General features: G+C 41.3%; 1 long non-coding RNA gene and 1 pseudogene across 2 annotated transcripts; both read left to right on the top strand.

The window, feature by feature from the left end:
• Nucleotides 1–30,972: 30,972 nt before the first annotated feature.
• Nucleotides 30,973–39,822, top strand: LOC145820391 (uncharacterized). The gene is made up of 2 exons (XR_014361832.1): nt 30,973–31,307; nt 39,513–39,822. It is a non-coding gene; the product is annotated as an uncharacterized LOC145820391 (long non-coding RNA).
• Nucleotides 39,823–45,202: 5,380 nt separating this feature from the next.
• On the top strand, nt 45,203–46,453 carry LOC114285334 (nigrin b pseudogene; annotated as a pseudogene). The gene has a single exon (XR_014361833.1). The product of XR_014361833.1 is annotated as a nigrin b pseudogene (transcript).
• The last annotated feature ends 25,636 nt before the right edge of the window (nt 46,454–72,089 follow it).

The following is a 72,089-nucleotide window of genomic DNA, read 5'->3' on the forward strand; positions in this document are numbered from 1 at the left end:
GTCCGTACGTAACTAGTCGGCGTGTTGAGCTTTATCTTGCACAGCAACAGCCCTCGCTTTATCTTCCTCTGCCTTCGTAATTTCAGACTCGGCCTTGGCTGTTACCACAACCAAATTGACAATTGCAGCCATAACCTTCTCATTTTCAAATTCAAGCTAGCCCTCAAGGACGCCGAGTCGCTCCACGGCATCGTAGTGACAACGGCCGATCTCGGTAATTCTCCCTGCTGCCTGACGAAAGCAATACAGCCAAGACTTATTAGTCGGCACTAAAAACAATTTATACGATCCAAGGGGTCGAAACTTACCAATATGGCCGACTGTGCTGCCAAAGCAATAGAGACAATATCCGGTTCGGCGCGGAAAGCGGCCCTATCAACTGGCAGAGAGAGAGCCGAAGCCACACTTAAGGCCATGATAGGATCTTTGATGGCCAATCCACTGGCGAGAATCGGCGCACTTTTCATTCGTGGTTGGATGAAAAATGGCTCAGATACCTCATCAATGAAAGATGACATCTCAATTCTTTGCCATTTGTTTGCCGGCGCTTTTATTAGATCACGGACAATCTTGGCATGTCGTTTCTGCCCTGGAGGATCAACTTCCATGATTTGCTAAAGCTCTTCTGAAACATATTCGGCCACTATCGTTTCAGGGGCCATTTCTTGTCTGGGAACTTGGTGTGTTTGAGTGACCTAGCTCATCCCAGAATCGCCAACCTACCTCATGGCCGCCATCTTCTCAGCATTATGCCTCCTAGCGAATTGAGCGAGGAACTCTCCGTTTATCTCTTCAGCTTCGGATTCGGTCCCAGGAAGATTCTCTAAACCGGTGAAAATGTCGTCCTCTGGAGCTGAGAGATCTGCTCGGCCAGAGGTGGATGGTTGGTCGGCTTGATCGTTAGGGCTGATGCGCTCCAAAGACAATTAAATTTGTGAATTCAATTCTTGGTCTTTTGCACGGTCGTCGGACTGCGCGTCTTTGGCGATTTGTTCGTCGGCATCGAAACCGTCAACACCAATATCCCTTAGGCTTTTGAAACTAGGGAATATAAGTGCAGTCAGATATTGTTCACCTCTCGGCATGGGGATATGGCCAGCAGCCGAGAAGGTGGCGTAGGTGGGGTCGTACCTTAATAGAACATGGGCTAGGCACCCTTGCTCTCGAAAGTTGGCGCGACCTTTGTCGTTAAGATTAGCCTTCACTTGCGTAAGAACGGCTTCATCTATTGATGTCAACGCCCTTTTCAAATCATTACCTGCATGACAATCATAGATCAATACAAAATTTATGCCGAATTCACAGTTTCCAGAAATAGTATCATAACAATCTAGTCGGCCACATGGCTTCCATTTTTGCCTTGGCACTGGGTCTTAGCGATCTTCTCCTTCGCCGAATTCCTAATTGCCTTGGAGGGCTACCATGACATCATCAACCCTCTTTCCTGAGCTGGCAAGCATGGTCACCAAGTGATGATCTATGTCTTTAGCTCTCAAGAAGTAACGACCCTGCCGACCGGACAACTTTGCCATGATGTAACAGTGTTGAATAGTTGGGATTCCTAGGTTAAGTCCTAACCACCCATTCAACTCTACTATTCCCAAGATTATGCGGTAAAAGTTCACGTTAGGTTGGGAGGGAATAAGACCCCAGTACTCAGGACCAACCTAAGAAAGGAATGGTGGGGAAATTGGACTCCACCCTCAGTGATGGACAAAAAGGAAAAAATAATGGTGTTTGTATCAGCCCGTTCCATGTCCAACACACTGTCTGCAACATGAGACAAGTGTACGTCGTCTAAAATTGAAAAATGACGACGGAAGGCTGAGACTCATTCCTCTAAGATGAGGGCTCTCAAATGTCTATCCGTCGAAGACAGAATATGAACCAAATGTATACTAAATAAAAACAAAACAAGCAGGGGACTAGAATAAGAACTTAATGAAAGAGAAAGGAGAACTTACAAGTTGGAGAAGATGAATAGTAGAAAGCGGAATCACAGAGGTCGCAAAGAAAGTCGACGAAAAGGATGCCCAAGGAAGTCGCAAGTCTCTCGAGCTAAAAAAATATATACGGAAGGACAGTTTTCAAATCGAACATTAAATGATTGTCAAAATGTGAAGGGGTGGAAAGTTGAAATGATTGTGATATGGCGTCTGTTCTGACGAATCAGTACCAAAAGGAGTGCAATCGTCGTATTTTCGACTTTCAAGGGTTTGTCCGACTTGAATGCCAAAAGGTCATCGACCAAACATGTCAATCATCGTAATCTAACTCGAATGTTTGGTTGGCCAATTGTGGTGGCCGAATAAAAAAAGCTACAATTGTGTAGAGCCATATGTAAGTCGGCTCTTAAGGGCCAATGAACTGTTGTTTGCCTAGGCCGAATAAGCATACCTTTATAGCCGAGTATGTTGCAAATCATACGGTGTAATTGAGGGCCCAGCTGTGAAGGCAGGGTTTCCATAAATAAAAAGGTAGGCCCTAGAAGAGTATTATAAAATGAGGAACATCAGCCAGAAGGAAGGTATGTGAAACTAACCTAGATAACTTGAAATAGAAGTAAACTTGAGAGAATATTGACTTACCCGTCGGAGTGCTAATTTCGGCACCCCTGACCGGAGTGTTCATTCCTTTCAGGTAGCAACTAGAGGATCCAAGAGCATCTACCTAGATCAGAGAGTATTTCCAAACCACTTTACTACAAGATGTATTGTAAGTGCTTGTAAAAATGTTTGACTGAATATAGTTAGTATGAAACCTGGGTTGTATGATGTACTTAAAATGCACTGGAAATGCTTGTAAAAATATTTGATTGAATATAATTGTTTCACTTTGGTTAAAAAGTTTGTTACACTGTCTTGTTTATTTTCTTCATATACAAGTGGTGATTGGTCTAATCATTTTGCTCTCAATCGGGGCTTTGGTTATTCATTTTTGGGCTTGAATGGTGTTGTTTGATAGAAATTCCAATTCACTTCTTTAGCTTCTTATCTGCTTATTGTAGACACCCCATTTTTGATCGTCCTCAAGACTTGGACGTCATCGTTTGAACACTCGATAATCATCCATGCTCGCGTTCGTTTTGAGTTCTCGGAAGTCTCGGCAGCGCGCCTTGCCTCAAGATCTCTCAACTTGATTATTTTGTGCTTGGTTGTGGACCAAGCACTTGTGTTTTTGCTTCTGAGGGAAGAGGGTGGCTTGTTGGCCATTCCCTCAACCCACCGGCCAAGGCATGAAGCCATCGACCTTGTTTTCTTATCATCGGCCAAAAGTTTTGGCCGATCGACACTCTTTTTGGTCGATCGGCACTTATGTTGGTCGATCGGCCATCTTTTCTGGCTGAGCGCTGTTCATCTGCTTTATGTAGATATTTTATGCCAGCTGTCATAGCTGGCATCCACAATTCCCCCCCTCCATACACGTGTATGGAGGGATTTGCCCCTTGATTAGCTTGCTTAAGATGCTTTAGAATTTGAAATTTTATAAGAAGGGAGCTCCTCCTCCCTTCTCCAAGGTTCTGAAAAATAGGGTTAGAATATTTGTATCTCTCTATCTCTATATCTCCCTCTCTCTTGATTTGTGTGTGTATTTGTGCCTTAAAGTGTGATTTTGTCTTACTTTTGCACTAGAGAACCTAGCAATACATCATCCTCTTGTTGCTGAGGCACTAGGGAGTTTGTTTCAGAGTTCTTGGAGTGGTTTAAGCTTGGAAAAGTTGCTGGAGTAGTGTTCTTGAAGAGGTTCTACAAGGGTGAGCAAATTTGCTTTTAATACCCCATTCTTGCTTAAGCTTTTAGCCCTTCTTTCTTATTGTTTTAAGCTTAGTTCTTAATTGATAAAAGTTCTATTTTTACTTTCTTTAGACCTTTGTTCCAGGTCACTTTTTGGTTTGGGATTGTTTACCCCCTCTTAGGCCTTGTTTGGCCTTATTTTAGGCCATCCCTTTTGGCTCTTGTTCTTGACATTGCATGACCTTTATACCACTGAAATCTAGAGGATTTTCAATGGTGGAAAGGTGGTTTTGGAGTCCTAAATAGGAGAGGGTCATCTCCTCTCCTTGTTGTCTTGTATGCTAGTATAAATGGCTTATATTGGTAGCATGTTTGCTTAGCTTGTTTTGGCTCTATTTCAGCAAGTATTTGGTGTTATTTTTCTATGATATACCTCTGTTTCAAGTTGGTTTAATGGCCTCTTACATGCTCCATATACTTGTCTTGCAATCCCCTCATTTGCCTTAATATGCATCATGTTGTAACATGTCGTTCTAGCATGATTTTGGCTTAACTCCAAGAAGCTTTTAGCCTTTTTTTAACATGCTAAAGCTCTGTTTTGCATTGTCTTGATCATATATGCCATGCTTTGTATAGCTACCATGCAATCTAGCTTGTCAGCTTTGAGTGTCCAAGTCACTAGCATGCCTTACTTGGGCCATTTCAGTGATTTGGCATCATTTATTATGTTATTTCAATCCATATAGTATGCTCATATACTTGCAATTATCACTCCTTTAATGCTTTAAAGAGTTGATGTTTTATGCCTCATGAATAGACCATTGTGCATGCCTCCATGCTTAAGTCATTTGGATGCCATCTAAGTGGGTTTTTGGTCTTGTTTTACCATGCCATAACTCTGTTTTTATTGGTTTATGTCATGCCGTGTTTGGTTTTGATAGGTGTAGTGTAACACCGTTTTTGTAGCCTTGCATGCCTCATGCTTTTGGCCCTTTGTTCTAGCTTATTTTGCCTTTGGTCCTTGCATGTTTTAGGCTCATTTTGACCTGATCTAGGGCTGCATTGGATTATACTTGCCATTTGCTTCATGTTTTGCATGGCCATGGTTTGAGTCCCTTGGCTAGTTCCAAGCTTTGGGCTTTCTTGCATACTATGCTTGCATTATTTAGTTGGTTTGGCACCTCTCCATGCATGATTTCAGAGCTTACCATGTATGCCACATGTCCATGTTTGTCCTCTTTTAAGTGTTCTTGAAAGTTTTTCTCCTATGCTTAGGTGATAGGCAATTGGCATGCATGTTTGTATGTACCTTTGTCTTCATTTCCATAGCATTTTGGCCACTGATTTTGGTCATGGCTGAGGTCTATCCATCTTTAGTTTAAGTCCATTTTACCATGTTATTGCATGCTTGTCTCATTTTGTATGTTGTTGCATACTTGTCCACCTTTACATGCCATGCATGTTTGCATGTTCATGTTGCATCTTACCATGTTGTTCAAAGTTGTTACTTTACATCACGCTTATATGTTTGTCGCATACTTGGTCCATTACATGTTATTGCATGCTTACTGATTGGCATGTTGTTGCATGCTCAACCACCTTGCATACTTGTTAGATTACATGTCATTGCATGCTTGTTGTTGGCATTGTTGTTGAATACCTATTACATTGTATGAATGCATGTTTGTATGCTTGGATTTCATGTTGTTGCATGTTTACTTGTTACATGCTTGAGTTGTTCGCATCATGCTTGCATGTTTGCATTTCATTATGTGTGCATCCCTTGCCTCTTGATCAAGCATGATAGAGGTTGGGGCCCCTTATGTGTTTTGTGTATTTCATTTGATATTGAATTGCACACTTGGCTCCTTTGGCCATCATGCATTAGAATGCGTGATTGGTGGCCCGAGGGTCGAGAACTACACTCCTTTGAGTCTTAAACACGATAAGAGGTGTGGTTACAAACATTTTCTTGCAAATGCATTGCCATGCTCTGTTTGTCCTCTGTTGCAGCAAAAGGAGCAGTTAACAGGAACAAACGGACGATCGACCATATTCAGTGCCGATCGGCTAACAATGTCAGGCCGTGAGCCTTATTTTTGGTCGATGACCTTCTTCTCTTGGCCAATGGCCTCTCAGTATGACCATGAAGTGGTTCTGGAGCATCACAAAGACTTGTGCAGTTTTCAAAAGTGCAAAATAGTGCAAACAGAGGCAACGTGAGGCATGGCAACGGATTTTCGAGCGAAGCCGACCCAGCATGCATTTGTTCCTCTTCCTGAGGCTGCTTTACTGTTTTAATAGCTTAATTAATTTGTTTAATTAGTTAAGAGTTGTGTAATAATTAATTAGCTTGTAAGTTAGTTAATTAGTTGATTTGTATTATTCTTTCGGTCTCTCCCTCGAGAGAGCCAATTGGTGTAATAAGCGTGCGTGTGTGTGATGCATGTCTTCCAACCCCCATTTCTTTCTCCCTTTTACTTAACCGCTTACGATGGTTAGTTTTAGGGCATATTTCATTTAGCATCCTTACGCTATGCATGTTTGCATCATTCATCTGTATTGCATGCACCGGGCTCGGCGCATCATACTAACTGCATTGTATTTCAATTCCTATTTGAATACATGTATCGATTTGTCGCATCTCATATGCCATCTTAGAATAGTTGAGCCTATTTCTAATTGCATTTTGCATGTGCTGCATTAACCATCTTGACATAGACTAGGATTATGCATTGATTACTAACTAGTTCTTTATTTTGGCTCGGAGTACACTGTAAGTGTTTATGCTTTAGCATCTTGCATGTGTGTAAGCGTTGCCATGACAGCATGCTTGCCATGAGGCTAATTGCTTATATGATATAACTGCCTGAATGCCTGTAGGTGAAGGTTGGATTGCTTGAATTGGAACAATTCATCAAATCTGTATTTTAGCCTACTTGCGAGTAGCAAACTTCAAATCATTTTCCAAACAAACGGATATGCAATGCTTTGTTCCAAATTAGGCGACCTAGTCTATACTTGTGTGTTGTGTGCATCACTTAGTAATACTAGCTAATAACCGGAACAAGAACGCATGTGTTTTCAAAAACAAGATATCATGCTTAGTACAGGCCGATCTTTGTTCAGGCGAACGGGGGTGCTCATTGCATGACCTTCCCCAATCGTACCCAAGTTCTCGAGCCGAGGCAACTTTGGTGATGACGGACACGTGGCCTTAGGCACGAGTCAAGGTTTCCTAAATTCCCCCAAAATAAAATATTTAGGTGGCGACTCTGTATCTGGCAAAGCAGTCCATGTTTGACACTTCTTTACAAAAATCAATTTTCCAAAACGATTTGCCGGATTTGGACTCTTTGGTGATTTATCAATCTCACATCGCACATTGTGAGATCAGATTAAGAACTGTGACATTGAGTCCGAACTGTAGTAGCTAGAGAACAAAATGAGATTTTCTCGGGAGTTCTCGAGGGCGCGTCTACAGTTTCTGGCGACTCTGCTTAGGAGTTAGAGAACTTGACTCGAACTCATGATATCTTGTTTTGATTACACTTATGTGTTTCTTTGCATTGCATTTGCATTGGTGCGCCTAGGACACCGTGTTTGCCGTATGCTATTCATGAACAGTTTGCCAGAGGCTTGCTTTGAAAAGCGTACCATAAGGCTGACCGGTTGTAGCCTCTGCCACGATGGGAACACAAACCCCGATTTTTACCGAGGCACCCTTTTTTTGACCATTCGACCTAGTGCATGTCGGAATCCATAGTGACTATTCCAAGCTAGGACAGGTTGCTTACCCGATTGTAGGTTGTTTGAAACCGCTGTGTGCGTAGTGAAACCCTAGCTCCTGATAATAGGACAGGGAAACCCTACCCTAACATAGGGGTGTTTTGGCTCTCATTTGCATGCTATGTGCTTTTAGAGTGTGCCTCTATAGGAATGCATGTATCAGTTTGCAAGTCTGGATATCAGGCCTGCGAGGATCAGTATTTTGCGAGTCAGTCATATCTACGGGTATTAGATTCAGATTTGGGGCTGTGATTTTGGGAACAGTGATCAGTGGTTGAGAACAGTTCATTCAGCTTGTGTTTGCCAACTGTGTATTGTCTTTATTTAAGCTGTTATGCTGTCCATTTTTCTGGTCATTTTATTTTCCTTATTATGCTTTATTTATCTTTTTGCAAGGTAGTTTAGCACAATTGCATCCGACTAAATAGATATTCCCCGAGCACTCTGGGTTAGAGGTCGTAGACTTAATCGATCTAGGGATCTGATAGGCGGACAAGCAGTGTTCCTTTCTTTACCCCCGGTTAACAGATGGATGTCAAAAAGGCGTAGTGTATCGGTACAGCGCTCGCCAGATCAGTGGTCTACCGCACCAATAAACAGTCAGGCTGAGGTCTCAGTTTCTATTGCAGGGACAGATATACCAGTTATTCAGCTTGATCAGCTCAATATGGCAGGCTTAGAGGAGATGATGCGTCAGCTCCAGGAAAGTATGAAAACCACACAGCAGGACGCTGCCCGTCAAACAGACTTTGCCGCACTCCAGGCCGAGGTTATGGCCCAACAGGCAGAGATAATTACCAGGCTACAATAGCAAACTGGAGCATCTACTTCACACCAGGTTCCTCCCCCACCAAGAGTTCCCATACTCAGGAAGACAGTTAACATCCAGGATGATACGGACATTCCAATCAGGTCGGCTCCGCCCCTGATCCTACCCCAGCTATCCAAGGCACAGACCAACCTACCGGATTCTCCCTTTGAGTTCGAGGTGAACCCCACCGCTTTAAAAGTGAGCAAGCTTGAAAAGCTGTTCAAGAAATCCCAAGGTGTGAGGTCCATTCCGAATATTGAGGATGCGTACACCGACTCGGCCGTGACTCTGCCGGACCGATTTAAAATGCCACACATAGACTGTTTCGACGGGTCTGGAGATCCTATGGTGCATTTGTGGCTGTTCTCAGACATACTAAGGCCGATGGGCCTCTCCAGATTACAGAAGCTTTCTCTGTTCGGCCGGACCCTGTCGGGTGTAGCGGCTATTTGGTATGCAAAAACGGAGGATTCCGTCAAGAGAAACTGGGAGAAGATGGCTGAGGCCTTCATAGCTCAATACTCCTACAATACACAGATCGAGGTCACAACCCATGATCTTGAGACAACTAGGCAAGAGCCGAAGGAGAGCTTCTCCGATTTTGTGACCCGGTGGAGGGCCAAGGCCTCGATGATGACCATCAGGCCTGTTGACAAAGATCAGATTCGGATGGTTGTGCGCAACCTCCAGCCCATGCTTATGCAGAAGATGATCGTTCTCCTCCTCCCCACCTTTGCAGATCTACATGAGATATGGGTTCAGATCGAGGACGCTATGAAACAGGGTCTGATTGGCCAAGACAGAGAGCAGTCTAAGAGGGCATTCAACCGCAGTGCGAATGCAGACACAAGCAGTACTGTAGCTGCCAGATCTTCAGATGTGGGAATGGTCACCACCACCACCCCAAGAACCCTTATAGCTACGCCATTCACCGGTGTGTCCGGAAGTAGCTCACAAACAACCAAGTATTCACCTCAAGGCCAAATAACCTTCACTCCATAATACATGCCCCTATCCAAAGCTCTGGGGGTTATGATCAAGAAAGGGCACTTGAAGCCCCTATAGCCGCGACCACTACCAGATAAACTTCTCACTTCTCATAACCTGGCCAAGTACTACGCCTTTCACCAGCAGCATGGTCATGACACCGACCAGTGCTTTCGATTACATCATGAGATTCAAGATCTCATTGACAATAGGGTGATCGTGCCTCCAGAGAAGCCGAATGTCACAACCAACCCTCTCCCACCACACAACCAAGCTCCACCTGCAAAACGCATCAATCTCATCCAAACTGGGGTTATGTCATACGACCCTAGCATATATATCACCCCTTCTCACCTACCCAAGCCAGAGGTGTTCGTTCCTGACAACACTGACTTGTGCATGTTAGACATCTCCCAAACCCAGCCTGAGACGGTGGTGGTGGCTATAGAAGACAGAAGTGGGTCGATTGTGGAGGCAGATCAGATTGATGATACAGAGCCTGAGGGGTCTCAGAACATCATTAATGACCCGAGTGGTTACATTACATCAACAGGCCAGGCTAGACCGAGAATGGAATTGCCAGTGGGGGCAGAGATTTGTGTAGTACGGGAGAATGGACCTAATCAGGGGCTAGATGACCTAGCGAATCTGGAAGAGGACATTGCTAACCTTCAGTTTTTCGACGAACAGGACTCTGGGGACGTGGCAGTCAATTGGTTTGATGAGTCAGCAGAATCTACTAGGTGGCTTGACAACTAGTCGGATGTTGTCGAACAACCTCAGCTAAAACAGGATCCGTCAGGGACGGGGACATCAACTGTGGCCGAAAGGGCTGGAAATCAGGATGCACCGCCGGAGAGCACCAGTGTTAAGAATTTTTCTTAGAATACAGGCAGTTTGGGCACAGAAGAAACTGAACAGCAGGCTGTACTGAAGCAGTTTGAGCGGGAAAGGGTCGAGGATTCTGAGAGAGTCAGAAAAGCCAAAGCCCCTGTGGGGACAGAACGTGCTGCGAGCACAGGAACGGAAGGTGCTGTGGGCACAAGAATAGTTGTAATGGAGCCGGTCAGATGTCTATCAGCTGCCGATGGTATGTGGTGGGAAGATGATGATCTATGTCTTGCCCACACTAATGAAGACTGGGGACAAAGCCAACCGGATGATACCTGGTACATTGGCGAAGTAGACCACATGACTAGGACCGGGCGTTATTTCAAACCCTCGCACTTAGATCAACCAGAGGCATCCGGAAAGGACAATGAGGCGGAGAAGCAAAAAGATAAGCTGCTCGAAGAGGAGGCTGTACTGAAACAGTTGAGGAAGATACAGGCAGACATCTCCATCTGGGGACTGCATATGGCTTCAAGAGTACATAGACAAGCCGTCCTCTCTGCAATGGACAAGGCTAAACTTTCAAGAGATACCACGCCTGAGCAGCTGGTAGGATTGGTTTTTCTGGGAGGAGCTTCCCCGACGTTGACCTTTTCTAACAAGGAACTGCCGCCTGAGGGTGCAAATCACAACAAACCTCTCTACATCTCTGTGGAATGTAGAGACAAGTGGGTACCAGTGGTTCTTGTCGATACAGGATTCGCCATTAACGTGTGCCCGTCGAGGACAACATATGCAATCGGGTTGAAGCCCGTGGACTTTGAGCCAACTGCCCAGGTGATAAGGGCCTTTGACAATACTAGCAGAGAAGTGATGGGGACTGTGCAGATCCAGACTAAGGTTGGTCCAGGACAACACGAGATTGACTTTCATGTCTTGGACGTTCCCGCAACCTTTAATCTACTCTTGGGGCATCTGTGGCTGCACCAGCTAAAGGCGGTCTCTTCCACCCTGCATCAGATGTTGAAATACCCCCACGGGAAGGGAGTGGCTATAGTTTTTGGGAATTCGTCAATCCATCCGCCGCCAGAGGTGTCTACACCGATTTTGGAAATCGAGCATGGCACGGAGGATGTGTTCCTATCAGGATTCACCCTAGCCGAGGCCCAGGTTGTTCAGAATATCTTAGTTGTTAATGAGGGGTTGTATGTCAGCGCACAGTCAATGTACCTCATGAACAAGCTCCAATATATCCCTGGGATGGGACTAAGAAAAAGTAGCTGGAAGGGCATTGTAGGATCGGCCGAAGTGCCACACAACCCGCATACCTTTGGTCTAGGTTATTTGCCCACCAAAGAGGATTGGGTGAGAAAAGGTAAAGAAATGGCTGGGAGAGCCAGAGCCAAGCAGACCAGGAGGCATTTTGATTTTATGCATCGGCCTATTCAGGGCACCCTGAACAGACGCTTCATCCAGGAGGGGGAAGACTTTCCATTCTGTGGCTTCCTAGAGCCATGGTTGAACATAGAGAAAAGGTGCCTGCCGGGATTCGAGATCTTCTTCAACTTACAGTTATCCAGGGATGATGTTGTCGTGGAGCAGACAGACCCATCAACTGAGGTTGAGCAGTGTAAGGAAGTGGATTCCGAGAGCACCGAGATCGAAATGGAGGTAGCACTGGCTTGTCTACTATCAGATCTTCCAATCGTACATGAGTGCTTGGGGGATGATCTCTCAGTGTCTATGATTAGGAATGAAACGGCTGCGAGCCCACCTTTGAGCATTTTCGATGCATCCATCGCACCCTCCCTCGTTTGGCAGTACGGGGAGGGATTCTTATCGAGCAGCACCGGGTCAGGTAGTGAGCCGGAATCTGATTCCAGCAAGTCTAGTGAGTTGGAATCAGGTTCCAGCTCGTCTGAGTCTGAGTCTGGTATTCCTGGGAGTGATAACCTGGATGCCACAGTCTTGTCTAGGTCGTCTTTTTCTTTCTCCTTTGAGTCTGTTGTAACAGAGCAATTAGATGGACTGGATGAAGTGATTAATGGGAACAGAATGGTTGTGGCTTTCGATTATTTTTTTGTGCCTTTGATTTATTGCATTAATTCAGACTTTCAAAATTTCGATGAAAACGACGAGGAAGAAATTCCTCCGGTTTTGAAATATTTGCTAGATCAAGAGCAGGAGAGGTTTGTAAAACCGCTGGTTGATGAAATCACTCAAATTAATGTTAGTACTGAGAAGGACCCGCGGCCGGTCCAGATCGGGTCCACATTGTCTTCGGAGGAGCGCGAGCGCTTAGTCGCTTTATTAAAAGATTTCAAAGATGTTTTCGCGTGGTCCTACGAAGACATGCCTGGAATCGATCCTGAGATGTACAACACTGGATTCCTCTTGACCCAGAGGCCCGACCTATCAAGCAGAAGCCCAGAAGGATCTGCCCAGACTGGGCTATCAAGATCAAAGAAGAGGTCACCAAGCAAATTGACGCAGGGTTCCTGCTGGTATCTGAATACCCAACTTGGTTGGCTAACATAGTTCCAGTGCCGAAGAAAGACGGTAGAATTCGTTATGTGTGGACTTCAGGGATTTGAATAAAGCTAGTCCGAAGGACGACTTCCGACTGACGCATATCGATGAATTAGTGGACTTCACTGCTGGGCATGCGTTGCTCTCATTTATGGATGGCTTTTCAGGCTACAACCAGATTGTGATGGCACTCGAAGACCGGGAGAAGACTGCTTTTACCACCCCGTGGAGACCTATTGTTATATAGTGATGCCGTTTGGGTTGAAGAATGCTGGAGCTACATATCAACGGGCTGCGACCATGATATTGCATGATATGATCCACAAGGAGCTTGAGGTGTACGTGGACGACATGATTGTCAAGTCCAAAGAAAGAAAGGGCCACTACACTGCCTTGTAAAAGTTCTTTGAACGGATCAAAGAGTTTCGGTTGCAGTTGAATCCTCAGAAATGTACATTTGGTGTTACAGTAGGGAAAATGCTGGGGTTCTTGATTACACAGAGAGGTATCGAAGTCGACCCTTCCAAAATCAAGGCCATCTTTGAAATGCCACCACCAAGGACTGAAAAGGAGGTGCAAGGCTTTCTGGATAAAGTGCAATTCATAAGATAGTTTATTTCTAAATTAACCTTGACTTGTGAACCACTTTTTGGTCTCCCGAAGAAAGGAAAGAAATTCCAATGGGACGGCCGATGCCAAGCAGCTTTCGAGCAGATCAAGCAATATTTACAGAACCCACCTGTGTTGTCACCGCCTGAGCTGGGGAAACCGTTGATTTTGTACTTTTCAGTGACTGAAACTACAATGGGCTGCATGCTTGCACAAGAGTCTGAGGACAAGGTGGAGAGAGCTATCTACTACCTGAGCAAGAAGATGCTGGAGTATGAGACCCGCTACACTCCGCTGGAGAAGGCTTGTCTGGCCTTGGTATGGGCTACCAGGAAGCTGCGACACTACCTGTTAGCTCACTCTGTAATACTGGTTTCGAGATTAGATCCCATCAAATATCTCTTCAAGAAGCCGGCACTTACGGGTAGGCTAGCCCGTTGTTTGCTTCTGCTTTCCGAATTCGATCTGAAGTATGTGACGCACAAGTTAATAAAGGGGAAAGCGATAGTAGAGTTCCTATCCGATCACCCAGTTGAAAGGGATGAAGCAGTTGAGTACCTATTCCCAGGCGAGGCATGCATTGCCGGTTTAGAAGTCGCCCTAGAACTAGGGGCAAAACGGTTGGACGTCATCGGGGACTCGAACCTTGTTGTATCTCAAGCTAAAGGAGATTGGAAAGTCAAAGAAGAAAAGATGAGAATTTATCACCAGACCTTGGACTTGCTGATTCCTCGGTTTGAGAAGCTAAACTTCGCTCATCTGTTAAGAGAGAACAATAGATTCGCAGATTCACTAGCAACTCTATCTTCTATGATAAAAATCCCTTTTGGAGTCCGGATGCGTCCGATTATCATTGACCAGAAATTTGTGCCGGCCTACGAGCTGCTTGTTGCCATAGATGAGGTACAAGATGAGAACCCCTGGTATTACGATGTTTGGAACTTCTTGGAAAAAGAGGCGTATCCACCAGGGGCAAATGCCAAAGATAAGAGGGCAATTCGAAGAATGGCTGCTCAATTCATCGTCTACGGGGCTAAACTGTATAAGAGAGGTCATCTCAGGATGCATAAGCTGTGCGTTGATGCTGAAGAATCGAAGCGCACATAAACGGGGTGATGCTAGCCCGGAAGATCCTTAGACAGGGTTACTACTGGTCCACCATGGAAGAGGATTGTATTGGCTTTGTTCGGTGATGCCACAAATGTCAGATCCATGCAAACTGCATGAACATTCCGTCGTCGAAGCTATACAACATGACTTCGCCGTGGCCATTTTCAGTTTAGGGGATTAACGTGATCGGGGCTGTTACTCCGAAGGGGTCCAATGGGCATGAATTCATTCTGGTCACGATAGACTATTTCACGAAGTGGGTTGAGACCCAATCTTATGCGGTGTTGAAAGCTTCGCATGTCGCTAAGTTCATCAGGAACAACATCATCTGTCGCTACGGGGTCCTGAACGAGATCATTTCAGAAAATGGTTCCCACTTCAGGAAGGAAGTGATCGACTTGTTGGAGAAATACAACGTGGCTTTTCATAAGTCGTCTACATATCGGCCACAGACCAACGGAGCAGTTGAGGCCGCCAACAAGAACATCAAACACATACTGCAGAAGATGGTTGAAACTTACCGGGACTGGCCAGATAAGCTGCCATTTGCTCTGTGGGGCTACCGGACTTCAATTAGAACTTCTACTGGGGCGGCTCCGTATTCATTGGTCTATGGGATGGAGGTCGTTCTACCTATCAAAATTGAAGTTCCGTCATTACGGGTACTGGCTGAGTGTCAGATAGCTGAGGCAGATTGGCAACAGAGCAGATTCGAAGAACTCATGCTCTTTGATGAGAGAAGGCTGAAAGCACTGTACCATGTTCAGGGTTATCAACGCAGAATTGCCAGGGCTTTCAACAAGAAGGTTAAGTCCAGGAATTTGAAAGAAGGAGATTTGGTGCTCAAAGACAGCCGAGCTTCCATCCACGACCCTAGGGGCAAGTTCAGACCCAATCGGACTGGCCCTTACATTATCAAGTCTATCTGGTCGGGTGGAGCTATCGTTCTAATGAACCTAGATGGCCTAGAGTTCTCCCAACCGATCAACATGGACAAGTTGAAGGAATATTTTCCCTGAGTGGCTCGCTAGGCCAAAAACCCGAAAGGGCGACCTAGGCAAAAGTTAGAGCACATAAAATTTGAAACTATGAAAACTGAGCTCGCAAGGTTGAAAACCTACAAAGGGCGGCCTTGGCAAAAGCTAGAGCGTAAAAGGTGAGGGTTAATACACGAGTGAACCTAAGCCGAACTACATAAGGCTTGATTCCCATCTTTGGGATACGTAGGCAACTTCATCCTGAAGTCCAGCCGTAAACACTTCCCCGATCAACTTTGTCCATGTGATCATGTTTGATCATTTTTTTGTCTATTCAGCATTCAAGAGCTCGGTTGTGATCTCCAGTGTAGTGCTACTCAAACTAGGGGCAACTTTCTAATTGCTGGAATCCGGGGTTGTGCATCTCAGTGACAAATCTCAGGCGTGTCCAGTTCTGATCCATATCGAAAATGGTTTTGAAAATTTTTAATAAAAGTTGATTTTGTTCAAATTAATATTTTTACAACTCAGACCATTTTTGGACCAAACGGAAAATTTTCAGTATCCACAACCTTCAATTTCATTGATTTCAATACAGAGTTCTCCTACTCTTGAATACAAATTGAAGTTGATTTACATTACATTCATAAAGAAAATTTGAAAGTTCTGATTAAAGCAAATAGATCCGGGGCATAGTCAGGTGTTCCTGTGTCCCCTCCCCGAGCTGGTGGAAGCCTCTGATGTCAAAGTGGGCCCTACCTGTGCCTCTTCATTGAGCCAATCTGTGCACTCATCATAGAGGGTGCAACTGAAAGTCGGAGCGGGGGCCAGAAGCTCTCTCGTCCTCCATGTTGTGGCATACCAAGCTAATTGTGCGCCTCAGATCGGAAATGTAGCAGGGTACTCAATCCCCTCTTTTGGACAAGTCTGATCATGTCCGAACTGGCGTCGGAATCGGGACGGAAAGTAAAACACGTAGTGTGTCAGGCCAATCAACTGGATCCCGGGCTGGCGATTCATGCTGTAGCTCATCGTCAGTAGATTGAGCCAAGGGCAGCGCCAAGCAATGCGGTCCGCGGACAAATTGCACATTCAGTTGTACCACCATCCCTCATCCGGGGCATCGACTAGATGTCGCCGGAAGAAATAGCTGCGAGCTGAATATACCGGACATGAGTCCACCACTCTCAATTTGACCATCAACCATACCTGGGGAGGGATGAAAAATGAGAGATTACAGAATAGAGAGGTGTATGTTGAGAGAAAAGTAAGAAAAGGGTTTTGAGAGAAAAAAAAACTGAGCCTCAGGGCCGAGTGATGTGAGCAATATATGTGAGATGGGGTGGGAAACATTACCTATAGTAGTAGTGGACTCCCCGCGAACCTAGCCGTCTCCCGGCGATGAAAAGTGTCCAATCCCATCAATGTCTCAGCTAGCGTCATGGCAATGCAGCTTTTGCCCTCTTTCAAGCCCTCGGCAACTTCAATCAAACGAGTGCTAAACCCCCCCGAGCCCGGGGCAAGCAAAAAGTGAGACAACATGCATAAGCAAAGCGCATGTCGCCGATAACCCAGCCAATGATGGTCGCCGCGGTCACCGACATCAGAAAACTAAGAAACCAAGCTCGGAATGTCCAACTCTCCATCATGAATCAATGACCGAGCATCGTGCAAAGTAAGGCCGTACATCCGTCCTAGGGCTTGGATGTGGCCGAACCGAAGTTGAGGCAAGATTTCTTCATTACGCTCGGGTTCCACTAAAGCTTGGAAATCCTCGTAAGTAGGACACATCTCTTGACCGCAAAAGCTAAAGACATGTGCTACCAGATTCCAAAATCTTGCCGCAGCAAAGAGGAACGGAAAATGCAGCGGGGTGCGACCCAACGTGAATAGTGCATTTATGCCGAAGCCCCGAAAATTCAGCTTTTCCGAGCCATCCAAGTTAGCAATCCAATTTGTGAGATTTTGGACAAGGAACTCTTCCATTTGGTACAAATCAGTGTTGAAATGAGAAAAACTACGAAGCTGAAGCTTTTGTAGAAGATAAGGTGTTGAGTGGAAGACAGGTGTCAACATTCTGGAGGTACTTGCCATTTTTGGCCGATCGACCAAATATAGTGCCGACCGACCATCCCTTTTGGCCAATCGGCTAAAAATGTTGGCCGATGGCCTCTCCCTATGACCGATGGCTTCTTCCTTTGTTCTATGAGCAATCTATGTGTTGAACATGCTGACAACTTGTGATTGGTTCCATGTCCAATGCCTTCCCGTGTTGATTTTGCGAAGTCGCGCCTATTTGCTTATCGAGTTGTCGTACATTTGTTTATCGAGTTGTAATTTGCATTCTTTAAGTCTTTGTTTTGCTTATCGAGTTGTATTTACACTTGGCTAGCTTGTCAAGGTCTTTGTTTTGTTTATTGAGTTGTTTTGTTATTAGTTGGTTCAATACCTGATTAATTGCAATTCGAGTGTTTGGTTTTCAAAACAAAAGTTCAAATCTCATTTACATTGTTATGTAATGCGATGCGATGCGATGCGTAGAATGTGCAAATGTAACACTTTTTGAACAAAAGAGCTGTTTCATTTCATTCATGTTCTTCTTTTGCAAAAAATACATAGTTTTGAGAAAATAAAACCTGCATGAGGCAGTACAATGTGCTCAAACTACCAGTAAAAAGAAAAGTAAAACAAAAAAGGAAAAGTAGCAATGTCTGGGTCAACATCAATGGTCTCGAGTGCGGGAGTCGATCTTAGTCCTCTTCCTGGACGAGGGTCCAGGATCACCACCGTCAGCTCCGTAGTCTGAATCTGAGCCATCCCCGGCCTCGTCCTCAGACGACGCTGCCTCCTCGTCAGAATCATCGGGGGAGGGCTCTCGTGAACTGCTCTCAGCACGGGCGCGCCTGTGTCTGCCTCGGCTATGGATCGTCATCCTCTGCCTGACTCCCCCTTCTCCTCGAGTAGGTACAGATGGTCCAGCTGGAGCACCTCCAGCGGCCGGAATCTATAATGGGGCCTAAAACGAACAAATGGAAAATGCATCAGTCATACTATACAGAGTCAGGTATCAGTACCGAATACAGTGTGAGTACAGTGTGTGAATACTGTGAGCAGTGTATCAGCACCGAATGCAGTGTATGAGTACAGTGTATGAATGTCGTGAGCAATGCTGCGAGCAGTGTATGAATGCCGTAAGCAGTATCAGAGTTACAGTGTATCAGTGATGTGAGTGATGTGTATCAAGTGACGTATTGATATTACGATGCATCAGACCATATGTGGAATAGAATATGCAGAATTTCGGGACTAAGTTTGAAAGAACTTATCGGAATCCCGTAGATGGTGAGTAGGTCGATGCTCCGCTGCAGCATCCCCATCACGGAAGCCGTCAGCTCCAAAGACTGTCTAGTGTACTCGATCGAAGCCTGCAAAAGTGTTGAAGTCATTAGTATTCTGCGGGATATCAAATGAAATGAAATGACTGAACGGAATGTAAAGTATAGCAGTACATACCGGGGTCGAGCCGCCAACTCCAACAAGCTCATGATCAGCCGGAGGAGAGCGTTGGGTATCTGGTACATCTCCCCACCCTACCCTCGGCATGTCATGGTGGTGGGTGGCTCTGGCCATCCGACTCCCTGTCCTCTCCGGGACCCACTCCTACTACGGGCCTGAGGTTCCCTCGATGCCCCTACTCCTGCCGCTAGAACTGCAGGTCTCTCTCTCTCAGCTCGGCGAGCACCAGTCAAAGGCTGCATGAGATAAGCCTGGATAAACTCGATGTAGTCACCCTCGCCTCTAAAGAACTCGGAGTCCCAGCCAATCGTGTAGTCCATCATCTCCTCAACGGTGTACCTCTCGGTATGCCTCATGTGGGTAGGGGGTGGCCGCGGAACTATCTGCTCCGGTAAGCCCAAGGTCTGGCGCAGGAAGCGCTCCCCCAAGTACCATGCCCGATAGACCGGGCCCTCCAGCAGAATCCTGAATCAGGCAGTCTCCCGAGCGCCCGCATACTGATCTCTGACCGCCTCCGGCAACGGAGCCCAGGGCTGCCAAGTGATCTGCAAATGATATACAGTTTGTTATCTACTGTTGAAAGTACAATGTAAAGTGAAGCTTAAATAAACTGTAAAGTTTCACATACCTCTACGGCGGTAATGGTGTCGAAGTATCGGCGGAAGAACAGGAAAGACTCCCGTGGCCTCCGCTCGTACCTCACATCGAAGCAGTGAGAGAATGGAACGCCGAGGGGGATCTCCACAACAGGCACTGGGGAAAGCCTAGGGAAGTAGGCATACACCCATAACTACAGAATGCGACCGAGCAACAGTGGGTACGCTTATCAGATAAAGCAGAATGCAGATAAAGCAGAAATCACAGAACAGTATGCAGTGTGTGCAGTGTACAGTCAGTGTAAAGTAGATTGCATGTTCGCAGTAGTGTGCAGATTGTGCAGTGTGTGCAGTGTACAGTCAGTGTAAAACAGATTGCATGTTTGAAGTGTGTGCAGTGTACAGATAATGTAAAGCAGAATTGAAAAGACAGAAAGGGAAAATATACCTCCCAGGCTCGCCAGTAGCTCCCAAGCAACTGTCCGCTGCGGCGGGAAGATGAGCTCATATATCCATAGAGAGTGGCCAAGCCTGCGCCACCCCAGTAATAGCGCTAGATCCTGGTCGCGTCCACCAGTGCGCTCAGCAAGTAAAGGGCGACAGTGTTCGCCCGGTCGGTGAAGAGTGTGGTCTCCAGCAGGAACATGATGAAGCCACGAGCATACTGCTCCACCTCCTCCCGAGTCGTGGGCGCCTAAATCCTGAAGTGGTCCTCAAACCAAGAGTACCTCACAAATCCCGGACGGGAGAGAGGAGGTCGATCACCAAGAAACTACATCTGGGCGGCGTCCCACTCGTCCATATCGGTGTCAAAAGGGATCGGATCACCCCCTACTCCGATGCCTGTGAGCATGGAGAAGTCAAAGGGAGTCATCGTCATCTCCCCGGTAGCAGAAAGGTGGAAGGGGTAAGTGGTGTCCCACCACCTCTCCACCAGTGCGCCCAGAAGAGGCCTACTCGTAGTGAGGCGCGAGAGTCTCCTGTAGAAAATGTCGAAGCTGGCATGATCAACGATGTCACGGACTACATCAGGCAGCTCCATGTACCAACCGCGAGCAATGATGTTCCCATACCCCCGGAAGGCATGGGAATCTCCCTGTGTTCAAAATAAACAGTTGCGAAGCAATGTTAGGAATACAGTGTTGAAAAGCATTCAGAATTGATGAAAATGCAGTGTGTGTGCATGTGTTCAAGATTATACAGATATCGGGTGTGGGTGTGCTCACAGATGAACTACAGCATATGATGTATCAGTGTGTTTGGGTTATTCAGTTGAAAATGCGATGTGTGTGCATATGTTCAAGATTACACAGATATTGGGTGCGGTTGTGCTCGCGGTGAACTACACATATGATGTATCAGTGTTTCTGGGTTAAGCAGTTAAAGAACAGGATTGACTATCGTAGTTATTGTTCTACACTGTGAAAAATGAAACAGAGGAAGAGTGTACCTCAGAAGCGCCGTAGGACAGATGTGACTCTGGCTCGCGCAACAAAAGCTCCAGTGGCGTGCCCCTCGCATAGCTCCTGAAGTGGCGAATGCCATCGAGAGGCAACACATGTACTGTAACAACCCTCGCTTCATCTTGGTTGTGCTCACATGCATACACATGAATTTGTTTTGTTAAGTTGCATTTACAAACCTTAATTTGTTTTGTCTGAGTGTTGCTTGCATGTTTTGTTTCTCGCTTGGTGTGTGTTAAGCCGAGGTCATCTTAAGCCTAGGCCACACCTTCGAACCTCTTACACCTAGGACCATCTTGGAACCACTTTGGTTGACCTCCATCTTCACCCTGGCGTCTTGGCCGAGATGTCATCATCTAGGCCGAGATGCTATCATCTAGGCATCCAACATCCTTGAACCTTGCACCTAGTGACCTCGTACCAGGACTGGAATGACCTAGACCGAGGTGTGGCACATCTAGGCTGAGGTGTGGCACAGCTGGGCCAAGTATTATCCTTCCTAGCCGAGATCATTGAGACCTTACTTGTCGAAGCCTTTGCCCTAACCCGAGATCATTACCTGCCGGAGGGCCCATGTCAACTTGCTTATTGTATACACTTTGTCATGCTCTTGTCTTGTCAGTCAGTCGCCTTTTGAGGAGAGCCAACCAGCCTTTGCCACGTGTCCCAGCAGAGGGTTAAGTCAGCCGGCAGTAGAGAAAACATATCATTTGTTGTATCTTTGTCCTAGAAGAGAGAGAAGCTCTAGGAAGAGAGGAAGAGAGGAAGAAGAGTTCTTAGAGTGAGAATAGATTTCCAAGCTTGATCTTCACACCTTGAGCCGTTAGATCCGCGTTTTGAGGTTAGAATATTGATATGCTCTTGTTGTTCTCCATGTTCATCTAATCACATTGCATGATCTAGGATTATTCATGAGCCATGCATTGATGTAAAGCTTGTTTTAGAAAGAGAAAATGATATTCTTGTGTTTTTGAAATAAAACCATGTTTTGATCCGGAAGTTTGTATCAAGATCCATGTTTTCGTGTTTGTTTTCATGAAACCTCCAAGTATGGATACCCAAGTCCATGTTTTCGAACTCAACTCATGGAATCTCAGATTTTGAAATAACAAGTTAAGATTTTAGCATTCATCTTCTTTATGTTCTTCATGTTCATGTTCTTCATGTTCCTCGAAGGGAAACCCAGATTTTCCCGACTTCATTTCCCTAAACGTGGTCTTCGGGACCACACCTCGGCCAAGAGGTGTGGGACCTCGGCCAAGACCTGGTTGGTGCCCAGCATGTTTTCCCGAGATGAGAAATAGTGATTTAACTCCCAGCACATGTTTTGCTTTGTCTTGACTTAGTTTTGAAAGAAATGCCGAGATCATTTACACATGCAAAGCTTGTTTTAGGAATGCATTTCGTATCCATTTTTGAGCATCTCTTATTGCCTTCTTGAAATGCATTCAATGGGACTTATTATGTGCTTGTAGGCCTTGGATCCTTGCTTGTAATCCCCACACCCGAAGAGCTATGTGAGTGGTATTTCTAATAAAGTTATGTTATAAAGTTTTGATAAAGCTTTGCTTGCTTTGGAAAAGTATTTGATCAAGCATGAATGACTATCCCTAGTTTTGTATAAAGTATTATATTTGTTTTGATGACATTCTTGGAAAAGTCCTTAGTGCTAGGGGACTATAATGCAACTAGTACCCTTGTTTTGAAAGTCCTTAGTGCTAGGGGACTATAATGCAACTAATACCCTTGTTTTGAAAGTCCTTAGTGCTAGGGGACTATAATGCAACTAGTACCTTTGTTTTGGAAAGTCCTTAGTGCTAGGGGACTATAATGCAACTAGCACCCTTGTTTGAGATATCTCCCTTATCTTGCCACCGACGGTTTACAGCGTGGGTTTGTTCGGAATGTCATCCCTTGTATTATATTGATGCTAGTAAGCATCCCTTGAAGCTTTGAAAGATTTGATAGATGAACTAGGTTCATCCCTTGATTTTGCACAAGTTATGATATGTATTGTTTGATAAAGATCTCAGATGTCATTCATTTAAACATTTATTACCAATATCATTCACTGAGTATCCAAGCTCACCCTCTCTATATATATATGTAGGTGATGAGCAAGAAGGCGGTGACGCCTAGATGATTATTTGCAAATTGTTTGGATTCATATTTTGTAGCATCTTGAAGATTATGCTTCTTGGCTTGGCCATTGTAGTTCGTTTTGTATATGTCGGCTTGAGAAGCCTTTTGATCAAGATGTAATATGTATTTGTTTTATTTGTACTCAAGTTGTAAAGCCACGTTATGTATGACATTTCATTTGATCTATGCACAGCTCTTGTGGACTATTTAGATTTAAATTTATTGCTTCCTCACATGTGAGCCCCATATGTATACTCTGATTGTGTGTGACTTTGCAAGTTCGCCTTTGGTAATCTCGGATTACTGGCCATCATGGCACCATTCTACTAGGGACGGAATGGGGTCGTGACATGTACCGCCGGCCTGTAGGTCGCCGGGTCGAATGGTCGGACACGGAGAGGCAAGAGCTCGACCTCAGGGTCCATGTCCAGCTCCGAGGGAGTCCCACCTCGTGGAATGTCATCTGCCATCTCAAGAAGAGTACGAAAATGGTCGAGGATGTGAAAAATGGGTGAGAATGCGAAAAGTCAACCCCGAGGGGTGAAAAATGGGAGAAAAGGTCAGAGTGTGGAAAAAGGCACAAAGATCAAGGTAAACTCGGGGGAACCAAACCCCAAGTGGTGAAAACCAAGAAAGGGACACCGAAATCGAGTTTTGTTCGGTTCAAAGTGTGTAAAACGATGGAGGTTTCGCAAATCGAACGACGAAAAAGGCTCAGAAACGGGAGGAAAGCTCGGATCTAAGGTTAGGAAATCACCTAGAGAGAGGGACAAATGTTTTTCGAGCTAGGGTGAAGTGAGAATATAAGGTTTGGAACCTTATATTTAAAGACCCGGAGCAAAATGACAAAACTGCCCCGAAACTGCCATTTTTGGCCGATCGGCCAAATTGTTAGCCGATCGGCTAAATATTTGGCCGATGAGCTCCTTTTGTGGCCGATGGATGGCCGATGGACTCCCCTTGTGGTCGATGCACCTCCCATACCCTTGTTTGGGTCATTTTTGTTGATTAGCACCTTCATCTCTCAAGACAATGCAAGAAAGTACACTCTTGAAGCTTAACCGGCCTCTGAGTTGACCTCGAACCGTGTCTTCTGCGTGCGATGCTCGATACACGCAAGGTGTATCCTTTTTTTTCGTATCCTTTTGTATCTTGCGAGTTTCATAGATTGCTTTAAATATATTGCATTGCAATGTATTGTCATAAGCGCGCATTAGTTATACGTCGTGTCGTTCTTACATTTAGTACGCCTCATCTTGTTTTGAAGTTGTATCTCAACATCGCGAGTAGCGTACCTCTTACATGCTTACATTGTCATGCACGTCATTTGCATTGTCATGCATTCCTAACATGCGTAGTCTCGCACGTCATGTGCATTGTCATGCATTTCATTACATGTTTGCATTGTCATGCATTACATGCTTGCATTGTCATACACGTCATTTGCATTGTCATGCATTCCTAGCTTGCATATCTCATTTGCATTGTCATGCACGTTTCATTTGCATTGTCATGCACGTCATTTGCATTGTCATGCATTCCTCACCTTGTGTCGTCTCGCATATTTCATTTGCATTGTCGTGCATTTTCTCACATGCATCATCTTGCACATTTCATTTGCATTGTCATGAATTTTCCTACCTTACATTGTCTTGCACGTTTCATTTGCATTGTCATGCATTTCCATACTTGCATTGTCATGCACGTCATTTGCATTGTCATGCATTCCTCACCTTGCGTCGTCTCTCATATTTCATTTACATTTTCTCACCTTGCATTGTCTTGCACGTCTCTTTTGCATTGTCTTGCATGTCTTTTTTTGCATTGTTTTGCACCCCCTACAACTTGCATTGTCTTGCTCGTTATGTGCATTGTCTTGCACCCCCTACTAACTTGTGCATTGTATTGCACTCCTACTAACTTGTGCATTGTTTTGCACTCCCTACTAACTTGTGCATTGTCTTGCACCTCTACTAATTTGTGCATTGTCTTGCACTCCCACTAACTTGTGCATTGTCTTGCACCCCCTCACTAACTTGTGCATTGTCTTGCACTCCCTACTAACTTGTGCATTGTCTTGCACCCCTACTAATTTGTGCATTGTACTCCCACTAACTTGTGCATTGTCTTGCGCTCCCTACTAACTTGTGCATTGTCTTGCACTCCCTACTAACTTGTGCATTGTTTTGCACCCCTACTAATTTGTGCATTGTCTTGCACTCCCACTAACTTGTGCATTGTCTTGCACCCCCTCACTAACTTGTGCATTGTCTTGCACTCCCTACTAACTTATGCATTGTCTTGCACCCCTACTAATTTGTGCATTGTCTTGCACCTCCACTAATTTGTGCATTGTCTTGCACCCCCACTAACTTGTGCATTGTCTTGCACCCCCTACTAACTGGTGCATTGTCTTGCACCCCCTCTAACTTGTGCATTGTCTTGCACTCCCTACTAACTTATGCATTGTCTTGTACCCCCTACTAACACGTGCATTGTCTTGCACCCCCTACTAACTTATGCATTGTCTTGCACCCCCTCTAACTTGTGCATTGTTTTGTAACTTATCTAACTTGCATTGTTTTGCAACTTATCTAACTTGCATTGTTTTGCAACCTATCTAACTTGCATTGTTTTGCAATCTATCTATAACTTGCGTTGTTTCGCACATATCTATACCTTGCGTTTTTTTGCACATATCTATAACATGCGTTGTTTCGCACGTTCTACTTGCATTGTTATGCACACTTCACTTGCATTGCTATGAACTTCTCACTTGCATTGCTATGCATGTTTCTAACGATATTGTACCTGTTAAGTTTCTTTCTTTTGCAGGCACGATATTGTATGTACGGTTCATTTGAAGCTGGCGCAACCAGACGACCCGGACGGTATTGTATATTCTCTGGGTGAGACGTAGCGAGAATTGTATAATTCTCTTATATCCTTTCTGCATGTAATGTAGTTTGGTTTTTATTTGCTTTGCTTAAAACTGTTGCATGTTATGCTTCGTTACAGCTCCCTTTGCATGATCATAAGTTATGTTCGGTACCGTGCATGTCCTTTGCATTTTGCCCCTGCCTACGGGCACATATCTTCGTTGTCTTGTATGCTTGTCTAAGTCTTCGGCCTCGCCAAAGATGGGTTGTCTCTGGGCTTTGACATTCACTCCCGTCATCTTATGGCTTTCGAGTTCTGTCAAAGAGGGGCAACTGTAGACACCCCAATTTTAATCGTCCTCAAGACTTGGACGTCATCGTTTGAACACTCGATGCTCATCCATACTCGTGTTCATTTTGAGTTCTCGGAGGTCTCGGCAGCGCGCCTTGCCTCAAGATCTCTCAACTTGACTGTTCTGTGCTTGGTTGTGGACCAAACACTTGTGTTTTTGCTTTTGAGGGAAGAGGGTGGCTTGTTAGCCATTCCCTCAACCAACCAGCCAAGGCATGAAGCCATCGGCCTTGTTTTCTTACCATCGACCAAAAGTTTTGGCCGATCGGCACTCTTTTTGGTCGATCGACCATATTTTCTGGCTGAGCCCTGTTCATCTGCTTATGCAGATATTTTATGCTAGCTGTCATAGCTGACATCCACAATTTCCCCTTTCCATACACGTGTATGGAGGGATTTGCCCCATGATTAGCTTGCTTAGGAGGCTTTAGAATTTGGAATTCTATAAGAAGGGAGCTCTTCCTCCCTTCTCAGAGGTTTTGAAAAATAGGGTTAGAAAAGATTTTAGCCCTTCTTGCTTATTGTTTTAAGCTTAGCTCTTAACTGATAAAAGTTTTATTTTTACTTGCTTTAGACTTTTGTTTAAGGTCACTTTTTGGTTTGAGGTTGTTTACCCCCTCTTGGTCCTTGTTTGGCCTTATTTTAGGTCATCCCTTTTGGCTCTTGTTCTTGACTTTGCATGACCTTTCTACCACTAAAATCCAGAGGATTTTCAGTGGTGGGAAGGTGGTTTTGGAGTCCTAAATAGGATAGGGTCATCCCCTCTCCTTGTTGTCTTGTATGCTAGTATAAATGACTTATATTGGTAGCATGTTTGCTTAGCTTGTTTTAGCTCCATTTCAGAAAGTATTTGGTGTTATTTTGCTATGATGTACCTCTGTTTCAAGTTGGTTTAATGGCCTCTTACATGCTCTATATACTTGTCCTGTAATCCCCTCATTTGTCTTAATATGCATCATGTTGTAACATGTCGTTCTAGCATGATTTTGGCTCAACTCCAAGAAGCTTTTAGCCTTGTTTTAACATGCTAAAGCTCTATTTTGCATTTTCTTGATCATATATGCCATGCTTTGTATAGCTACCATGCAATCTAGCTTGTTAGCTTTGAGTGTCCAAGTCACTAGCATGCTTTACTTGGGCCATTTCAGTGATTTGACATCATTTGTTATGTTATTTCAGTCCATATAGTATGATCATATACTTGCACTTATCACACCTTTAATGCTTTAAAGAGTTAATGTTTTATGCCTCATGAATAGACCATTGTGCTTGCCTCCATGCTTAGGTCATTTGGATGCCATCTAAGTGGGTTTTTAGTCTTGTTTTACCATGCCATAACTCTATTTTTATTGGTTTATGTCATGCCAGGTTTGGCTTTGATAGGTGTAGTGTAACACCCCTTTTGTAGCCTTGCATGCCTCATGCTTTTGGCCCTTTGTTCTAGCTTATTTTGGCTTTGGTCCTTGCATGTTTTAGGCTCGTTTTGACATGATCTAGGGCTGCTTTGGATTATACTTTCCATTTGCTTCATGTTTTCCATGGCCATGGTTTAAGTCCCTCGGCTAGTTCCAAGCTTTAGGCTTTCTTACGTACTATGCTTGCATTATTTAGTTGGTTTGACACCTCTCCATGCATGATTTCAGAGCTTACCATGTATGCCACATGTCCATGTTTGTCCTCTTTTAAGTGTTCTTGAAAGTTTCTCTCCTATGCTTAGGTGATAGGCAATTGGCATGCATGTTTGTATGTACCTTTGTCTTCATTTCCATAGCATTTCGGCCACTGATTTTGGGCATGGCTGAGGTCTATCCATCTTTAGTTTAAGTCCATTTTACCATGTTGTCACATGCTTGTCTCATTTTGTATGTTGTTGCATACTTGTAAACCTTTACATGCCTTGCATGTTTCCATGTTCATGTTGCTTCTTACCATGTTGTTCAAAGTTGTTACTGTACATCATGCTTATATGTTTGTCGCATACCTGGTCCATTACATGTTATTGCATGCTTACTAATTGACATGTTGTTGCATGCTCAACCATCTTCCATACTTGTTAGATTACATGTCATTGCATGCTTGTTGTTAGCATTGTTGTTGCATACCTATCACATTGTATGCATGCATGTTTGTATGCTTGGATTTCATGTTGTTGCATATTTACTTGTTGCATGCTTGAGTTGTTCGCATCATGCTTGCATGTTTGCATTGCATTATGTGTGCATCCCTTGCCTCTTGATCAAGCATGATAGAGGTTGGGGCCCCTTATGTGTTTTGTGCATTTCATTTGATATTGAATTGCACACTTGGCTCCTTTGGCCATCATGCATTGGAATGCGTGATTGGTGGCCCGAGGGTCGAGAACTACACTCCTTTGAGTCTTAAACATGATAAGGGGTGTGGTTGCAAACATTTTCTTACAAATGCATTGCCATGCTCTGTTTGTCGTCTGTTGCAGCAAAAGGAGCAGTCAACAGGAATGAACAGCCGATCGACCATATTCAGTGTCGATCGGCTAACAATGGCAGACCGAGAGCCTTATTTTTGGTCGATGACCTTCATCTCTTGGCCGATGGCCTTTCCATTTGGCCGATGGCCTCTCAGCATGACCATGAAGTGGTTCTGGAGCATCACAGAGACTTGTGCAATTTTCAGAAGTGCAAAACAGTGCAAACAGAGGCACACATGAGGCATGGCAACGGATTTCCAAGCGAAGCCGACCAAGCATGCATTTGTTCCTCTTCCCGAGGTTGCTTTACTATTTTCATAGCTTAATTAATTTGTTTAATTAGTTAAGAGTTGTGTAATAATTAATTAGCTTGTAAGTTAGTTAATTTGTTGATTTCTATTATTCTTTCGGTCTCTCCCTCGAGAGAGCCAATTGGTGTAATAAGCGTGCGTGTGATGCATGTCTTCCAACCCCAATTTCTTTCTCCCTTTTACTTAACCGCTTCCATTTAGCATCTTTATGCTATGCATGTTTGCATCATTCATCTGTATTGCATGCACCGGGCTCGGCGCATCATACTAACTGCATTGTATTTCAATTCCTATTTGAATACGTGTATCGATTTGTCGCATCTCATATGCCATTTTAGAATAGTTGAGCCTATTTCTAATTGCATTTTGCATGTGCTGCATTAACCATCTTGACATAGACTAGGATTATGCATTGATTACTAACTAGTTCTTTATTTTGGCTCGGAGTACACTGTAAGTGTTTATACTTTAGCATCTTGCATGTGTGTAAGTGTTGCCATGACAGCATGCTTGCCATGAGGCTAATTGCTTATATGATATAACTGCCTGAATGCCTGTAGGTGAAGGTTGGATTGCTTGAATTGGAACAATTCATCAAATCTGTATTTTAGCCTACTTGCGAGTAGCAAACTTCAAATCATTTTCCAAACAAACGGATATGCAATGCTTTGTTCCAAATTAGGCGATCTAGTCTATACTTGTGTGTTGTGCGCATCACTTAGTAATACTAGCTAATAACCGGAATAAGAACGGATGTGTTTTCAAAAACAAGATATCATGCTTAGTACAGGCCGATCTTTGATCGGTCGAGCGGGGGTGCTCATTGCATGATCTTCTCCAATCGTACCCAAGCTCCCAAGCCGAGGCAACTTTGGTGATGACGGACACGTGGCCTTAGGTACGAGTCAGGGTTTCCTAAATTCCCCCAAAATAAAATATTTAGGTGGCGACTCTGTATCTGGCAAAGAAGTCCATGTTTGACACTTCTTTACAAAAATCAGTTTTCTAAAACAATTTGCCAGATTTGGACTCTTTAGTGATTTATTAATCTCACATCGCACATTGTGAGATCAGATTAAGAACCGTGACATTGAGTCCGAACTGTAGTAGCTAGAGAACAAAACGAGATTTTCTCGGGAGTTCTCAAGGGCGCGTCTACACTTGCAGTCGGGTTATTGTAATAGTGATATAGGTGGGTATGGTGTTGATGTCACTATAACAAAATACACATTTGGCGACCAAATTTGGCAACTAAAAAAAATTTAGTCGCCAAAAGTTGTGAAATTGGCGACCAAAATTTTTTTAGTCAGCAAAAGTATAATATTTAACTACTAATTTTTTTTAGTTGGGGTATATTGATTATTGGCGACTAAAAAAAAATTAGTCGCTAAAAATAAAGAATTGGCGACAAAAAAAATATTTTAGTTGCCGTTTATTGAGTTTTGACTACTAAAACAATTTAGTCACCAAATGTAAAATAAAAAATTATTTTTTTTCTTTGGCGACCAAAAGTTTGGTCGCCAAAAACATATTTTTAGCAATAGAAAAAATATTTTAGTCGCCGTATATTGAGTTTTGGCTACTAAAATAATTTAATCGCCGAATGTAAAATAAAAAATTATTTTTTATCTTTGGCGACCAAATGTTTGGTCGCCAAAAACATTTTTAGCGACAAAAAATATTTTAGTCGCCAAATGTAAAATAAAAAATTATTTTTTATATTTGGTGACCAAAAGTTTAGTCGCTAAAAACTTATTTTTAGCGATAAAAAAATATTTGAATCGTCAAAAAATTAAAATATTTGGAGGGAGACATTTCAAATTTTGGAGGGATTTAAAATTAATTGGCCACTAAACATATTTAGGCGCTAATGGTGTAATATATACATTTGGTTTCTAAACCCAAACCAGCGCCTCTGTCTCTCTCTCTCTGTAGCGCCTCTGTCTCTGTCTCTCTCTCTCTGTAGCGCCTCTGTCTCTCTCTCTCTGCCTCTCTCTCTCCGCTGCTCCTCTCCCCTCCCTCACGGTCGCCGGCAACCGGAGCACTGATTCACCTCGTTGTTGGTCACCGTCGCCTGAGATCCATCACTTATGGAAGCTCGATCGGCGGCTCCTCCGTTGCAGCTCCTCGAATTGCAAGGGAAATGGAGGCTCCTAGACTTCGCCTTCTCGCCATCGCCTTCTCTCTTATTCTTCTCTTGGATGCCACCACCACTCAGATGCCAGGTCTCTCTCTCTCTCTCTATGTATATATATATATATATCTATCTATCTGTATATATATATTTACTATTTATTTAGTAAAACTGATGCATATTAAGTTTGTGATTTACTCCAATTTCAAGATATTTCATTGGTTTTTTTTTTTTTTTTAAATTGCAATTTAACTTTGTTCATGAAAAATCAGGATAACCCTATTCTTGGTGGGTCTCTTGTATAATGATTATATCAGAATATTATTTATCTCAATTGTAGCAATTAGCTGAATGTTTGAGGTAGAAGGAACACAAATCTTGAAGTAGAGTTTAGATCTGGAATATGTTCATTATAGACGTGTTTTGGTTATTAAGCAACTTTAATTCTCTTAAACAGGAAGCCCTTTTGTTGTAATTGTAAAATACTTATCAGAGATCACTTGCATTGAAAACTATAAGTTTCATAACAGTTGCAATTCTTGGTAGCTTTGTTTACCACAACAATGGAATTATGATTCAAAACTGACATTATATAACGTGTGGGTAAGTACTTGTGAATTATTTTTTGTTGAAGTTTTTCCTTTTGTTCTTAAATAAGTTTGAAAATATGAACTTTTTTTTTTTGATCGGCAAAAAGAAGTAACCTTTATAGATGGAAAATCATACAAGATATGAGATTACATCAAATAAAGGGAAGGAGTTTGGTGAGGAACCAAACCCGAAAGGAAAAAACAGAAGAACAGATCACAGACAAGAGAACCAAAAACAGAACAAATAACTAAACAATGTAACAAACCAACAGATTAGCAAACCTTAGACCACCAACAGACCAACAGAACCAACCAATGTAACAAACAAACCACTAGCCCACAAATTTCCAACTCAAAACAGATTAACAGCCCACATAGCAGAGCACCATTGACCCAAATTAACAACCCACCAGCACTCCACCTTATATCAGTTCAGCCTGTACTTTTGCAACCATTAGCACGTAACCACAGCAGTTTTGCACTCCACATTACAGCAATTCATCAGAGCACTTAACCACAGCAGTTCTGCACTCCACATTACAACCAAACACCAACACAAATACACCAAGAGACCAGCAAACAATTAACTTGATTCTTCCCACAAAAACAAAAACACAAATACACTGATGATCCTTCCCACAAAAACAAATACATAGATACCCTGATGATCCTTTCCACACTTAGATTCTTCTCATACCACAACCTCAATAGCTTGGTCCTTCTCATTCTACAAACTCAGAAAAGTCATTGAACTTCTGTTTTGAGCTCCAGACAATAACCCAGCCCTTTTATGAGACCAAAATGCACCAGTCTAGAACTAGAACCTTCACCCTCCATTCCTGATACAATATTTCACCTGAGGCAGATTAAAGACCAAGTCGTTGATGGAGAAATCAACCTGGAGTTTCGATGCTTTGAACCACATAGCAACTCTAACCTTCACTAATTCACACAAAGCTTCCAGATTTGGTTGAGAACCATTAAAAACACAGTCATTTCTGTGCTTCCATGTGGTCCAGAGAGTGGCCTAAGGGATTGCCATCCAGATTTTCTTCTCCAGTTTCTGCATTACACACTCGGACCACCATTCCAGCAAACCATGCACCGATCCTGGAATCACCCACTGCAATTCCCACCAGTGGATAATATCTGACCAAAGCAGCCACACAAAAGGGCAGTGAAGCATAATATGTTCCATAGATTCAACCTCAATATGACAGAAAACACAGTCAAGACTTGCATTACCTGTGAGAATTCCAATTCTATGAATGAAAGAAGATGTTTTAACCTTACCAAGCCAAGCTAACCACCCGAAAAATTGCACTTTTGGGGGCGCAAAGTTGTTCCAAATTGAGGCAGCCACTGGAATTACAGTTCCCAAAGAAGATTCGGACCATTTATAAACAGAAGAAACAGAAAAGAGCTTCGAGGAGTCTGCGCACAAAAGAAGCTCATCAGGATTGGTATTGCGCAGTGTTGGTGCAGTGCAAAGCAGACAGGATAATCTATAAGCTTCTTCCTCCTCCCAAACCATCAAAGATCTTCTAAATCCCAGGTTCCATCCACCATCCTCTGCCCTTCTTTCAAAAAACACTCTAACCACACCATCTTTATCATTAGATAATAAGAAGAGCCTAGGAAATTCATCCATTAAGCAAACATTACCCACCCATTTGTCCCTCCAAAAAAGAGCTCTTCTCCCATCCCCCAGAACTATCTTAGAATTATTCATATAGAATTGATGCAGCTCTGAATTGGAATGAACAACATGAATTATATCAGTCCAAAGTTTTGAACCTCTACCAAGCAGTTTTGGGAACCATCTACCATCCACTGGCACATATTTTGCACAGATCACATCCTTCCAAAGCGAATGATTCTCCGCACCAAATCTCTACCACCATTTTAATAGTAAACACTGATTCAAAGTTTTAATCCTCCTCACACCTAACCCTCCTAATTTCTTATTTTTAGTAATCACCTCCCACCGGACCATGTGAACTTTTCTTCTAAGATCAGAGCCACCCCAAAGAAAAGTTGATTGCAATCTCTCAATCTCCTTAGCCACTCCAGCTGGAATTCTGAACAAAGATATATAATAGATAGGTAAAGAGGACAAAACAGATTTGATTAGAGTTAGGCGCCCGGCAAAGGATAGCAACCTTCTCTTCCATGAGGACAATTTCTATTTGAACTTGTCAATAACAGGTTTCCAGGTACTCCTCCAGCTAGGATTTGCCCCAAAGGTAGTCCCAAATATTTGAGAGGCAACTTTTGGTTAAGACAATATAAAGAATCAGCAAACTCTTGCACTATTTCCTCATCCACCCCAACACCACAAATGACACTCTTGTGATAGTTAATTTTCAAGCCCGAAGCAATCTCAAAACATCGTAGAATTCTTTTGATGTTGGTCACCTCCACTCTATTTGCACCACAAAACATAATCGTATCATCCGCGAATTGCAAATGTGTGACTCTAAGGCCATTAGAACCCACCTCAGCCCCTTTAATTATGCCCAACTCCTTAGCTCTACTCAGTAAGATATTGAGGCCCTCTGCAACAATGTTGAATAAGAATGGTAACAACGGATCTCCTTGTCTAAGACCTCTTTGTGGACAAAACTCAGATGTTGGTGACCCATTAACTAGGACAGAGATCTTGGCAGAGGAAACACAAGATCTCATCCATCTAACCCATCTAGATCCAAAGCCAAATTTCGACAACATATCAAATAAAAACTCCCAATTAATCGAGTCATAGGCCTTTTCAAAATCCAACTTAAGCACCAAACCTTTTCGGTTAGATCTCTTGCACCCATCCACTATTTCATTAGCTATCAAAATCCCATCTAAGATATTCCTTCCCCCCAAAAAAGCTGACTGGGCCTCACCAATAATCTTGGGCATCACCTTTTTCAATCTGTTAGCTAACACCTTAGCTAAGATTTTGTACAAGGATCCAATCAAGCTAATAGGCCTATATTCATTCAAGTAAGAAGGACTTGAAACTTTTGGAATTAGGGCGATAAAAGAGCTATTAATTCCACTAACCAGATTAGCATTCTGATGGAACTCCCTCATAAACTGTAATACATCAACCCGCACTATTTGCCAACATTTCTTAAAGGACATGTTGAACCCATCAGGCCCAGGAGCCTTATTTCCATCACAACACTTTATAGCATTCCAGATCTCCTCCTCTGTAAAATCTGCCTCCAATTGTGCCACAGTTTGAGCACCTCCTATACTCTTGAAAGGGCCAGACAATTTGGGACGGACTTTCCAGTCTTCCGAAAATAGCCTCATAAAGTGAACTAGAACTGCATCTCTAATTTCCGAAGGCTCTTCAAGCAACATACCATTCATTGATATTGAACACAGAGAATTCCTACTATTTCTGCTGCATGCCATTATATGGAAGAACTTAGTGTTTTTATCCCCTTTAGCTGCCCAGTTCAAACGAGATTTTTGTAACCAAATCCATTCCAACATTTTACTTAACTTCCAAATTTCACCCCTCACTTCCTTTCTTCTAATCAATTCTGTATCAAGTAATGGTCTTTCCTCAGCTAACAAATCCAGCGAATAAGCCTCGTCTTCCACACTTTTCAATTTTAATTCAATCCTACCAAACACCTCCACATTCCACTTCTTAAGAGCCTGTTTCAGTGCTTTAAACTTCATAAGGCACTTGTATCCTGCCCATCCTGTCACACCAAGTTCTGACCAACTTTGTTGAACAAAGGAAATGAATTTTGGATGTAGAATCCAGGCATTAAGAAACCTGAAGGGTTTAGGGCCCCAATCCCTCTCATCCTCCATTAAAATAATAGGACAGTGATCAGACAATAATCTAGGAAGTCCCCATAGTTTGAAAGAAAAATTCTGCACCCATTCATAATTAAGCAAAAATCTATCTATTCTGCTCCATTTCTCCCTTGCTTGAGAGTTACACCACGTAAACTTCCTCCCTAACAGAGGCATGTCTATCAACTCTAATTGATCAATCATATTATTAAAATCCCTCATTCCTCTATCCCTTCTTAAACACCCTATTCTTTCTGAAATACTCCGGATTTCATTGAAGTCCCCCCCAAACACCATGGCCCCATAAAACTAGCTTTCAACCTTACTAGAGAGTCCCACGTCTCTTTCCTTTTGCCCACCTCATTAGGACCATACACATTTATGACAACACAATCAAAACTGGAAAATAATGTACCTGATAATAGGATGAAATTTTGTGTACTGCAGCAAGCCTTCAGTTGAAATACCTCAGGATTCCAAATACATAATAGTCCTCCAGCTCGACCAATCGCATCTACACCCATATAATCAAAATTATCCCCAGGCCACATAGACCTAACCAAATTAGAGTCCACTGCTGGCTTCCTAGTTTCTTGAAGTAACACAATATCCACTTTCCTATCTAAAAGACTTTTCTTGATCCTCCTCCTTTTTTCAGGTCTTCCAATTCCTCTCACATTCCAAGATTGTATCTTCATGAGTATGAAAATTACTCTTAAAACAGCTGGATATAACAGACTAGCTTTTCACTCCTTCCTTCTTCTTAGCTCTCTGTTTATCTTGAGCTTCCAACTCCTCTAACTTGCTCAGCACCTTCTCTTCTTTATCTTCACATTCTAGACCCAACGCTTTACCAATTTGTATAGAAGCCTCTGCCTCCGATAGCACTCTCCGACCTCTACTATTTCCACTTGCCATGGATAATGAAATGACTGCTACAGCTGACCTGAAGACAGCTCCTTTCCTCAAGTTCAGAGATGATGCCTCCAATCTCTTGTTGACCCCGAACTTCCCCTTAGTTTGCTTTTTCTGAAACTGAATTCTTGATACTGCTCTTTCTTTTGCCTTCAATTTCACCTTACTAGCTGGACAAGAGGGAACTTGTAATGAATGAGCCGTATAAATAGATGGACCTTGTGGGTTGTAATGTTGAATTTGAACCTGCCCAGCAAAACTATGGGCCGACCCCTCAGAGCCATGTTGAGGATTATTATAATGAGACTGAACCAGCCCATCAGATGTAAGGGCCGGCCCAGCTAGACCACCTGCTAATTGGGCCCCATTAAGATCCACTTCAAGTTGGATACCTTGCTGATTACCAAGTGACCCACTCAGACTTCTGATAAACCCCGAGGTGTATACTTCGGCGTCTACCCTACACCTATCACCATCATCATATTGCTCATAGCTCAACCCTACCCCTGCTGGTTGACTTACGCATGCACCACCTTCCTCAGACCCATCCTTTATCATATCTGTTTCAGAAACAGCAGAGACATCACTCAATCTATCAACCCCGTCCAATTCATCAGAGTTGGCAGGTAATTCACTGTTCCCCTCTCCAACCACCTCATCTCTTAAGACTTCTTTCTTGCCCAGCTGGATATCCACATCATCATCTTCTACCTCGTGCCTACTGTTTATGTCTGAAAGCTGGTCATCTGCAAGTGCCTCTGGAATTTTCTTCCCTGCGTCCTTCCATTCGGTGGGTTGAGATGTACACTGATCAGATGTTGATTTAGAAACTATTATTTGTTCCTCACAAACCCTCACTGGGTATAATGTACCTTTGCACTCCAGATATATGATATGATTTATAGACTCCATACTTGACGTGGCTATCTTCACCTTACCACAATGAATTGAATTAAGCCGAAGTGTATCCTCATCAATGGCGAGCACTACACCCCAAGTTTCCCCAATGCTACTAAATGTTTTAAAGCTCCATAAATTCAGTGGGACTCCATAGCAGCTAAGCCAGACATATCTTTCTTGTTCAATAACCAACCCTTGTCTCCATTCTTGGACTGAATCACACCAAACATTGAGCCAATCCTGCATTCTCTGAAGTTTGGCCTTCATATCTGCAACTGATTTGAATGAGAGAACCATATCTCTTCCACCTCCCCATCTGACCGTTACTTCCCCAAATCCTCTCCTAGCAATGTCCTCCTTAAAAGTATCCATCGATGAGGATGCTTTTAATCTTACAACCACACTTTCATACAACCAACCATTACCTTCTTCATACGCCTTAATGGTTCGGATTGCTTTTGTTTGAGCTCCTTTGCCACTCACAACCTCAGCAAAAGATCTGTTCCTTTGATGACCATCGATATGTGTGAGATTAGCAGCTATGGCTTTTCTAGACTGTGGTACTTGGTTCGATCTGGGTTGTGGACCAGACGCTTTGCCAAAATCTGCCATCTTAACTCTCAATGCTCTGTCATCACACCAAAGCCCATGTGCCTTTTGAACGGCTATGTCAGCTGCTACAGAACAATTATATCTTACAAACCCAAATTGAGATCTTGTCATCTTGCGTCTCTTATTTGGGATGAAAACATCAATGACTCTCCCATAATTAGAGAATATGTTGTGTAGCCCTCTGGATCCCATGGATTCTGGAAGATTATCCACAAAAATAGAGTGTATATTTGTGACTGACTTACTGATCCACTCACGCCGACCGCCATGCCGACGAACCACTGGTTGCCATCCTCCACCTTCAATCCTGTTCATGGTGTAGAGAAACCCTCAATTTCACAACAAATATTATCAATATATATCTTAATCAATGTTTTTGATATAACAATTCACAAATTTCAGAAAATATAATCAATTAAAGTGCAATCGGGCTTCCCTTTCTCCCTCATGACCAAGGAGTTGAGTTTTGGTTGAAAACAGGTTCAAGAGTAAAGTGGTCATTGAATCTAGATCTGCACTTAACTCCATACAGGGTGCTAGCTTGAAAATATGAACTTGATGAATACATTTATCTTCATTGCCACTGGTACATAGCATCCTTTCTATTAAACCTTTCACTCTTGATGGATCCAGTGTGTGTAGATAAGCTATATCTACACTTTTGCATTAGTATCAACTACAAAAATAAAATCCACAGTACAACTGAAGAAGTCCACAATATTTCCATATCCTTCAATTTATATAGCTAACGATGTTGTTTCCATGCTCGCTGCTTTGGTAAATAAGTTATGGGTCATTTAATGATATGGAGAAATTCTACTTGATGTTCATTTTCTAGAACTTCTATTTTGCTACTTGAAAGTAGACTGAAATGTTTTAATAGTGAGGCACGAGAGCAGGTTGCTTGGGTTTATCTTCCCATTCTATTGTCCCTATTTGTGGAGTTGTTTTTGTATTTCTAGCGTATAACTGATCAATTAGAGGCACCTATGTTTTGGTACTTAAAAATGGATGAGAATTTGTTGGTGATAATGATGAATTTTTGCACCCCTCAATTATTTTTCATTCCTCTGGATCTATTTCCTATCTAACATATATGTTATCTTACCTGCGCTTTAGTGTTGATACTAATGAATGGATGAGAATTTGTTGATGATGACGACGATGAATAGCTTGTGTCAGAATTCCTTTATTATTTACATGGTCTATTTAACTAGTTACGTCAAATAGCTACACTAATTCGACCGGCATATAAACATGTCAATGTAAATTTGAAACAGATAACACGATTAACACACATTGATCATGTTTAGTTCATTTAATTGTGATTCAACCATATGGTACTAAATTACATGTTAAATGAGTAGCTCTTTTTCATGGTTTGTTAGTGATCTAATAAATAGAAGTTTCAACCCTGACTATGGTAATTTAACTAACTTTATTTATTTATTTTGCTTTCTATTGATCAGGTATAGTTTGATCTTCCTTCATTTCTGTGAAGTTTATGATACCAAATTGGGTTTAACTCAACATGGTATTTAGTGCTAAGCTTATCTTTGAATCATATTTGATTTATTCTCCTCATTAATTGGTTAAGCAAGAACCCATCTGCTATTGAGTTTTGCTTTGTGGTATCTATAATGGGCTTGTTGCAATCAATTTTGATTACAGCTACTATTATACTAGAGTCATATTCATTTGTAACTGAAATGACTAGCTTCTTGCATGGATTGATAGTTGAATAAAATTTCAATCATATATCACATATGATTACTTTAATTTGTTGAAATTAGAAATGAAATTAAGCTCTACTTGACCATTTTATTCTTAGTAGTAATGTTCTGACAATCTTGTTCTCTCCCTTTGGATTTAATCCTACCTACTGTAATATGGAGAATTAATTTGGTCATTTTAACAGGTTGTGAATAAAGAACTGATAGTAATCTCTCCCCTTCTCTCTCTCTCTCTCTCTCTGATGTTAGACCCAAAAATTGAATGAAATATTATGTTGCCTTTCTTAACTCTGGCTCCTGGACCTGAAATGGGTTTTTAGTCATGCAGGAAGTCAAAAACAGGCATGAAATTCTGACCAACTTATATTTCATAGGCTTTTCAGTTTTTCGGTTATTGACTTGGCTATATTTTTTTTTTTTTTCCTTTTTGGAGTATAGTTGATCCAACTTATCTACATTTGTCTGTTCTTTTGATTATTCTTTATGTCTTCTACACAAATCAGTTGGAAGTAATATTTCCAATTCTTTATTTGTCCCATCTTTTTTTCTTCTTCTTTTCTCACTCATCTCTCTCTCTCTCTCTCTCTCTCTCTCTCTCTCTCTTCTTACATTTTCATATTGCAATGGATGAAAAGGAATCCATCTTGAGTAGTGTACCAGTTGATTTTAGGGAAAAGGGTTCGGAGTTGTATGCATCTCTTATAGATGGGAAGGTACTATGGAAGAAAGAGATTTAGCACCTTTAGATGAAAAAGGCCAGTAGCTTGAATGTTAAATCCACTTTGATTTCCTAAACACAAAGAAACTCACTTCATTATCCAGCTTCAGTTTTTTATTTTAGATAAGTAGATCCTTGAATGATTTCAGTTACATCCATGGTGTTTGCAACATAAGGATTTGGGGATAAATTGTTGATGACACTACCAAAATTCAAAGTAATGAGAAATGAATTTATGTTGTACTTTAGGGAGCCACGATCTGGGAAAGAGGCTTAATGGACCGACCTTAATTTGTCATGTAATTAAGGTCATGTAATTCAAGTCCTTAAAGCATATAGCTTATTATTTATTTATTTTTAATTTTTTTTTACAAATTGCTTTTGCGTGGGCTATTGTGGATATTTATTTTTATGTACGAAGAGCATTTGTTATGTATATGGAAGCCATTTATTTTTCTACAACCCTCTGCTTTGGAAATCCAGTGTTTTTGTATGTAATATTTAATTTAGATGGATTATACTTGGATGGTGTGGATTTTTATGATATTTAGAATATGATGTTACAAGTTAAAGTTTCTGGATAGTTGATAATGAAATGGGTAGTACTAATAATGGATTTAGATGATAATTGATAAACGTATTATTCTGTATATGTACAGGTTACAGGTTGCATTGATAATGAAATGCATATAATTCGGAATTTAATGAAAAATATTCAATTTAAGCATTTTAAAAAAATTAATAAATAGAGCTTTTGGTGACTAAACACTTTGTGGCCAAAAAATAAAAAGGGAACTTGTTGGCAACTAAATAGTTAGTAGCCAAAAAAAAAAAAGGATTTTGGCAACTCAAAAATTAGTAGCTGAAAAGGAGCACCATGATTTTAGTGACTAAAAAAATGGTAGCCAAAAAGGAGTGCCATGTTTTTAGTGACTAAATATTTTAGTTGCTAAAACAAAAAAACACATTTATTGAAAACTTTGGGCGACTAAATTTTTAGTCACCAATTGGTGACTTTCGGCAACTTAAAAAAATTAGTCGCCAATACCTTTCCTTTTGCCAACTAATTGTTTAGTCGCCAATTTAGGACTTTCGGCGACTAAATATTTTTTAGTCGCCAATACCTTCCCAGACAATCTTCTTGCGACAAAGCCAGTGACCAAACTATTTAGTCGGGAAAACTTTTTGGCGACTAAAATTTGACTTTTGGCAACAAAAAATTTAGTCGTTAAAAATGCAATTTCTTGTAGTGTGAGCTTCAGGGATGGAAGCTAATGAATGGTAGTGCTTGATAGTGCATAGGGATTAAAGTTCATTTTATATTTGATGGGAGTCAAAGTTCAACAAATATTTTTTTTCAAATTTTTTCTTTCTTTATTTTTTTATTTTTATTTTTTATAAATTTGAAGATAATGACACTCAACTTCGACAGGGTTGTTTAACAACTCTACCGCTCTCAAGCCCTGGTAAGGTGGAGAGTTGTGTGTTAGGTAGCCGACAGCTAACACGTAAAAACGCTGCTAGGATCTCTTATGACAATGAATCATACTTTGAATCGATTTGATAGAGTCGAATGGAGAAGAATGATTCATGTTGCCGATCCCATTTAATGAGACTTAAGGTTTTGTTTGATTTAGTTTGGAGAGAATGACACTTGTTTTTGATTTTTTTCTAGAAATGTTATTGGAATTAAAAAAAAAAAAAATCATATTACCAATTTGTATTGTAACCAAATGTTGTGTTTGTTAAAAATTTGAAGAGGTTGAGAAAATATTGTATTTTGTATGCATCAACTTAGTTGCTCTCTTTATATTGAATTTTGTGGTCTGTAATAAGTTTTCTTGCAGATAATATGAATGCCCCAATCTTGAATTACTAAGGAGTGTTAGATCAACCTTCCATCTTGTGATCTATTTTTTGCTTCTAAGATCAAACGTATATGATTTGAAGATTTTTTTTTTGTTTTTTTTGTTTTTTTGAAGTTTGTGGTGTAGAAGTCATAGCTGATTTGTGAATGAAAATCTCATTGATGCATCACTGAGAATGTTTAGCAAGTCTAGCAATTTTTCTTAGTAATTCCTTTTAGAATTTTGTCCTCAATACCAGAAAAAGTGAGATAATGTATATCTTTTTATGGCTTTCAAAACTGATTGTAGTTTCATCCATCGATTATAACATTTCTTTGTCTTGGCCAAAGATCAATGCAGATAATTTGAGTGTTTCATTATTTGTCAAAATTTAGCACCCCATTTTCTTACAATCAAAACCTTATATATTTTTGTACACTCTTTCCTCTTCTAACTTCCTTGCATTTTTCATGCTTCACCTCCCTACACCTCCTAGGCCCCAAAAGAAAAACAAGAACACCAATTTTTTCCACTATTATAGTTAATTATATCTCCATTGCTAGCACCATCATCATCAGCATTAGCACTGAAACAGTCAAGACTACATAAAAATAAATAAATAAACACTTGTATATAAAGAAAACAAACAAGGGAGGGTAAGAAACTTGTTAACTGAAGTGAATCAATTATATTCAATCAAACATTTTTACAAGCACTTGCAATACGTCATACAAACCTAGATTTCAAACCAACTACTAACTGCATCATACAACTCAGATTTCACACCAATTATATTTAATTAGACATTTTTTCTTTCTCATATAGGGGAAAATGAATCAGAGAGAGTCGGATCGATGAGTAGAGAGCTAAGGCTTTGTCAATGAAGAATGTGAGTTTCAAGTGGAATGCACCACTTCTTCTTTTTCTTCTTCTGAGTCTGTTTCAAATTTAGGTCTCGTTATTGATTCAAGTGAGAGAGCTCACAAACGTTTGAGAGGTCAGGAAAAGAAGAAAAGAAAGAAAGGGGAAGAAAAAAAAAAAAAAGGTACCAAATGACGATGTTTTGGAGCATGGCATGAAGCACTACAGGAGCCATGACAGAGGGTTCTAATTCATTTGAGTTTAGTTCTTGACTATTTTAATAGGCTAAAATAATTGTGTTTGGGAAGAGGGTTGAATTTTTTTATAGTTGGATGTGATATTTGTGAGAAAAAAATAAAAATAATTATGGATTTGATATGACATTTTATCTTATTGACTATTTTAGCCCCCCCTCTCTTTTTTGTTTTGTAGTGCTATTTTAACTCAAAAAGCCAAAAAAACCTTTTGTCAAACACTCCCATTGTCTAAACCAACTCTTTCTGTTGCGTAGATGCTATAGTCATTTCCTTTGTATTAGGAAAATCCATCCACTGCAAAAAAAATTATACAATAATAAAAAAAAAAACTATAATAATAATGTGGTAATTTTATTGTTTAAACAAAAAGCATTGCCATAGTATTTTGTTCTAACATGTGAAGTTTATATTGAGCCATATTCAGTCTTTATCATATAAATTTTGTATCATTTTTTTGATTTGTAATATCATTACTCTTTGAATTATTAATAATGTTTGGTACGTAAAATTAAAGTATAAAAATTATATATTATGTGACGCTAATATTCGTCTTGAGTATAATATATCATTGCTCAATGTCCGTGCTCCTTGTCCAATATATAGACAACCAAGTGTACTTGAAGGTTTTAAACCTGGATTTAGTTTGCTTGTTGATTTACATAATCTTCAACCTTTTAATTTTATGATTTTTTTTGTTCCTTCTATAACTCATTTGAGAAGTGGTTATTTTAGAAAAAAAATTTAATTTCTTGTTTTTTGGCTAAAATATAAGATAGAAAAAAATTCATATATTTGAAAAAAAAAAAATTTGAACTTTTACTAAAAAAAATATGTATATATATATAGGAAATAAGAGTTTGGTTTTGCTAAAGTAGAAAATCTCAACTATATAAGTGAAGTTCGTGCATTATGATATCAATTTGTACTCTCTCAGTAATTTAAACCGTTTATCTTATATGACAAGCCAAGAAAAATATGTATGCAAAAAATTAGATTGATCTGACATAATTAATCACGTAATCAAATCACATATATCCTATAACAAATGGATGATCTATTTTTAAAAACATGTATTACTGTATAGATAAAAATAATCTGATGGAATGACAATCGATATTGGATCTTTTTAAATTTTTGCATTAATAATTTTTCTAGTTAATTGAACAAGATGAATGGTTTAAATTATCGAAATAAGTCCAAATTAGTTTCATAATGGGTCAATTTTATTTTAAAGTTGAGATTTTCAACTTTAGCAAATTTGAACTCATTTGGTTTTTGGTTTACTTCCCAAATGAGATCTATAAAATTAGCCAGTGAAATTAATTATCTGAAGTTCTTAAACTTTGATTCAGCATAGGGAAAAAAATATATATATAGAGATTCAACTTTCATTGAGTTTTTTTTTACTTTTATTTTTATTTTTTTTCTGCAATATATTCATTATCTATGAATTTATCTACAAGGTTTAAAATCTTTTCGCTCTATCATTAAATGTGATTCCTATACTTTTATTTTTATTAACACATGAATTTAATAACTACATTTTGAAATAATTTTGTATTGTTATCATCTTAATATAGATTTCTTGTACCATGGGTATGGTAAATCATGTTGGCACGATGTTGTACTAATATAAACCAAAAGAAAAAAAGAAGCGGCCACGTGATCAATGCGGGCGGCTGGCCATGTGAACAACGAGGGCGGCTGCCTTTCGGTTTCGAAGCAGCACTTGATTATACCCTTTATCAATTATAATTCATCATTTGTTTTCTTACTTTTTAATTAGTTAATAAGATGAAAGGGGTAGCAGCAATATTATACATTGTTGTTCTCGCAATTTGCAGCCTTGGAATCCAAGGCGACGTCCAGGCCTATTCCTCCATCTCCTACAATGTGGCAGGTGCCACCTGGACCACATACAGAGACTTCATAGGGGAACTGCGGGAAATCGTGTCACGGGGAACCCGTACAGTAAATGGTCTACCAGTGCTGAAACTCGAAAGTGAAGTGCTGGTTGGGAACCGGTTCGTTCTGGTCGGTCTTATCAATGGCGACACAGTCACCTTGGCAATAGATGTGGTGAACCTTTATTTGGTCGCTTTTAGTGGTGCAAATAACAAATCCTTTTTTTTCAAAGACGCTACCACACTTCAACTCAAAAATTTATTCGTCGGCACCACTCAAACCAAGCTAAGCTACACCAGCAACTATAGCATCCTTGAGAAGCAGTCAAAGCCGAGGGACCAGCTCCCTCTGGGACCAACTCCCCTAGCTAACGCCATCACAAGTTTGTGGCACGGTGGGAGCGTAGCCGAACCGCTCCTTGTGGTCATTCAGATGGTCTCGGAAGCGGCAAGGTTCAGATACATTGAGGAACAAGTCCGCAAAAGCATAACCCAGAAAAACACTTTTACACCAAAAGGTTTGATAGTGACCATGGAGAACGAATGGGGGTCTATGTCCAAACAGGTTCTGCTTTCGCCAGATGGAGAGCACTTCATTAACCCCGTTCAGCTTAAAGATGACAATTACAAGATCCTCACAATAAACAACTTTACTACACTCAGTCGCTATACCATGATAGCGATTCTTCTCGGCAGCAAGACTACTAGTAGTAGTTATAGCAATATTGCTCTAGCCGAGGACTTCGTCAACAACGAATTGCTCAAACTCTGAAACTGCGGTAACTGCCTAAACCCCACATGTCGCCCTTAAATAATTCTAGGTAACCTCCTTTCTTCTCAAACTGGTTTGAGAGCATAAAATAAACAGTTACCCTTATCTTCCTCCACAGATAAGTCTGCTTTGCATTTCGTTTTGGACTCTTTTGTGTATTGCCTGATCAATGTGGGGGTTAATGTGATATATTGGCATAAGGCTTTCTGTGATATATTGGCATATGTGGGTTAATGTGATATGTTGGCATAAGGCTTTCTGTGATATATTGGCATATGTGGGTTAATGTGATATATTGGCATAAGGCTTTCTGTGATATATTGGCATATGTGGGTTAATGTGATATATTGGCATATGGCTTTCTTCTTCTTCTTCTTCTTCTTCTTCTTCTTCTTCTTCTTTTTTTTTTTTTTTTTTTCCTCTTATGTTGCATCTATTTTAATATATGTTAGAGGCGGGACACATGCCAAAAAAAGTTATCAAAATAATATTGTGAGAAAGATATATGAAAAAAAATTAGAATTAAAGAGTAAGATTAATAATAACTTCAATCAAACTGAAAATATATACAAATATTTTAAAAAGTAGTACAATATTTACAAAATATATACACACATTTAAAAATGATATATGATGAATCTATAGAAAATTTAATTTTGGTGGCATGAGACTGAGAATATAATTGCAAATCCTACGCACACAAAAAAAAAAAAAAAAAAAAGGAAAAAGAAAAAAAAGAAAAAAGAAAAGATATAAATTAGTAAAATTTAATTTATTGTGCAAAGACAAATAAAAATTTACTTCATTCAAATGAGAAAAAACTATAAAGAGACTAACTTTAATTTTTTGTTTATGCAATTGATTGATTGTGTTATAAATGAAGACAAGGAGTATTAATATCATTAATTTTTTTTAAAAGAAAATTAAAAATTAAAAACTTATAAACAAACAAATAGTGAATTGATCTTCTTCATGTTGTCACGGTAAAGATATTTTATGATTCTTTAGAGTGAGAAATTGGTATGTGTAATAAATAAATTAAAAAAAGGAAAAATAGAAATAGAAAACAAAAAAACAAAAAACAAAAAAAAAAGATGCAAAATTTCAGTTTATGAAAAGAAAAAAAAAATCAAATAATCCACATTTTTAAAGATCTCCCAAAATATATATATATATATATATATAAATTAGTATTAAGACATCAATAAGATAGATAAAAAAAAAAAAAAAATTATTTGAGCTGTGCAATGCACATAATTAACCATATTTTGTCTTTTTTTTATTATTTATTTTGTACGTCAAGATAAATTCTTTTTTCAAATATCATAATAATTAAATTAAAAATACACCACGAAAAACAAATATTTCTTAAATAAAGTCCATAGAAAATTAGGTATTATAATTAAAATTGAATTTGTGTAAAACTTTATATGTAAATGAAAAATACATACTGATGTGATTTTTTTTGAAAAAAAGTAAGCCTTAAAATTAGGAGTGTAAAAATGGCCTACGGCCCGAGGTGGGCTCGGCTCGTTTGGGCCTGGGCCATCATTTTGAAGCCCGACCTGACGCATTAGCCTGCTTAAGGCCCACTCAAGGCCCGGCCCGCCCGAGGCCCAATGTCTTTTTTAGTGAAAAATAATAAAATTTTGATAGAAAATTTTTTAAAAAACAAAAAAAAAATGGTCAGGCCCGCTCAATCCTGCCCAAGCCCACCGGGTTGGCCCGATGCCTGGTCTACCGGCCCGTCCAAAGCCCAAATACCCCTGGGCCTAAGAAACGAAAAAACACTACTTATATATATATTTGGAGCGCATATTTATTTTATGGGTACTCTGTTCATAAATTCAATTTAATTTTTTTTCTTCTAAGAATCCACACTTTAAAAAGTACATGAAGGAGTTTTTTAGTATTTTTGTGTTAGAATGGAGTGTTACGTTTGGAATTATATTGATTGAAGTGTTACATTTGGAAAAAAAAATATACTAAAGAGTTTTTTTGTGTATTACATTGGAATGTGTTATATTGAAGTGTTATTTTTAGGAAAAAAAAATACATTAAGGAATTTTTTAGAGTATTACGTTGTTACGGTTGGGAAAAGTATACTAAAGAGTTCTTTTACCATATTACATTGGAGTGTTACGTTCTTATTCGTAATGTGAGATTTGTTTCAGAAAAAAAAAATCTAAAACCTTTATAGTGCATATTGCCTAAATGTGTTCGGAGAAACACACTTTTATCCCTAAACAATTAAACTCAAACGTGTAAGTGACTATTATTTTGTGTAATTTTCACTTAAATGAGACTTTTAGGTTCATAAGAAAAAAAAGAATAACTAAACAGTTCATAAAATCACATTTAGAAATTTATTGGTGCTTCACTTATAAAATAAAACACAAACACAAACCAAAATAGAGAAATAAAAAAATAAAGGAAAAAAGTGTTTTTTTTATTATTTTATTTTAATCACAATGATTCATTATTTTTAATCATTCATAAGAGAGACTTTTGTAACATAACCAAAATTATTTATAATTATCACTACAAATATGAACACCATAACAAATTCATTATTGTTTTTAGAAGAGAATTGTGTATATAGTCTTTTTAAAGATAAATATTTTAATAAATAATAAAATTAAACAAGAGAAAGGAGCCAAAATAAAATAAAATAATCAAAATGGAGAAATGAAAAAAAAAATAAAAAGATTTTTTGGGTAAGTAAAACAAAAAACCAAAAAAAAAAAGAAAAAAAAGAAGAAGAAGATGCAACAGAGAAATAGCAGAAAAGATAAAAACATAAAATAATAATAATAATAAAGAGGCAATGATGATCTCTATGGCCGGAAAGAAAACCGAGGAAGGCATAAAGGGGTGAATTTTCCACAATACCCCTTAAAAAAAATTAAAAAAAAAAGACACACAAATTGACAAGATGGGAAAAGGGAAAGTAAGAGACATGGTATGAACAGTAAATCATTGTAGCAAATGGCTCAATTCTAGTATTACATAGCAGAAAAAGGACTGGGCTTCCCATCCGCTCGTGATTAGACAAGAGGGTATTGTTGAATTCGTGGGATCCATCATAGGTGTCATGTAACGCCCTCAAAATAATAAAATTAAACCCATCAATATGAACATGCATTGGTATTTATAAATGCTCCACGTCCTTCTATTCATCAAAGTTTCATTACCAAAAATTATTACATGTTAATGACAAAAGAAAATGCCCTAAAGGCTTACAGCTTTCCAAGTTAACACTTGGTTACAACAAAAGAGTGCTAACTCATTTACACATTTAGCCCTTGGCTTGAATATACATGTAATACATCAAAGAAACTAAACAACAAAAGTCTGTCCGCCTCTAACCTCCCAAGCTATGTCCTTGGAGGTGGCATGCTACCTGTACCTGAAAATGATATTCCCATATAGGGTGAGCCATAGCCCAGTAGAAACATACTAAACCAAATATGAACAATGACTAAAAGATTAGCAGTTGATAGATGGTCAACACTAATACTTTCCCTTATCACACTTTACGGTTTCATGACATACAAGTCCATGTTACAATCCATTTTCCAATTCCTTTCAATTCTCAATTTATAACCATGGCTCAGAACCTGGCCAAACAACTTATATGAAACAGTAACTCATATTAAACTTCTTCCCAATTCATATTAGATAAGCGTACTAGCTATATCAACACCAACAGATAAGCATACAAGCTATATCATTACTTCCATAGATATGCATAAGAGCACTATCACACTTCCAAGGACAAGCATATGAGTTGTGTCAACACATTACTAGATAAGCACATGAGCTCTATCTATGGAGTCCATCCCCTATCTTCTCCCAACAATATCCGGTTCAGAGGTCCATCCCCTATCTTCCCCTAAACCGTGGAGTACATCCCCTATCTCCTCCAACACAACACAAAACATATAAACAATAATTATACACATCACCACACAATACATAAATTTAATGTATTCTTTCAACCGTCATACTCAATGACACATTCCAGTGATTAGTTTCAGTTTGCCTAATCATCATGCATTGTCTACAACAATCAAGACTATCCTCCACCGATAGCCCAAAGCAGTTATTTCTATATAGAAAATAAATGCAACAATGGATATATAATCAACATTTCAACTGGGTGAGCAATAAATAATCCAACTACACCCTTTAATCCCATACCTTTCCAAATCAATTCCCCATTTCTCATAATTAATTATGCAAATTAATTAACCAATGTAATTAGGGCATTTTCCATAATTAACATTACAACCTTTAGGTTCCATTTTCATTAATGCTCTAACATTAATTTCACTCCTTCATGCCAAACATGCATTTAGGTTTTTCATAATTAAAAACCCCAACTTTTGTAAAATTACACAAGGGCCCAAACTCTCTCAAAATTACCCAACAACCCCCAACATATCAAAATGCTAGAATTTAAAGACAAAGCTCATATAGAGGAGTAGGATATCCCTACCTCGAAGTTAGAGCTCGGATGGAGAAGAGACCAAAACCAAAGTGTTCCAAAGGCCAAGATTTTCGGATCAAAACGACGCCCTCGACGATTAACACAACTTTAATAAAGGCCGAAGAGAATGAGGACACTCTAACTAGATCAAACCCTAGAGAGAAGGGAGTTTCTAGAGAGAGAGGCTCTCAAAACTGGGTTTTAGAAAAGTAGGAGAGAGAAAGGAAAGTAAAAAGTGATTTAAAATCACCCAGCGGATAACTCATATACGTATGACCCGCTCGAGCTGAGAATAGAACGCTCGAGCGTTAAGCACAAATATCTGGTCCCGCTCGAGCGCATAGATGACCGCTCGAGCACCAAGAAACAAAAGCAAAACACATCCGCTCGAGCGTGAAAAGCTAGTCCGCTCGAGTGCAGATTTTCATCTCCCAGAACTTTTCAGGAAAAGAACTACCCGCTCGAGCGCTACCCGCTCGAGCGCAAGAAACCCGCTCGAGCGTAGAAAACACACCTGCAGAAGTTTTGCAGGGCCACGAAATACTAGAAGTGTGTAAACCCCGCTCGAGCGCAAGAAGACCCACTCGAGCGGACCGCCTAAAAACTGAGCAACAAGAAATTGAAACCAAGGCCTAACCAACCTGTAACAACCCTGCCCAACACATCCTAAAACTCAATCAAGTTGAATTAAAGGACGACAACAAGATAGATACAACTACCAACTTTACGGAACCGAGTCCGGAATGCAACAAAATAGTAAAGGGACAACCGGGATCGCTATAACCTTCCTCCCTTAAACAATTTCGTCCCCGAAATTAAACACAAGTTTTTCAAAAACGGGTTTTCTCCATTCTCAACAATATTACAGCATAATATTAAACAACCCGACCCATTACCGGTCGATCCCATCTCTTTTCAAGAGGCAAAACACATTATTCATAACAACCTGCATTATCAACATGCATTCTTTTGAAATCTACCAATTTCAATCTGTTTCTCATAATTTCTTAGCACATGCAACATTAATATTATGCTTGCATTTCCACAATCTACTTAACATACGCAATGTTAAAACAAACTTCCATTATCCAAAACATTTACAATGTTTTACAACGTAAGACACATACAATGCTCTTAACGTTCAACAATATTACAAAAATTCCGTTACATGGTCACACATCAACAAACAAGTCCGGATATTTCTCACGGACTTCCAACTCACGTTCCCAAGTGGCTTCCTCCACTCCGTGATGCTTCCACAAAACCTTCACCAAAGGAATGGTCTTGCCACGCAGGACCTGATCCCACCTATCCAAGACCCGAACCGGTCTCTCCTCATATGAGGCATCCTCATCTACCTCTAAGTCGGTCCAATCTAACACGTGGGATGGATTTGGCTCATACTTCCGAAGTATACTCACATGAAATACGTCATGCACTCCGGACAACTGCGGTGGCAAAGCCAAACGATAAGCCACTTCCCCAATCATCTCGAGGATCTCAAAGGGACCAATAAATCGAGGGGATAACTTCCCACTCTTCCCGAACCTCATCAGACCTCGCCTAGGTGATATTTTCAAGAAAACATGATCACCTACCTCAAACGCCAAAGGCCTCGTCCTACGGTCGGCATAACTCTTTTGGCGACTCTGGGCTGTAACAAGCCTCCTTCGGATAAGCTCAACTTTCTCCGTCGTCTCCCTTACCAATTCCGGACCCAACAAAGGCGCATCACCCACCTTGGCCCAACAAACTGGAAACCTACACGGTCGACCGTACAAGGCCTCAAACGGTGCCAAACCGATACTAGACTGAAAGCTGTTGTTGTAGGCAAACTCCACCAAGGGCAAATGCCTCTCCCACGTCCCACTAAAGTCAAGGACACAACCTCGAAGCATATCCTCAAGGATCTGGATAGTATGCTCAGACTGCCCGTCAGTCTGAGGATGATAAGACGTACTAAAGGTCAACTTAGTGCCCAAGGCACTTTGCAAACTCTGCCACAACCTAGCAGTGAAACGAGGATCTCTATCTGAGACGATCGTCACTGGGACCCCGTGCAATCTCACTATGTCCCGAATATACAAGTCGGCGAGATGATCCACCGAATCTCTCATGCGCATAGGAATGAAGTGCGCCGACTTAGTCAACCGGTCTACAACCACCCAAATGCCATCACTACCCCGTTGAGTCTTCGGAAGACCTACAACGAAGTCCATAGTGACATGCTCCCACTTCCACTCGGCAATAGGCAAGGGTTGTAACAAACCCGCTGGCCTCTGATGCTCGGCCTTCACTTGCTGGCAAGTAAGGCACTTCGATACGAAAACAGCCACATCTCTCTTCATACCCCGCCACCAAAACTGGCGACCCAAATCCCGGTACATCTTAGTGCCTCCTGGATGCATCGCAAGGCGTGAATGATGGAACTCTCGGAGTACTTCCTATCGGCAAGACTCCGGCACAAATAAACGGTCTCGGTATCTCACACTCAGGTCGGGATACACCGTCAAACCCTTCTCAATCTTCCCACCGGAGATCTTCTCTCGGAGGGATTCTACCTCAAGGTCGCCTCTCTGTGCCTCTAACACTCGGGTCACAAGTGTAGGCTGCACAACAACAGAAAACAAGGCCGCAGCCTCAGCTGATTCACCCAGAAGCAAGTCAAACTCGCCAAGCGCACCCAACATCTCCCATTCCCGGATGGCGATACAAGCTATATCACTAATGGATTTCCTACTAAGGGCATCGGCCACAACATTGGCCTTTCCCGGGTGATAGTGCAACTCAAAATCATAGTCCTCAATGAACTCCATCCATCTCCTCTGCCTCAAATTCAAGTCTCTCTGTGTAAACAGATACTTCAAACTCTTGTGGTCCGAGAACACCTCGAACCTCTCACCATAAAGATAGTGCCTCTAAATCTTCAAGGCAAAGATCATTGCCGCTAACTCTAGGTCGTGTGTAGGGTAGTTCTTCTCGTGTATTTTCAACTGACGTGAGCCATAAGCTACCACGTTCCCCTCTTGCATCAACACACAACCCAAACCCTCTCATGAGGCATCACAATAAACCGCATAACCCAACCCTCTTTCCGGAATAATCAAAACCGGAGCGGTGGTCAATCTAACCTTCAACTCTTGGAACGACTTTTCACAAGTCTCACTCCATACAAACTTGACCCCTTTCCGCGTCAATCTAGTCAACGGCGAAGCTAGCCTGGAGAAATCTTTCACAAACCGACGGTAATACCCAGCTAATCCCAGAAAACTGCGGATCTCAAACACACTCTTAGGCTGTGTCCAATCCTGCACTGCCTCAGTCTTGGATGTATCAACAGACACCCCTTTCTTGGAAACCACATGGCCTAAGAACTTGACTTCTCCTAGCCAGAACTCCAACTTTCCAAACTTGGCGTACAGCCTATGGGCTCTAAGTAACTCAAGCACCACTCTCAAGTGTGCCTCGTGCTCCTCCTCTGAAGGTGAATAAATCAGGATCTCGTCCATGAAAACGACTACAAAACGGTCTAAGAATTCCCAGAAGATCCGGTTCATCAAGTCCATAAAGACTGCCGGTGCATTGGTAAGCCCGAATGACATCACCAGAAACTCATAATGGCCATACCGCGTACGGAATGCCGTCTTAGGAATATCCTCCTCCCTGACCCTCAACTGGTGGTAACCCGATCTCAAGTCTATCTTAGAGAAACAACGGGAACCCTTCAACTGGTCGAACAGATCATCTATATGGGGCATAGGGTACTTATTCTTGATCGTAGTCCGATTCAACTTCCGGTAGTCTATACACAGTCTCAAGGCACCATCTTTCTTTTTAGCAAAGAGGGCCGGTGCTCCCCACGGCGAAACACTAGGGCGAACAAAACCTTTATCTAGCAATTCCTGGAGCTGAATCTTCAACTCACTCAACTCGGCTGGGGCAAAACGATAAGGTGCCATAGAAATCGGCGCTGTGCCGGGCACTAAATCAATAGAGAACTCTATCTCTCGGTGAGGTGGCAAACTAACGAGATCCTCGGGAAAAACATCCGAGTACTCACAAACCACCCTTGGCAACACAATCAGGGTCTCATCACCCTCACCACTCTCAAAGCTAGCAAATAGACCACTAAGCTCACTCTGCCCTCGCGGATCATACACCGGTGGCAACAAACTACTAACCCGGTTCCCCAAGAAATGGAAACACTCCCCGCTCAAGGTACATACGGTGACCCTCTGGCGGTAGCAATCAATAACAGCTCGGTATGACGATAGCAAGTCCATACCCAAAATAACATCAAAACCCTTCATAGGCATGACAACAAAAGGAAAAGGAAGCCTATGGTCGGCGACCTCTATATCACAACCCCTAACACCTTGTTTCAAGATCAACTCACCACCAATAGGCGATACTACACATATAGAAGATGCCAATAGTGCTAACTCCAACTCCAACACAGATGCAAATGCAGCAGATACAAAAGAATGAGACGCACCCGTATCAATCAACACACTAGCAACCGAGTTGCAAAACAGAAAAGTACCTCTCACTACTGATGGAGCCAGTACTAGATCCTGCGCGGTAACAGCATACACGCGCCCTGTAGGCCCCTGCTCCAGTTGCTCACCTCTAGGAGCAAAAGACTGCTGCATAGACTGGGATGACGAAGCTCCCTAATTGGCCCTCGAGGCCTGCACAGACTGAGCTGGCTGATAACTCTGCGTCTGCCTAGAACCAGACGCTCCTGAAGTAGCACTCAACTGTGGGCAATACCTCTTCAGGTGCCCAGGCTGACCACACTGATAGCAAGACAAGGGCTAGCCCCTGCCCTGATTCTGGCTTGAGGTCTAGTTGAAGAAGAAGCAGCTCGCTGACCCCCTCCCTTCTGCGGGCAAACCGAAGACTTGTGACCCAGTTGGCCACACGTGAAACAAGTCAAGCCTCCCTGACTACCTCTCCCAGAGCCTACACTCGGCACCGGAAAGGTCGATCTAGTAACTCCACCCTGAGACTACTGAGGGTTATAACCCCTCTGTCTCTTGCCATCACCCTGACCCTCCTGGCCCCTCTTGGAGCCTCTATATTTCTCCTCGTCCTCCTCCTGCATCATAAGCTCCATATGAGCTACAGCATCCACTAAATGTCTATACTCTCGGATGAAAGACCCAGCAACTCTCAACTTGAGGACCCGCCTCAACTTTCGCTCAAACTCATAGCAACGACGTTCTTCTGACGCCACCAACTCAGGTGCAAACCTAGACAAACTAGTAAAAGTGGCCTCAAACTCTGCCACAGACATACCCTGCTGATTAAGCCGGCTAAACTGATCTATCAGCTTCTCCCTAGCCACTGCAGATAAGAACCTCTCCTGGAAAGCATTTACAAACGCCTCCCATGTACCACCAACACGAGCCTTCTCGTACTTCCACTATTGACCCGCATCTCCCTTCAGCTGGAAGGATGCCAAGGTCACTTTCAGTGCCCCATCCTCGATGCCAAGCATCTTGAACGTCTTACTCATTTGTTCCAACCACTCCTCAGCCTTCAGTGGCTCCTTTGGATCCCCAACAAACTCATCCGGGTTAGACAGGAAGAACTCCCTCTTCAAGAAAGAAGGCCCTGCCTCAGCTGCTTGATTCCCAGCTCTGAGAATGCCCAAAGCTCCTGTTATCTCTCGTGCCAAGGCACTCATAGCCTGCTGACCCGCTGGCTCGGCCACATTGGCCTGACCAACTCCCTCCTGCACTGTCGGAACTTCCTCCGGTAAAGGCATCTCCTGCCTACCACGTCTGCCACGCCTACCGCGTCCTCGTCCTGATATCCTAATAAAGGTAACCAAGACTATTAGCACATTCACAAATGTGCCGAAGCTATAACTCTCGCGTCCTAATGCATGGACAACTGTAATTCACTCCACGTAAGCACATAAACACATAAAGCACTTACGAATTTCATTTCCGGATAATGATAGTCCCGAGGCGTTACTAGAGTTCCGGTTAGAAACAGCATTGATCAAGTGCCTTTCCAACAAGACTCACAGGAACCCAAGAATCCAATCAACATCCTAGAAACTAAATCCCATACCCACATAGTCACATAAGCATGTTATCAATTAAGCACATAGCATATGACACTACATCTAAGTCTCTATCAAGCGAGACAAACCCATTGTGATCCTAATCACTTCCTACGTACCCAAAGTACTCGAATCCGGTACGCTCTGATACCAAGTTGTAACGCCCTCAAAATAATAAAATTAAACCCATCAATATGAACATGCATTGGTATATATAAATGCTCCACGTCCTTCTATTTATCAGAGTTTCATTACCAAAAAGTATTACATGTTAATGACAAAAGCAAATGCCCTAAAGGCTTACAGCTTTCCAAGTTAACACTTGGTTACAACAAAAGAGTGCTAACTCATTTACATATTTAGCCCTTGGCTTGAATATACATGTAACACATCAAAGAAACTAAACAACAAAAGTCTGCCCGCCTCTAGCCTCCCAAGCTATGTCCTTAGAGGTGGCATGCTACCTATACCTGAAAATGATATTCCCATATAGGGTGAGCCACAACCCAGTAGAAACACACTAAACCAAATATGAACAATGACTAAAAGATTAGCAGTTGATAGATGACCAACACTAATACTTTCCCTTATCACGCTTTACGGTTTCATGACATACAAGTCCATGTTACAATCCATTTTCCAATTCCTTTCAATTCTCAATTTATAACCATGGCTCAGAACCTGGCCAAACAACTTATATGAAACAGTAACTCATATTAAACTTCTTCCCAATTCATATTAGATAGGCGTATTAGCTATATCAACACCAACAGATAAGCATACAAGCTATATCATTACTTCCATAGATATGCATAAGAGCACTATCACACTTCCAAGGACAAGCATATGAGCTGTGTCAACACATTACTAGATAAGCACTTGAGCTCTATCTATGGAGTCCATCCCCTATCTTCTCCCAACAACATCCGGTTTAGAGGTCCATCCCCTATCTTCCCCTAAATCGTGGAGTACATCCCCTATCTCCTCCAACACAACACAAAGCATATAAACAATAATTATACATATCACCACACAATACATAAATTTAATGTATTCTTTCAACCGTCATACTCAATGACACATTCCAGTGACTAGTTTCAGTTTGCCTAATCATCATGCATTGTCTACAACAATCAAGACTATCCTCCACCGATAGTCCAAAGCAGTTATTTCTATATAGAAAATAAATGCAACAATGGATATATAATCAACATTTCAACTGGGTGAGCAACAAATAATCCAACTACACCCTTTAATCCCATACCTTTCCAAATCAATTCCCCATTTCTCATAATTAATTATGCAAATTAATTAACCAATGTAATTAGGGCATTTTCCATAATTAACATTACAACCCTTAGGTTCCATTTTCATTAATGCTCTAACATTAATTTCACTCCTTCATGCCAAACATGCATTTAGGTTTTACATAATTAAAAACCCCAACTTTTGTAAAATTACACAAGGGCCCAAACTCTCTCAAAATTACCCAACAACCCCCAACATTTCAAAATGCTAGAATTTAAAGACAAAGCTCATATAGAGGAGTAGGATATCCCTACCTCGAAGTTAGAGCTCGGATGGAGAAGAGACCAAAACCAAAGTGTTCCAAAGGCCAAGATTTTTGGATCAAAACGACGCCCTCGACGATCAACACAACTTTAACAAAGGCCGAAGAGAAGGAGGACACTCTAACTAGATCAAACCCTAGAGAGAAGGGAGTTTCTAGAGAGAGAGGCTCTCAAAAATGGATTTTAGAAAAAGTAGGAGAGAGAAAGGAAAGTAAAAAGTGATTTAAAATCACCCAGCGGATAACTCATATACGTATGACCCGCTCGAGCTGAGAATAGAACGCTCAAGCGTCAGGCACAAATATCTGGTCCCGCTCGAGCGCATAGATGACCGCTCGAGCGCCAAGAAACAAAAGCAAAACACATCCGCTCGAGCGTGAAAAGCCAGTCCGCTCGAGCGCAGATTTTCATCTCCCAGAACTTTTCAGGAAAAGAACTACCCGTTCGAGTGCCAACAATCCCGCTCGAGCGCTACCTGCTCTAGTGCAAGAAACCCGCTCGAGCGTAGAAAACACACCTGCAAAAGTTTTGCAGGGCCACGAAATACTGGAAGTGTGTAAACCCCGCTCGAGCGCAAGAAGACCCGCTCGAGCGGACCGCCTAAAAACTGGGCAATAAGAAATTGAAACCAAGGCCTAACCAACCTGTAACAACCCTGCCCAACACATCCTAAAACTCAATCAAGTGGAATTAAAGGACGACAACAAGATAGATACAACTACCAACTTCACGGAACCGAGTCCGGAATACAACAGAACAGTAAAGGGACAACCGGGATCGCTATATGTCACGACCCCATTCTGCCCTAGTAGAATGGTGCCTTGATGGCCAGTAATCCGAGATTACCAAAGGCCAACTTATAAGGATTCACACACAATCGGAGTATACATATGGGGCTTACATGTGCGGAAGCAATATATTTGAATCTAATTAGTCCATAAGAGCTGTGCATAGATTAAATGAAATGACATACATCTTAACTTGGTCTATAACTCAAATACAGATAAAAATAAGGTACATAATACATCTTGATCAAAAGGCTTCTCAAGCCAACATATACAAAAGAGGTGAAATACAAAGCCAAGAAGCATAATCTTCAAGATGTTAGCAAAAGTATAAATCCAAACATCAGGCAAAACACATCTAGGCGTCACCGCCCTCCTGCTCGTCACCTACATATATATATAGAGGGTGAGCTTGGATACTCAGTGAATGATATCAGAAATAAAGGTTTGCATGACTGATATTCAAGATCTTTGTCAAACAATACATAGCATATCTTATACAAAATCAAAGGATGAACCAAGTCCATCTGTCAAATCTTTCAAAGCTTCAAGGGATGCTTACTAGCATCAATATAGTACAAGGGATGACATTCCGGACAATCAAATCCACGCGGAAAACCGTCAGTGGCAAAACAAGGGTGCAGTTGCATTATAGTCCCCTGGCACTAAGGACTTTCAAAACAAGGGTGCAGTTGCATTATAGTTCCCTGGCACTAAGGACTTTCAAAAGAATGTCATCAAAACAAATATAATACTAGATACAAAACTAGGGACAATCATTCATGCTTGATCAAATACTTTTCCAAAACGAAACAAAGCTTTATCAAAAACTTTATAACATAACTTTATTAGAAATACCACTCACATAGCTCTTCGGGTGTAGGGATTAAGGCAAGGATTCAAGGCCTACAAGCACATAATAAATTCCATTGAATGCATTTCAAGAAGATAAGAAGAGATGCTCAAAGATGGATATGAAATGCACCCTTAGAACAAGCTTTACATGACAGGAAAGGATCTCGGCATTTCTTTCAAAACTAGGTCAAGTCAAAGCAAAACATGCTGGAAGTTAAAACGCTATTTTTCATCTTGGGAAAAACATGCTGGGTACCAACCAGGTCTTGGCTGAGGTCCCACACCCCTTGGCCGAGGTATGGTCCCAACGGCCATATTCGAGGAAATGAAGTCGGGAAAATCTAGGTTTCCCTTTGAAGAACATGAAGGACAAGAACACGAAGAACATGAATGCTAAAATAATAACTTCTTTATTCAAAATCTGAGATTTCATAAGATGAGTTCAAAAATATGGACCTGGACACCCATACTTGAAGATCTTATGAAAACAAACACAAAAACATGGATCTTGATACAAACTTTCGGATCAAAACATGATTTTCTTTCAAAAACACAAGAACATCATTTTCTCTTCCTAAAACCGAATTTCAAAGCAATGCATGGCTCATGAATCATGCTAGATCATACAATGTAGTTAGACAAGCATAAAGAACAACAAGAGCAAAACAAGAATCTAACCTCAAAAACGAATCCAACGGTTCAAACTCTAAGGATCAAACTTGGAAATCTATTCTCACTCTAAGAACTTCTTCCTCTTCTTCCTAGAGCTTCTCTCTCTACCATGAAAATATGACACACAATGATATGTTTTCTCCCACTGCCAGCTGACTTAACCCTCTGCTGGGGCACGTGGCACTACCGGATTGGGTTTCCTCAAAAAGGTGACTGAATGACAAGACAAGAGCATGACAAAGGGTGTTCAACAAGTAAGGTGACATAGGCACTCCGGCAGGTAAGGACCTCGGATTAGGACAAGGCTTCTGCAAGTTAGGTATCAATGATCTCGGCTAGGAAGGTTAACACTTGGCCTAGCTGTGCCACACCTCGCCCTAGATGTGCCATACCTCGGTCTAGGTCATACCAGTCCAGGAACAAGATCATCAGGTGCAGGGATCAAAGATCTAAAATACCTAAAGGATAACATCTCGGCTTAGATGATACATATCTCGGCCTAGATGATGACATCTCGGCCAATATGCCAGGATGAAGGTGGAGGTCAGCCAAAGTGGTTCCAAGATGGTCCTAGGTGTAAAAGGTCCAAAGGCGTGACCTAGGCTTAAGATGACCTCGGCTACACACACCAAGCAAGGGACAAGGCGTACAAACAATACTCAAGCCAAAACACATAGGTACAAAACAAGACGGAAACCTTACTTTAGGAAAAACAAGTCAAAACCACAAGTGCAAGCTTAATAAAACAAAACATGCAGATGCACATGAACATGACTAAGACGAGGATGAGGGTCACTACAACAAGTCTCGTTTCGATAATCCGAACCATTCAATATATAGAATTCATCGAGTACTGTATACTTGTAAAAAAATCACGTTAATCGGATATCGATAGCTATCTCATCGAATCAAATTTCTGTCAAACGTTTATTTTTTCACCGTTTATTTTTTTTATACAAAACTAAATTGATCACGTAAATATCGATATCTAATCAACATAATTTTTTAACAGGCATATAGTACTGAACGAGTTCTATACACAGTTCAGAGTATCGAAACGAGACCCGTGGTAGACCGCCACGGGCCCAACAGTACCCTCTAGTCCAATTACAGACTAGAGGGAAGCGAGGCCCTTGAAAAAAGAACTGATCATATGTAGGGGTGGAAATTTGCTTGACCTGGCCAATCTGGGCTCGGGCCGGCCCATATCGGGCCTCGTATGCTCCTGCCAAAATTCGGATCAGTTCAGGCCGGCCTTAAGGGCCAGAAAATTTGGCCCAGGCCTAAGCCCTAGTTTAGGGGCTGTTCAGGCCTTGGGTTGGGTTAGTGGGCCTAGGCTTGGGATTAGTGTAACATCTCAAAATAAATGCAGTTTGCCATCCAAAACAATAAGTAAATAACAATATGAATCAGAGTATAATGTCCTTTTATTACATGAGATTCGATTGTACAAAAAGGTGACACATGCGATATGCATTCATAAATAGTGCATTCAGAATCCACATCATGTGTTACGAATCAGTAAAAAGAGATAAAAGTTAAACAGATAATCATATTTCCTAAAGGCTTACATTTTTCCAAGCCAAGGCTTGGGTACATCAAAGTGAGTCCAAAGCTCAATACAAATAAAGCCCTAAGCTTGTACAAAAGTGAATACACAATAACAAAACTGAGTCTTCAGCTCCACAGTCCTTCCAAGCTAAGTCCTTGGTGAAGGCATATCACCAGTACTTGAAAATGGTTTACCCCAAATATGATGAGAGAAAGCCTAGTAGAAATAATTTAACACAATATATGAATTTTAACAAAGATATAAAGGTGAAATGCATATGCAATGCCCATGTCAAAACGGTTTACATTTCTTTCTCAAGATCATGCCATGTTTTATTTATATCACAATTCTCAAATCATTTTCTCTACCATAGGGAACAAAAGGGAATTCTCCAACCGGTACAACCTTGCACGGATATTTCGTCCGTTGGAAACCGTCAAACAGAACCCATGTAAACGTAGTCTATACAAGCAATACTATTGCCATTTTAAGGATAATTTGTTTGCGGGAATCGGCACCCATATATTCCCATGTTTTTCGGGACTTTTACCCTGGACATACAGGCCAACTTAATTTGGTGATATACACCTCTTTCCAACATTCACCCATTTTTCTCAAAATCATATGCATTTACAATGTATTAAATGAGCAACAAATGTTCAACGCATATGGATGAGAAATTAGTTTCAATTCACTTAATCCTCATGCAATTTCTACAACAATCATAGCCATCCTCCACCGATAGCCCAAAACAGATATTTCTAAAAAGATATAAAATCTCCAATATAGATAAACTTTTCAAAATTTCAGATGCGAGTGATAATACATATCCAATTCCACAATCCATGTCAATATCCATCTAATTTCACATTTCCAACATCAATTCTATTTATTTATACAAAATAAATATTTGGGACATTTAGGGCAGAATCCATTTTCTTCCAAAATCCAACCCAATGGTCAAAATCAACAATTTGTTCACAACTCAATCTCATTTCCACTTCCACAACCATTTTCCATACAACCATTTGAAAACCTCTCTTTTGATTTTAAACCAAAACCCTAGGTTTGTTCACAATCCTCAAAAACCACAAGATTGTTTATGAAAAAAAAATAGTTAAGTTAAAAATCATAAAAGAGTGTAGAGAATCTCTATCTCGAAGCTAGAAGACCAAGGAGAGAGCGGACAAACCTCAAGGAAGCCAAAATCTAACTTTACTCGGATGAAAACAAAGCTCTAGGTGAGCTCTACCTTTTTAACAAAGAGAGTAAGGTGGAGAAATGGGTAGATCTTGGTGTATTTGTATAGAGAGAGAGAGAGTAAGCCCTAGAGAGAGAAGGTCTCAACTTTAGGGTTTTGAAATGTTTAAAGAGAGAAAGAGATGAAAAAGTCATGTGAAAAGTGACTTTTACAAACTAATATACGCACAGTCCGCTCGAGCGCAAGAAGTGTCGCTCGAGCATTCCGATACAAAAAGTTATTCCGCTCAAGCGCAAGAAGTGACGCTCGAACGTAGATTACACACTCCCAGTAGTTTTGCAGACAGTACACCAACGATCGAGCTCAAGAAAGGCCACTCAAGCCGAGACGACTCGAGTGCAAGAATCACCGCTCAAGTGTAGAATACACTCTCCCAATAGTTTTGCAGACCTGCAAAAGTATTGAGAATTCACAAAGCTCGCTCAAGCGCAAGAAGTGATGCTTGAGCGGAGAAGTAAAATTCTGGGCAACAAAAGTTTGAAAACTAAGCTACCAACTTGTTCCAAACGCAACCTATGCAACCCAATAGCCAAACTCAATGAGGGAAAAAAGGAATAAGACAAGAACAACAATACAGAAGCATGAAACTCGAGTCCAGAATATCAAATGGGTCGGGTTTAAAACCAGAATTGCTACAATCTCCCCCTTAAGGAATTTCATCCCTGAAATTACAGTTTAAACTTTAGAACCATGTTTACACCAATTACAACAATGATAATCAATCACTTCCAATACTGTGACCCATCCACCGGTCATTCATTCTCATCAATATGATAAATAAGTTCTCAATACTGAATATACAATTCATATTTTCAAAACATATACAATGTTTAAATTTAGTCAACATAACGAAAGTTTCAATATATGTTCGAACATTCACAAATAGGTCCGGATACTTCTCACGGACTTCCAACTCACATTCCCAAGTTACCTTCTCAACTCCACGATGTCGCCACAATACTTTAACCAAGGGAATTGTCTTGCCTCGTAAGACTTGGTCTCGAGTATCCAAGATTCTTATCGGTCTCTTCTCATACAAGGCAACCTCATCTACCTCTAAGTCGGTCCAATCCAACACGTGCAATGGACCCGGCTCATACTTCTGAAGCATACAAATATGAAACACATCATGAACCCCAAAAAGCTGTGGCGGCAAAGCCAAGCAATAGGCTACTTCTCCAATCCGCTCAAGGATCTCAAAAGGTCCAATAAATCTAGAGGACAACTTCCCACTCTTCCCAAACCTCATCAAACCCCACCTAGGGGATATCTTCAAGAAAACATGATCTCCTACCTCAAAAGACAAAGTTCTCCATCTACGGTCAGCATAACTTTTCTGGCGACTTTGGGCCGTAACCAACCTCTTACGGATATGTGCAACTTTCTCCGTCGTTTTCTGAACCAACTTTGGAACCAACATTGGTGTATCACCCACCTCGGCCCAACACATAGGGAATCTACACAGTCGGCCATACAAGGCCTAAAGCGGTGTGATGTTAATACTCGACTAGAAGCTATAATTATAGGCAAACTCCACTAAGGGTAAGTGCCTCTCCCATGACCCCTTAAAGTCAAGAACACAACCCCAAAGCATATCCTCAAGGATCTGAATAGTATGCTCGGATTGCTCGTCAGTCTGAGAATGATACGTAGTGCTAAAAAAGTCAATCTTGTGCCCAAGGCACTCTGTAGGCTCTGCCACAATCGAGCCGTAAAACGCAGATCTCTATTCGAAACAATCGTCACTACGACCCCATGCAACCTCACTATGTCCTTAATATAAAGGTCGGCAAGATAATCTATCGAGTTACTCACGTACATAGGTAAAAAGTGCGTCAACTTGGTTAGCCAGTCAACTACCACCCAAACCGCATCACTATCTTGTCGAGTCCTAGGAAGGCCTACAACAAAATCCATCATGACATGCGCTCACTTCAATTTAGCTATAGGTAAGGGTTGTAACAAACCCGCTGGCCTTTGATGTTCGACCTTTACTTGTTGACAACTAATGCACCTCGATATAAACACGGCTACGTCCTTCTTCATCCCCCTCCACCAAAACTAGCGACTAAGGTCGTGATACATCTTTGTGCCTCCCGGATGCACCGCAAGGCATGAATGGTAAAACTCTCGGAGCACTTCCTCTTGACAAGACTCCAACGCGAAAAGGTGGTCACGGTATCTAACACTCGAGTCGGGATACACATTCAAGCCTTTCTCTACTTTCCCACTAAAGATCTTCTCCCGAAGGGATTCTACCTCAAGATTGCCTCCCTGTGCTTTTATCACTCGGTTCACAAATGTGGGTTGTGCAACTGCCGAAAACAAGGTTGCCGACTCAACGGACTCGCCAAGATGCAAGTCAAACTCCCCAATAGCAACCAACATCTCCCATTCCCAGATGGCAATACAAGCTAAATCGTTAATAGATTTCCTACTCAAGGCATCGGCCATAACATTGGCCTTTCCCGGATGATAATGTAACTCAAAATCATAATCTTCTATAAACTCTATCCACCTCCTCTGCTTCAGGTTCAAGTCCTTCTATGTAAACAGATATTTCAAACTTTTGTGATCAGAAAATACCTCAAACTTCTCACCATACAAATAATGCCTCAAATCTTCAAGGCAAAGATCACTGCCGCTAACTCTAGGTCATGAGTAGGGTAGTTCCTCTCATGTGTTTTCAACTGCTGCGAGCCATAAGCTACTACCTTCTCCTTTTGCATCAATACACAATCCAAACCTTCTTGTGAAGCATCACAATACACAGAATAGCCCAAATCCCTCTCCGGAATAATCAATATTGGAGCAGTAGTAAGTCTAACTTTAAGCTTTTGAAAAGACTTCTCACAAGTCTCGCTCCACACGAACTTAATTCCTTTCATCGTCAGTCTAGTTAACGATGAAGCTAATCTAGAGAAATCTTTCATAAACCGATGCTAATACCCAGCCAACCCCAAGAAACTATGGATCTTAAAAGCATTCTTAGGTTGTTCCCAATCTTGCACTGCCCCTACCTTGGATGAATCTACAGTAACCCCTTCCCCAGATACCACATGGCCTAAGAACTTAATCTCTCTCAACCAGAATTCACATTTCCCAAACTTATCATACAGCTTATGGGCTCTAAGCAACTCAAGCACCACTCGCAAGTGTTCCTCGTGCTCCTCCTTAGAGGGTGAGTAAATCAAGATGTCGTCCACAAAGACGACTACAAAGTGGTCTAGGAACTCACGAAAAATTCAATTCATCAAATCCATAAACACGGCTGGTGCATTGGTTAGCCCAAAAAGCATCACTAGGTACTCATAATGGCCATACCGCGTACGGAATGCCATTTTCTGGATATCCTCTTCCCTTATCCTCAACTGGTGATAATCCGATCTCAGGTCTATCTTAGAAAAGCAATAAGACCCCCTTAACTATTCTAACAAATCATTTATACGAGGCATTGGGTACTTGTTCTTAACAGTTACCTGGTTCAATTTCCAGTAATCAATACAAAGTTGCAATCCATTATCTTTCTTTCTAGCAAAGAGGGCCGGTGCTCCCTAAGGTGAAGTACTAGGGCAGGTAAAACCCTTATCTAGCAGCTCTTGGAGTTAAATCTTCAACTCACTCAACTTGGCGGGTGCAAATATATATGGTGCCATAGAAATCAGTGCCGTACCAAGCACTAAATCAATTGAGAAATCAATCATGTGGTGAGGTGGTAAACTAGTAAGGTCCTCAGGAAAAAGATCCGGGTATTCACAAACTACCCTTAGCAATTCAACTCGGACCTCGTCACACTCACTACCCATGAAGTTTGTAAGGAGACAACTAAGCTCACTCCGCCCGTGTGGATCATACACCGGTGATAAAACTTTATCGGCTTTGTCCCCTATGAAATAAAAACAATTACCGCTCAAGATACATATAGTAAGCCTCCGACGATAACAATCTATGACAGCCTGATACGATGACGTCTAGTCCATACCCAAAATTGCCTCAAAACTAGACATGTCAATCAACATAAATGCAAAAAGAAGTCGGCAACCAGCAACCTCTATGTCACAACCCCGATACCCCTACTCTAAAACAATCTCACCACTAATAAGTGACTCTACACTGAGAGGAGATGTTAACCGAGCCAACTCTAACCCCAAAGCTGATGTAACTACAGATGAGATAAATGAATGGAATGCACCCGCATCAATGAACACATTAGCAATGAAGTTTCATAACAAGCAAGTACCTCTCACTATCGAAGGCGTTGGTACTAGGTCTAGCATGGAGTATAAGCCTGATGCACTGATTAAGCCAAAGAAGCTCCCTGATTGTCCTTCGGGGCTTGTACTAACTGTGCAGGTTGGTGGCTCAGTGTTTGCCTCAAACCAGACGCAAAAGGTGTGCCGCCCAACTGAGGGCAAAATCTCTTCATGTGTCCTGCTTGCCCACATTGATAACAAGTGAACGACTGCCCTCTCCCCTGGCTCTGGCTCTAAAAACGAGTCGCAGACGGTGCAGAACGCTGCCCTCCTCCCCTCTGCAGGCAAGCTGGAGAATTGTGGCCTAACTGGCCACATTTAAAGCAGGTGAAATCTTCTTGACCATCTCTCCCAGAGCCGAAAATCGGTACTGGAAAAATGGAACTCGATTGTGCTCCTTGGGACTACTATGGGTTAGAACCCCTCTACTTCTTGCTATCCCCCTGAACATCCTGACTCCTCCTAAAACCTCTCATCTACTCCTCCTCTATCTTGTCTCAAGATGAGTCGCTGCCTCCACAAGGTGTCCATAATCTCTAATCATTGACCCGACCACTTTGAATATGAGCCCAGTCCTCAATTTCTTCTTGAACTCTAAACAACAACGCTCTTTAGTCGCCACAAGTTCCTGTACAAACCTCGACAGACTAGTAAATGCGGCCTCAAACTCGGCCACCGGTGTGCTCAACTGCTTGAGCTGAGAAAACTGGTCCCTCAACTTATCCCTAACAGTAGGAGGTAAGAACTTGTCCTGGAAGGCGTTGACAAAGGCCTTCCAAGTCACTCCAATGCGCCCTCGTGCATACTTCCACCATTGACTCGCATCTCCCTTCAGCTGGAAAGATGCTAGGGCCACTCTCTGTCCATCGTCCTTGATGCCAAGCATCTCAAATGTCTTCACTAGCTATTCTAGCCACTCATTCGCCTTGAGTGGCTCCTTGGGATCACCCAAAAACTCATCCGTATTCGACCAAAAAAGCTCTCGCTTCAAGAATAACGGCCCTGCCTCAGCTACTTGGGCCTGGACTTAATTCTCAGCACTGAGAATGTCCATGGATTCCCACAATAGTCTGCCCATTTCGCAGGCTAAGGCGCATGTGGCCTACTGACCAACTAGTTCGGCCACATTGGTCTGACTAACCCCTTCTTCTTCTGCCAGAATCTCATTCGATAGAGGCATCTCATGCCTCATAGGCCTACCACGCCTACCACCACCACGTCCACGTCCTGATATCCTAATGAAGGTAACAAAAGGGATTAGCACATTTACAAATGTACTGAACCTAAGTCACTCGCGTCCTAATGCGGTGGACAACAGTAATTCACTCCACATAGGCATATAGTCACACAAACACATACGAATTTCCTTCATAGATAATGACCATCCTGCGGCATTGCCAGAGTTCCAATTGGAAATAACAGTGATCAAATGTTCTTCTAATAGGACTTTTAGAAACCCGTAGAGCCAATCAATATCTTAGGAATTAAATTCATATGAGCATGTTATCACGTAAACATACTATAAATACAAACATCTCTGCTAAGCGAGACAAACCCATTGTGGTAATAACCGCTTCCTAAGTATCCAAAGTATTCAAACCCGGTACGCTCTAATACTAAGTTGTAACGCCCCGAAATAAATGCAGTATGCCATCCAAAACAATAAGTAAATAACAATATGAATCAGAGTATAATGTCCTTCTATTACATGAGATTCGATTGTACAAAAGCGTGACACATGCGATATACATTGATAAATAGTGCATCCTGAATCTACAGCATGTGTTACAAATCAATAAAAAGAGATAAAATCTAAATAGATAATCATATGCCCTAAAGCCTTACATCTTTCCAAGCTAAGGCTTGGGTACATCAAAGTGAGTCCTAAACTCAATACAAATAAAGCCCTAGGCTTGTACAAAAATGAATACAAAATAACAAAACAAAGCCTTTAGCTCTACAGTCCATCCGAGCTATGTTCTTAGTGAAGGCATATCACCAGCACCTGAAAATGATTTTCTCCAATTAGGGTGAGCCAAAGCCCAGTAGAAATAATTTAACACAATAGATGAATCTTAACAAAGATATAAGGGTGAAATGCATATGCAATGCCCATGTCAAAATGGTTTATATTTCTTTCTCAAAATCATGCCATGCTCAATTTATATCACAATTCTCAAATCATGTTCTCTATCATAGGGAACAAGGGGAAATTCTCCAATCAGTACAACCTTTCACGGATGTTTCATCCGCAGAAAACCGTCAAACGAAACCCATGTAAACGTAGTCTATACAAGCAATACTATTGCCATTTTACATATATTTCGTCTGCGAGAATTAGCACCCATGTATACACATGTTTTTCAGGACTTTCACCCTAAACACACAGGCCATCTTAATTTGGTGATACACACATCTTTCAAACATTCACCCATTTTTCTCAAAATTATATACATTTACAATGTAATAAATGAGCAACAAATGTTCAACGCATATGGATGAGAAATTAGTTTCAATTCACCTACTCCTTATGCAATTTCTACAACAATCATAGTTATCCTACACCGATAGCCCAAAAAAAATATTTCTAAACAGATGTAAAATCTTCAATATAGATAAACTTTCCAAAATTTAAGACACGAGTGTGGACTTGCCTTTTTCGCGCCCCCGCCTTTCGGAAAGGGTTTGAAAAGAAGGCCTCACAGTTCGGACTCTACCTGTGGTTCTGTATCTAGTCTCACAAAGTGCAATGTGAAACTGATAATCACCAAAGAGTTCACATCTGGCAAATCGTTTTGGAAAATCGATTTTCAATCAAATAATACCAAATATTGGACTGCTTTTCCAGATCGCCACCTAAATATTTTATTTTGGAGAAATTTAGGAAACCCTGATTCATGCCAAAGGCCACATGTCCGTCATCACCAAAGTTGCCTCGGTTCGGGAACTTAGGTACGAGAGGGGAAGGTCCTGAAATGAGCACCCCTGCTCGCCCGATCAAAGATCGACCTCTACTAAGCATGATATGTTGTTTTATAAACCTCTTGTGTTCTTATTCTGGTTATTAAACTAGCTTTACTATGTGACGCACACAAGCAAGTATAGATTAGTCACAAGACTTGGAACAATTCAATTCGTGTTTGTTTGCAAAAATGGTTTGAATTCGCCACCCCCAAGTGGGCTTAGAAATGTGGATTTGCCACCTCAAGTGGGCTTAAAACATGATTTGCCACAACAAAGTGGGCTTAAAACTCTCATTCGTTGAATTGTTCCAATTCAAGCAACAAAGCCTTTATCTATAGGCACTCATGCAGTTTAGCAAATAAGCACATAGCCTCATGGCAAGCATGCGAAACATGGCAATACTCACACTCATGCAAGTATGCTAAAGCATAAAACTTACCGAGTACTCCAAGCCAAAACAAAAAACTAGTTAGAAACAATGCATGATCCTAACTATGCAAGATGCCTAATGCAACACATGCAATAATGCAACTAGTAGGCTCGGCTACCTAATCATAGTATTTGCAACACTTTGATAGCATGCTTCAAAACACCTATTCAAAGAAGTATTGAAATTGCAATGCACTTTAAATGATGCGCCGAACCTCGGTGCATGCAAGACAAATGAATGAATGCAAACATGCAAGCATAAGGTATGCTAATTGAAACATGATCCCTAATCTAACCATCAAAAGCGGATAAATAAAAGGGAGAAAGACGTGGGGTTGGAAGACATGCACACAAGTACGCACACTTATTCCAACATTATGCCCTCGCGAAGGAGGGTTCGAATGGATAAGTTAACTAGCTACGCTAATTAAGCTAACTATTACAAACCAAAACTAATTAACTATTCTAGTTAACTAATTATTACAAACTGAATTGAATAACTAGCTATGCTAAGCTAAGTAAAGCAATTAAACTAATCAACTAACTAAGCTAATTAAATAATTACAACACTTGAATGAATGAATTAGCTACTACTAACTAATTAAACAAAGCAAGTAAATGGCCTCGAGGGCGAGGGACGCATGCATGCTCGAATTCTCCTCCCGAAAATGCCACCGCCTTGCCTTTGCAGCCTCTGTTTGCACTCATTTGAACACCAACGGTGCTGCCAACTTCCAGAACACCTCTGCTCCAACTTAAGAACACACTTGTGCAAAAATTCATATCTGGCCGGTCGGCTACCAATGGTGGCTGTTGGCTACCATTGGTGGTCGGTCGGCTACTTTTGGTGGCCGATCAGCCACCCCTTCATTGAACTTCTTTTTTTGTTGCAACAGAGAGCAAACAGAGGCAAAATAGTGTATTCTCAAGGAGTGTATGTACTATTACTCTCCTTATCGTCACACAAGCTCAAAGAAGTGTAACTCTTGGCTCTCAAGCCATCAACGAAGCATTTTCATGCAAAATGGCCAAAGAACCAAGCTT

Source organism: Camellia sinensis, chromosome 2, assembly GCF_055761805.1.
Source record: "Camellia sinensis isolate YWXY chromosome 2, ASM5576180v1, whole genome shotgun sequence".
Taxonomy (NCBI): Eukaryota; Viridiplantae; Streptophyta; class Magnoliopsida; order Ericales; family Theaceae; genus Camellia; species Camellia sinensis.